The sequence below is a fragment of the Nicotiana tabacum genome, chromosome 6 (assembly GCF_000715075.1).
Source record: "Nicotiana tabacum cultivar K326 chromosome 6, ASM71507v2, whole genome shotgun sequence".
Taxonomy (NCBI): Eukaryota; Viridiplantae; Streptophyta; class Magnoliopsida; order Solanales; family Solanaceae; genus Nicotiana; species Nicotiana tabacum.
The window spans coordinates 19,093,022-19,165,110 of NC_134085.1; the positions used below are offsets into that span (position 1 = coordinate 19,093,022).

The 72,089-nt window shown below is 39.9% G+C and overlaps 1 protein-coding gene across 1 annotated transcript; it reads left to right on the top strand.

Moving 5' to 3' along the window:
- Positions 1-39,338: 39,338 nt before the first annotated feature.
- LOC107801307 (uncharacterized) lies at positions 39,339-46,413 on the top strand. The gene is made up of 5 exons (XM_016624616.2): positions 39,339-40,193; positions 43,357-43,441; positions 43,546-43,715; positions 44,438-44,712; positions 45,947-46,413. Exons 1-5 carry the CDS (start codon positions 39,818-39,820, stop codon positions 46,121-46,123), a joined length of 1,083 nt encoding a protein of 360 aa, XP_016480102.1. The 5' UTR covers positions 39,339-39,817; the 3' UTR covers positions 46,124-46,413.
- The last annotated feature ends 25,676 nt before the right edge of the window (positions 46,414-72,089 follow it).

Below are 72,089 nucleotides of genomic sequence, written 5' to 3' on the forward strand. Positions count from 1 at the left end.
ACAGTTCGTACATCGACCGGAGCAACTCCCTACATGTTGGTTTATGGTACTAAAGTTGTCATCCCAGCCGAGGTAGAGATTCCTTCTTTAAGAATCATACAGGAAGCTGAACTCAGTGATGCAGAATGGATAAGGAGTCACTATGAACAATTGTCCCTTATAGATGGAAAAAGGATGAATGTCGTATGCCACGGTCAGCTTTACCAGGGCAGAATGTCTAGAGCTTTCAACAAAAGGGTCAAATCAAGACAGTTCGCACCAGGACATCTGGTATTGAAGAAGATCTTCCCACATCAAGATGAAGTAAAAGGGAAATTCTCTCCCAACTGGAAAGGTCCTTATAGGGTTCACAGGGTGCTGACAGGAGGAGCACTCATACTCGCAAAAATGGATGGAGAAATCTGGCCAAAACCAGTCAATTCAGACGCAGTCAAAAGATACTATGATTAGACTATTTACATTTCCCCATCTAATGTAATTGAACTACGCTTGACCTGATTCCCGTTTAAGAGGGGATACGTAGGCAGCCATATGGGTTCGGTCATATCATAATAAAATTTCCATTTTTCCCAAAATCAGAAACTGGAGCAGAATTTTGAGGAGGACCCTCAAAATTCTGGAGCAAGTCCAGCCGACGCCAATATATGCCAGACGGTCAGAAATCGGGTAAGAAACTGGGGCAGAATTTTGAGAAGGGTTCTCAAAATTCCAAGAAAGGGTTGACAAGTCCTGTTACTCGCAAACGGCCAAAGGATCATCTACGAAACTGGGGAAGAATTTTGAGGAGGACCCTCAAAATTCTAACGTGAGGAAGCTACAATGTCTCTTAAATGTGTTACAGTCACTAGTTCATCTAAAACTACTTAATACTCCAATATGTTTCCAAAAAACTCTATTTTTATCAATAATTGCATATTTTCAAAAATTATATTTTTTCGTAACAGTCAGGTGTTACCCAGGGGAAACTCAGATAAGGCCTCCAAAACGGAACAAAGCAAGGCTAGCAGACAAAGGCGCGAACCAACCTCCCCTCACAAAACTGACAATTTTTCTTTGAATGCATGCACATTTGACGTAGCGATAGCATTCACAAACATGTATACACAAAGCAAATTCACTATCAATTGGACCATCAGATACCAAATATATCTCCAGCTAAGAAATATATTACTATTATTTGCTATTCGCTCTTTGCATGGGACTAAGCCCTATCCTGCATACTCGCATGAGGCTAATCCCTACCTCCATATTTGCATGAGGCTAATATCTGCCTCCGTATTTGCATTAGGCTAATACCTACCTCCATATTTGCATGAGGCTAATCTTTGCCTCCATATCTGCATGAGGCTAATCCTTGTCTCCATACCTGCATGAGGCTAATCCTTGCCTCCATACCTGCATGAGGCTAATCCCTGCCTCCATATTTGCATGAGGCTAATCCTTGCCTCCATATCTGCACGAGCCTAATCCTTGCCTCCATATCTGCATGAGGCTAACCCTTGCCTCCCTACCTGCATGAGGCTAATCCCTGCCTTCATATCAGCATGAGGCTATCCCTGCCTCCATATTTGCATGAGGCTAATCCTTGCCTTCATACCTACATGAGGCTAATCCCTGCCTCCATATTTGCATGAGGCTAATCCTTGCCTCCATATCTGCACGAGGCTAATCCTTGCTTCCCTATCTGCATGAGGCTAATCCCTGCCTCCATATTTGCATGAGGCTAATCCTTGCCTCCCTATCTGCACGAGGCTAATCATTGCCTCCATATTTGCATGAGGCTAATCCTTGCCTCCATATTTGCATGAGGCTAATACCTGCCTCTATATTTGCATGAGGCTATTCCCTACCTCCATATTTGCATGAGGCTAATCCATGCCTCCATATCTGCATGAGGCTAATCCCTGCCTCCATATCTGCATGAGGCTAATCCTTGCTCCAAATCTGCATGAGGCTAATCCCTGCCTCCATATCTGCATGAGGCCAATCCCTACCTCCATATTTGCATGAGGCTAATCCATGCCTCCACATTTGCATGGGACTAAGCATTGTCCATCATTGCATAAATATTGCTCTATTCCGGTACTATCTATTTACTTTTCAATCGGGCTATGTCCTGCCCTTCATTTCACAAGACTAAGCCTTGACTTATTAACATTATATTATTGCATCTCATGAGCTAAAATATCGCAATTCTTTCCAAAGGCGTCATAGTCTAAAAGACATCATCCTTATAGCCGGAAGATATCATGCCATGGCCTGAGGATCTCTTAATTTGCATATCATTATTCAAAAGCGTCATGGTTCGGAGGCATCATCTTTATGGCCCCAGAACATCATTTCATGTCCTACGAATCCCTCACTAAACAATTCATGGCCCAGGACATCATGGTCCGAAGACGTCATCCTTAACCATCTAAAGACAACTTTCATGGTCCAACGGGAATCTGCATCATGTTTAAATTTTCGCACAAATACATGTTTGTAGCATCTCTTTATCTGTAGGTGACCAGTAAGCAACCGCTATCCTAGCAAGAGCGACCTCGCTCCAGTTCCTTCAACTATCTCAAACCTGGACCATTCACCATAACCCCTCTTGCATCCATTCCGAAATCTCGTGTCCGTTCTTGTAATGACTTCATCAGTACATTCCACCAATGAATTCAGAACTACACATGGTCTGATTCATGTAAAACCATGGATATTTAAGCAGCTCAAAGACCAGAGTCCGGCCTCTATCTTTCAAAGACATCCCATCCGGTCAAAATTGGCCATCATTTCTTTACCCGGAAACTCTTTCATCCTTCACATGTAAAGAGGGGCAGCTGTTCATACCCAATTTTTCCTATAATATTTTCAAAAATATGCTTTGGTATCAATTAGCATTTTTTATACAATTTCTGCATTTTAAAATATTTTTAACTAATTTCTCCTAGCATTTTATTTATAAAACAATCACCAATTGTAACACAAATAGTTTTATAATAATTTTTATGATTTAATTTTATCATTTGCATTTGTACTAAGTTTCAATTATTGTGCAAATAGTCAGTTTTGTATTTTTAGGATGCAATTGCAATTACTTTGCAATTATAGCCTATGCATGCATTATTACATTATTTCACCAGAAAATAGCCCTTTACATTTTTTAAATATTAAGTAATTATTTTAAAACATTTCCAGGCATGAAAATCATTTTTACAACATATTAGTTATTTTTAAAAATTATTAATCAATTAAATCGGGTCTTTAACAAATAGCACCTTTAACCATAATTAAATTCGAATCCCTGGACAAATCAAATACACCCCTAGCCCAACTAAAACCCCAACCCAATTAACCTAAGCCAGAACCCTGACCCAATTTTGTAACCCTCCCCAGCCCGAAACCAATCTTGGTCGTTGATCTCAAGAGATCAACGGTCCAAAACAAACCTTCCTTTTTATCTAACCTAACCCCCGTAACCCTAAGCCATTTTCATCAAACAACCGCCCTGAAACCCCCTTTCCTCTCCAATTCTCTCTGAGACCTTAACCTAACCCTAGCCGCCACCACCCAAAACCAGCCCTAATCCCTGTGATTCCTACTCGATCTATGGCTTCTCATGGTTGTACGAGGCCTTTACTTGTCTTATATCTCCCTGGTTGTTCGATTATGTGGTTTTTGTGGAAGGACCTCGAAGAGATCTGGTCTAGATCTCGTTTAAGGCTCTTCAAGAGTTTGTCCATGGTTTGTGAGTGATTTCTATCGAAGTTTCACAGTTCAAATCCCTGATTCAAAGGCCAGATTCTCTTACCCTTTCTCTTTTATTCAAGAAACCCAATGTTTGGACTTGAATTGGTTCATATCTCCGTAGATCTGGAATGATCCTGAATTCATCGTTGATTTTCCTAAAAGTTCCTTTACTTCTTTACTAGTACATCGATGTCTGAATATTTTTGTTATATTAGGGTTTGTTTTCTTGTTGTTTGTTAATCGAACCTCTAGGTATCTGAAACATTTTTAAACTTCCATGGCTTCTGGATTCTTTTACTCTTTTATTACTGACCGATTTTTAAACACTACAATACTTCAGGTTTTGACTTCTATGACTTCTGTTTGTTCGAATCTCTGTATGTTAACATGCCTTCAAGATTTCTTCTTTAAGTGTTTTCAAACTAGGGTTTCATCCCTTTAAGTTTTCTGCAAAAATTCTAAAGTGTTTGACTGTGGTTCTCTTTACTTGTTCGACTGATTTTTCATATCTATGTTTTAATCCCTAGGGTTTCTGCTTATTTCACTGATTATTTTAATATTTTGCTTGTTATTCGTTAGTTCTATCAATTAAAAGGGTTTGACTGATTTTATTTGCCTAATTAGGGTTCAAATTATATTTTTTTGTCGAGATTGGTACTTCTCTGTGATTTCTTTCCTTATTTGTGACTCATGACTAGTACTACTTGCCTTAATTGGTTTATTAGCTTGATTTATGGGATTTAATTGCTTTAACTGACTCCTAGAGGGTCTTTGATTGATTTATTTACCTTATTGAACGTGTAACTTGGCTGTTAATTGATTCTCCCTAATTTAAGGGGTGTTTTCCGGATTCTGTTGAATTATTTGATTGGGTTTAGCCCCAATTAACTACTTAATTTTACTTGCATACCTTATTTGGAACTCTTAATTATTCTTTGCCTTATTTGTTTTACTCTGCTAAGCGTTATATAATCTCCCCATTCTGACTTTCGAAAAGAGACGAACGTAAGTTAATAAAACCACTACTTTTACACTCTGAAAAGCTCTTTCTCCTCTCTCTACTACTTGTGATCTTTGTTAGTCTAGCCGGCTGCAAGCCAAGGCTGGAAATTATGCGACACCTATCTTACATCTTGTGTTTTCTTTCTCTAACTGGTATGCTTCTGATTAAATTTTATAATCCAAACCTATGTGATTATTTACTGCCTTAGTTCATCAATCCTGAGTCCATTCCTGTTTCTGTTTACTGCTTAGCATGTCTTCACTTTATGTGTCTGTTTACTATCTTATCTAACATGTCTTACATTGTCTTATTCCACATGTGACTAGCATGTTTGCCAGACTAATGTTTAACCAGCATGCCTAAACTTTCTTTTTGTGTAATTAGCATGCCTAATACTTGTCTAGCATGTCCATTTAAGTCCGTGGTTGTTCTGCCTTTCTCCTGCTTAAGTTATCTAGTCTCCCTAGAGTGACTCTAGTTGTGTTGTTTATATGTCGTCAACATGCTTCTGCTGTGATCTTTGCTTCATGTTTTAATGACCTACATTCTATCTAACCTATTAGTTCTGTAGAACCCCTTGAGAACTCTATGCCTCCTATTGTTTATGTGCTCCATTAAGGTGTACTCTATGTGTTCCCAACCCCTCTTTCCTTGTGTGAAAACTATTTGTCAAAGTATTTTCCAAAGTTGTTTGTTTTGTGGCTTGTCTTCTGATTGCAAATTGTTTTTCATACTTTCTCAAATTGTTTTTATCACTAAAATTAGTACTCATTTTCAGAAAACCTTTTCCCTCCTTAGACTTTTCTTTATACTGTTTACCAAAACTCTCTCAAATTATGTCAAGCACTCTCACTTATTCTTAGATTACTAAGTCCTTCCCCTCTGGTATGTGTACTGCTTAGAGACCCTTGAGATCTCTCTGAACTCTGGCATATCAGGGTTGGCACTTTCACACTACACATAAATCAGTCCTTATTTGAGAAAGGTCTAGGTGTGAGAACTGCCCGAGATCCTTAAAGTCCTTAGGGAACTCTGACACACCTAGACATGAAATTGGGCTATGGAACTTTAGGCATTTGAGACTAGTGAAGGCTTGGTACACCAGGATTGCTTTGGGCCTGCTTCAGGCTCCCTATAGCTTAACTTCTATTCTATTTATGTAATTTTTATTCAATCATTGGTCTATAATAATTAATTGTAAATAGATAATAGGGTGACTAGTGAAAAGGGGGGTAGTTGTATACTGTGGGTAAAGTTGGGTAGATAACATGCCTATAGGGATCACTTGGTTCATATGTGTTTATTAGATAACATGCTGATAGGTTTCATTTGGTTCAAATGTGTTTTATTAGATAAAATGCCTATAGGGTTCAAATATGTTTTGTTAGATAATATGCCTATAGGATTTTGCTTTGGTTCAAACAAATTCTGCTTGCTTTACTTAACATAATTTGAAGCCATGCCTAAAATCAGCTTTAATTATAGAAATCATGCCTATAGGATCTAAAACCAGTTTAGTTAGATCTAAAATCAGTTTAACTTTAACTTACGCTTGTAAGTTCTGAATTAGATTAACTGACCTACTCGTTTCTTTAATAGTCTTCAACGATGTGTTAATTAATATTACTAGAAAGCATGCCTATAGGATCCACATTGCCCGCTTTAAAATGGTTTGCTGGTTTATTGCATTCCTGATTAATTATTAGATACCATGCTCATAGGATATCACTATTACATGCATAGGCAAGCCTATTGGGTGATTAAAATCCTGCAACTGTAAAACTACGCTCTATTATCTGTGACTGCTCATATTCAATAGGTCTAAAATCAGTAAGCAAACTGAATAGGTCTTTAACACTTTGGTCCTAACTCAATACTGCATACTCTCTGCTCACCTAAATATCCTATTCTAGGGCTTCTTTTAAATACATGAAATTGTGTTTAAGACGTGCACTTATTTGCTCTGTTTGTGGAGGTAAAACTTGAGCCTTTAATTGTTCCATCTTTGGTCCAGTCCTAATTGTTTTTGGTTGTCGCCTAGACTTTTCTCCTTTTAGTACCTTAGGATAGTCTAGAATTACCCAAATTAGAGGTCCTAAATACCTCAGGACCACAAGGAAGGGACGGGTAGTGCATGCATATGGCATCTTTTAAGGTTGCTAGAACGCTTTAGGCTATGACCAAGGGGAGGGAATTGGGTAGTACGGATATGATGACTGCGCACTAATGTCACGTGTAGCCCCTCATTGAGGAGTGATTACCGGGTGTTGCATGGGTATGATCCTGTAGGCTAACAACCTAGGACCCCTCTTTCCCAATTCGTATGTGTTTTAAATGAACTTCCTTTTCTTTACTTTTATATATGCAAGTTATTCCTATGTGAAAATATGCCTTTATTTGCGAATATGTGTTGAAATTGTTTACTTGTAAAATGACTAATTCACATAGTTTAAGTTCGGCCGGGACCCACCATTGTGGACCGCGTGGGGTGCTTAACACCTTCCCTTCAAGGTTATTTCGAGCCCTTACCCTAATCTCTGGTAATGCAAACTAGTTCATGAGTTAATTGCTCTAGGTGCCCTAACGCACCTTAATCCGTTAGGTGGCGACTCTTCAAATACCCGATTCCCAAAGGGAAACGAGTTGTTCCCCCATGAATGACAAAACCCGGACTTCCCCGTCAAAAAGGGAAAAACGGAGCGCGACAAAGACCACCCTTTCTTCCCCCACTCTAAGTATGAGTTGCCTTTCTGGAATGTCCAAAATCGCTCTACTAGTAGCCATGAAGTGTCTTCCTAGAATCAGAGGGATCTCCCTACTCTCTTCTATATTCACCACGATGAAGTCCCTAAGGAATACAAATTTATCCACCAAACTAGCATCCTCTGCTATTCCTTCAGATATGATAGTGGTCTGATCCGCCAGCTGCAAGGACACAGGTATCGACCTGATTTCTCCAATCTTTCCCTCCAATTTCCTGAAAATAGAAAAAGTCATAAGATTAATAGACGCACCCGAATCACACAAAGATTTTTCAAATTTAGTACTTCCTAAGAGTAAGGTATAGTAAAACTCCTTGGATCTCCACACTTTTCAGGGAGTTTATTTTGCAGAATGGCACTATAATGCTCTGTGAGCTTGACAACCGATGTCTCTTTCACTTTTTGGTTGTTGGACAATATCTCCTTCAAGAAGTTAGCATAGGCTAGCATCTAAGAGAGCACCTATGTGAATTTTAGATTAACATGCACCTGCTTGAGTAGATCTAGGAAACGCCCAAATTATTTGTACGACTTCTCCCTTCTCTGCTTCTGAGGAAAAGGTAAAGAAGATATATATTTACTCTTTTCAGTCTCCTCATTCATTGAATTTCCATATTTCTCCTTCTTTTGAGCTCTAGTCTTCCCCTTCTTCTTCATACCATCATCTACCATTACCTTACTTTCTTGAGTGTTGTTATTTTTCTGCTCCTCCACAATTTCTATTGTCCTTCAATTAACCCATCCCTTTGTTTTGTCCCGGGATCCTCTAATACGTGTTCACTCCTTAAATACAATGTATTTATTTTCTCTTTTGTATTTCTCTCAGTATCAGCAGGGAGAGTTCCTGGAACCCTCAGACAATAGATTCACAAGTTATACCATTTGTCTCTCCATGTTCTGGATGGTTGTGCCGTGAAGTTCAAGTCTCTCATCTGTCTTAATGATGAATGTCGTCATTAGATATTCCATGCTAGAGTGATTGGACTGTTGAGGTTGGTACTACTGCCTCTGCTGATTTAGAAAACTTGGATCTCCTTGTCCCTGGGGTTTGGAATTATTGTGTTGTCATGCATTCCCACTACCAATGGGTGAACTCCAAGAAAAGCATGGGTGACTATGCACCATGGAGTTAAAATTATTGCCACTTTAGTATTTGCCTCTGTCAAAATTCCCCACAACATTTACTACTTCATCTGTAGTCAAGGCCTGACACTCATGGGTTGCATGATCCATTCCACAAAAATCACAGACTGGTAATGGCTGGCTCTAGACTTTGACTACGGTAAACTTTCTTATCTCTCTGGCCATAATGTGTAGTTGGGCTTGCACTGATGTGTTAGAATATATCTGGTGAACCCCAGCTAATTTTATTCTATCATTACTCTCAGCAGGCCATTGGTAAGAATCTTCAGAGAGCTCATCAAGAATTGCAACAATCTCCTCAGGAGTCTTCTTCATTAAAGGACCTCCAACTGTAGTACTCAGAGTTTGTCATGAGGAAGGTATCAGTGCATCCCAAAAGTCCTGGAGTTGCATCCACAATTCGATTCCATTATGCTGACACTTTCTCACTATCTCTTTGTATCTTTCCCAAGCTTTGAAGACTGTTTCAGTATCCTTCTGAAAGAAATTGTGGATTTCTCTTCTAAATTTCACTGTTTTTGCTGCTGAGAAGTATTTTTCAAGAAACCTTTTAGTCATATCTTTCCATGTCTTGATTGACCCAGTTGGTAAGCTTCGAAGCCAGTGCTTTATATCATGCTTCAGTGAAAAGTGGAATGCCCTTAAGTAGACTATATCTTTTGATACTCCATTGTACTTGAAAGTATTCATGATTTCATCAAGTCCATCAAGTAAGTGTTCGCATCTTCATTCACCCTCCCTATAAAAACATACTTGTTCTGGATGGTTTGAAGCAAGCCTTGCATCAAATCAAATTCATTTAATGCTACGGGTGGAGGTCTGACACTTAATAGTCCATAATTATAGACTGGTTTGGCATAATCGCCTAATGCTCTTCCAGACCTGGGCATATTATTTTCAAATTCATCTTCAACCAGAGGTCGGTTCAGGTTGAATCTTCGTTCTTCGTTCTCGTCAACCGTTTCATCAGCTTTGAGAGCTTTCTCAGCAGCTGCCATGCGGTTGCTTCTCGTGCAACCAAATCAACTACCTGCTCACTGTTTTTAGCCATGTTCTCTTGGGTTGAAGATTGCCCAAGGAATTTTTTGGTAAGCCCTTTCTATTTCCTCAACTATCGCAGACACTTTTCCACGGCATTAATGGAATCAATTCTTTCGAAGAAGATCGAGTATACACCTCTGCACACGGAAGAGAAAAACCATAAAGAATAAATAAAATTGGTTCCTAAATTAGCACCCGAAAGTAATTTGAACACCATCAATTGCAAATCTCCGGCAACGGCGTCGAAATTTGACGTGCGCAAAATACAATACAAAATTGATGCTTGCTAGCCAAAGATAGTATAATTTAATTATCGTCTCTACATGAATTGAATTTTAATAATGGTCGAGTAATTTCTAGGTTAACGCTATTCAAGATGATTAACACTTTAGTTGAGGTGATTATGAACTAAAATTGACTACTAAATTAAAGCAAGAAACAATTGATCATAGAAAACTAGAGAGTAAAGCAATAAGTTATTATCAAAACGAAGAATAAGGGGTTTGACATAATAGGTGCAAGACTACTATCCTGGATATGACACTGTTATATTTCACTCTTGAGGTTCTATCGATTCTCACGAATTCAATAGGTGATTAACTTATACTTCCGATTTAGATTCCTCTCTCGATTAAATCTAAATCTTTTAAATAAATAAATGTGAAGTGTGGTGAAACTTGCAAGAATCTATTGGCAAGAATGATCTAAGAAAAACTTCTCGCGGATATTTTTCAATATTATTTTAATTGGTAACTCAAAAAGCTCTCTCGATCACTTCAAAGAATTACCAAAATAAATTAAGGCATACACTGAAATAATATTCAATAAGATGTTCCTCTTGCAATTAAACACTATAAAGAATAAAAGCACAACTAATATTAAAGCTCGTCCAATAAACTCAAGCAATTAAACAGTCGCCAAATCCATAAATAACAACCAAGTCACCAAATCATGTCAAACCCTAATGTAAATTATTCCATAGATTTGGAAAAAGTCATCATAAAAAGATTTAAAGAATAAGAAAGCATTAATCCAACGTTACTATCCAAACTCGAGTATTGAATTGGTACAAGAAAGATGAATTCTTGTGTCTTTAAACGGTAACTCAAAAAGCTCTCTCGATCACTTCAAAGAATCACCAAAATAAACTAAGGCATACGTTGCAATAATATTCAATTGGATATTCCTCTTTCAATTAAATGCTATAAAGAATAAAAGCACAACTAATATTAAAGCTCGTCCAATAAACTCAAGATTAAACAGTCGCCAAATCCATAAATAATAACCAAGTCACCAAATCATGTCAAACCCTAAGGTAAACTATTCCATAGATATGGAAAAAACCCATCACAAAAAGAGTTAAAGAATAAGAAAGCATTAATCCAACGTTACAATCCACACCCGCGTATTGAATTGGTACAAGGAAGATGAATTCTTGTGTCTTTAAGCCTCCAATGCTCTCCAAAAACTCCCAAGGTCAAATAGTCCCTTCAAACACGTATTTTTGGTGTATTTATACCATGTAGGAGCGGACCCGGACGAAACTGACCTTTTCAAGCCGAAATAGGAAAAACACTCTACGCATTTTGTACAGGTGTCACACCTCCTTTTTGCGCGCCCGGCCCCGAAGGGTTAGAAATGCGCGAGGGGAGTTTTTCCAATTTAAGTGACAATATTCAAAATGGGATTATTTATTTAATTCAGAGTCGCCACTTGGGAAAGGTTTGGCTTTTGGTGTCCCAAGTCACCGGTTTATCTTGAATCCCAAATCGAGGAAATTTTCGACTTTTCCAAATGAAGTCTGCAAACCAGAAATTCTAAGTAAGGAATTCTGTTGACCCAAGGGAAGGTGTTAGGCACCCTCGAATCCCGTGGTTCTAGCACGGTCGCTTAAATTGTTATAATGGCTAAATATCTTATTTAAATACATGTTATGACTTACGTGCTTTTATTAAGTTTAAACCGCTTTTATTACTATCATTTATTTTTATAGAATTGCAACGTCGTGAAAATGCATCTCGAACCACGTCACAATCAATGCACCCGTGGTCGTCGACACATTCTGACTCCGTTGAGATTTGGATTTGGGTCACATCAATGTGCACCCGAATTTAAGAATATAATTTACTTAAGCCGTGCCTAAAGAGTCTAACGTGTTATTATTTTGTGGAAGGCCATGAGATTCACTAAATGGCCTAGCCTGAATTCTAAATATTATGATTAGTTGTTGAGGGCCCCGCAATTTACACTTTTTATTTGGCGAGGCTCGTCTCATTATTTTTAAAAGGATAAACCTATAATGACTACATTTCTTATTATTTTTGTTTCCAGAAATAGAAGAAAGAAAGATGTATGCTAATTGAAGTATATGTTTTGGCCTAAACCGGATTCCTATCAATTTCTAATTACTTATAAAGTGAAAAGACGCCATACCTTGTGAAACATTTTGGTTGAACAAAGAAGTTATATGGAGATGGATGGAATGCAATACTTAATCCGAACATTTCTCGAATCGAACTTAGCTAGACTTATTTAGGCTAGGTTAAGGAAATTGAATGCTAGGCATTATTACTAATGGGGATTCGGACGTGTTCCTATATATTGCCTAGCGGTCTTGATAAAAGGAAAAAAAAATAACACAGAACATTATTGTGTAGGTGGAAATATTCTATCCTATGCATGTCATTAGTTAAACGGGAATCCAGTCGAAAATTCTATACCAATTATCCATACCTTCTATATATTGTACCATTACATCTTGTACTAGCAAACAACTATAAACTAAGATGCAAGAAGCTAAAACTTGATTAAGTATTGTCTAACTAATCCTTCACTACTGAATCACACACTAATCAATTTATACAAAAGGAGTCAATATACCATGAGCATTACAAAACAGACATCTAAATTTTCTTCAAACTCCTTTCATTTCATGCTTTCGAACTGTTACAGTTAACACCAAAATGGGACTCGAAATGTGTACCTGGAACTACTGGAAATGCAAAGGAGAAGAAGAAGAAGATGGGGAAATCAGCAGCAGCAAGAAACAGGACTAGCAGTAGCAGCAGGACAGAATAGCAGCAGCAACAGGAAACAGAATAGCAGCAGCAACAACTCACAAAACAATTGGAGTGGGATCAACACCCCAACTAGACCAAGTTCTCGAGTAGAACAAACAACAACCAAGCAGACTCAGTTGGGATTTGGGAGAAATCAGTGTTGCACAAACAGGTCCAGATTTAGTGAAATCAAAACAACAGGAAAGAATGCAATTTCTAGTTTTGTCTGTCTGAGTTATCAAACAAAATTCTTTTCCAGTTTTCTGTTTCCAGAACTTCACTCTCCTGAAAGTGTCTCCTCTCAAATTACTCTATTCTTGTCAATGTCTGTCTCTATGTGTGTGTGTGTATATCTCTCAATGTGTATCTGTATCTTACCCTCCCCCTCTTATGTCTCTTTCCTTAATATCAGGTGGTATTCTTTTTCTCTCCCCCTCTATTGTCTCTCTATGTATGTATGTGTGTGTATACCTCTCAGTGTGTATCACCCTCTCTCTCTTTCAAAAATCTCCTTCTCTCTATCTATGCCCTCTCTTTTTTTCTCTTATATCCTCACAGTGTGTCTCCTCCTTTTATCTATCAGATGTCTTCCTCTTTTATAAGCCTTAACATTACCCCTTTTAACAGCCTGTTTGGAATATCACAACACCCCTCCCATGTGCCTTCCATTTTCAGATTCCAATTGGCTAATTAAGTATGAACAAAACCCATGATATTCCCTGGCAGACTCACTTTAAGTAATGTTTATTATTTCTGAGGTTAAAGTAGAGTATGGGCAGCATAATGTAGTCTGACAGCATATGCTGTCAAACTATTTTAATTAAAAAGGACCTTTATGCACATGTTGTGCACAAATGCACATGACATCAATTCAGATTACAGTTACAGACCAAGCCTTAGGTTTCTGAAATCACATTAACAACTATAAGTAACTGAACTTAGTTCTTAATTGATTCAGGCAATGTTCAACAGAAGCAAATCGATTTATTTTTGTTCAGACAGTTGAAACTAATTGACGACACATGTCGACTCGACTATATTAGTTATAACACATACAATCGACACCAAAATCAGACATTCAAAAGTATAGGACACATGATTCGAATTGTACTGACTAAACAGAATTGTACTTCGAGGAATCAGTTAATCAGTACAAATTTGGAATTCAACTAATTGCACAACAAATACATACATACACATTATCAGAACAAGTAGAAGAAGACACTCAATCAAACAACAAAGGTTCAGGCAAAGTGGACAGGGCATAGTTGATAAAATTCGGGGACAACCATTACACAACAACAATAACAGCCTTTCAAACAAACATGGACTAATAGAACAAAGAAAAGAGAACAGAACTCACCTCAAATCCCGAAAAATCAAAACCGTAACTCGGACTCGGTCAGACCTTTCTTAAGGCTGAACGGACTTTAATCGAAGTGTTTCTCAGATGAAAAACACTTCGATTAAGGTCCATTGGACCTTAATTTCTTTGGCTCAAACGGGTATGGACCAGTGACGAGGAACATTATGGTTTCAAAAATCAGATCTGGGATTCATGCTTCCCTGGTCAGATTCGGACCAAACCAAGCATGGTTTGGTCACGAGGGGGGTCTGGGGAGTGTCTGGTGTGAGACTGGGGTCAAACGGTGCAAGTCAGGTTCCGACTCGAATCTTCAAATGAAGATTCGAGAAGGTGGGAAGGGATTCGAGCTAGGTGGTTAACAGACCCAGGTTCAGGATGGCAAGGGGGTCCTATGGTGTTAAGGGGAAGGTCACCGGCGTCCATGCCGCCGGCTTTCATGGTGAAGGATACAGGGGCGGCTAGGGTTTGAAGGGGAAGGGTTTGGTGAAGACGAAGGCTGGGGTGTTGGATAGGGGGCAGGGTATGGTAAAGGGCTTATATAGTTAGTGGGTAGGTGGATCCTGGCCGTTGGATGAGATGTGATGAAGGGCCAGGATCCTTCGACTAACAGGGAACGGCGTCGTTTCAAGGGTAAAGGGTTTGGGTTGGTCCGAGTGGAGACGGGTCGGTTTTCTTAGTGGGTTATGGGGAATCGATCTTGACCGTTGATCAATTTGAGATCAACGGCCCAGATCAACCTGGATTAATACGACGTCGTTTGGACGCTCTGGGTGTTTAGCTGGTCTGGACCGGGGCAGGCCTGGTTTTGGGCATTGTTTGTTTGGGCCAATTTTAATAAATTGGCCCAAGTCCGGAAGAAGGAAGGGCTTTTCTTTTTTCCCTTTTTTTGTTATTTCCTTTTATTATTATTTTTTTTTTAAAAAAAAACAAAACTAAGTAGAATCAAATTAAATAAACACTTAATACAATTATTTGTACACACATTAAAATAATTCAAAACAGGTAAAAATCAAACAGAACAAAATCACGGACAAAGATGCCTATTTATGATTTTCTATTTAACAACCGTGTTACGGTTCAGATTACGCATGACACGTACATTTTTGTATTTTGTTTTAATAAAGTCAAAATGGGCAAAAATCATAAATAATTAACAAAGTGCTATGTAAAAATCCAAAATTGTTCAACAGGATCAATTGTTATTACTTTTTATTTCTTTTGGAGCGATTGTCGCGCGAAACAAAAATCACGTGCTCACAGCTGCCCCTCTTTGTTCGGAAACACGAAGAGTTTTCGTGCAAAGATAAAGTGAGCGTGTATGAGCGATTTTTGCCTAGGGACTACTCCGTGTGAAACACATTATTTTTTTTGAAAGATCTGACCGAATCTTGCTTCAAAGATTTCCTACATATCCTGGGCTAAACAGGAATCAGGTCAATGTAGTTCGGGAAGTTTTGGTAGCTGGGACTACCATGGGATTGCAATGCTTGTTGCTACTGATGTTGCTGTTTTCACTGCTGCGTCACTGACCGCCTTATTACAACCAAACGAAAATTGGAAACTGAACTAACTACTTATATGCATGTCAACTGCTAGTTACAAGATTCCTATCTATGATTCTTTTACGACTTGATCTTAGGTCTTAGCTGATTCTGCTTGTAGACTCCAATCTGAATCTTGATGCTTGCGAGTTGCGGCGACTTGTTCAATCACTGGGATACTGAGTGAGACGCGATTGGCAGGGTTCAGGACCTTAATCCAGTGTTGGAGTCAATCTGCCTTCCATTTACTCCGATATCTCGGGACATCTTCTCTTTTTTTTTTCTTTTTCTTCTTTGATTCCGAACTGGGACTCATCTCGTGGGTCGTTTCGATCCATGTGGCTCGAGGTCTGACCTGCGGGAGAAAACAAACGAACGAAATTTTCTGCCCCAGTTTCACTAGGAAAATTTCGTGAATTATTCGCCAGGAAGTGCATAAAAATCGATGAAAGAGGATATGCATGTTCAGTTCAGGGTTGGAGCCCTAATATCGACTAGCTGGGGAAAGGTTCAGTTTAGAGTCGAAACTCTAATACTGATCAACTGGGGAAAAGTTCAGTTTAGGGTTTAAAACCCTAATGCTGATTAACGGAAAAAGTTCAGTTTAGGGTTTAAAACCCTAATGCTGATTGCATGGAAAAGCTCAGTTTAGGGTTTAAAACCCTAATGCTGGCTGAATGGAAAAAGTTCAGTTTAGGGTTTAAAACCCTAATGCTGATTGCATGGAAAAGCTCAGTTTAGGGTTTAAAACCCTAATGCTGGCTGAAAGGAAAAAGTTCAGTTTAGGGTTTAAAACCCTAATGCTGATTGCATGGAAAAGCTCAGTTTAGGGTTTAAAACCCTAATGCTGGCTGAATGGAAAAAGTTCAGTTTAGGGTTTAAAACCCTAATGCTGACTAAAAGGAAAATTCAGTTTAAGGTTTAAAACCCTAATGCTGATTGCATGGAAAAGCTCAGTTTAGGGTTTAAAACCCTAATGCTGGCTGAATGGAAAAAGTTCAGTTTAGGGTTTAAAACCCTAATGCTGATTAACGGAAAAAGTTCAGTTTAGGGTTTAAAACCCTAATGCTGACATTCATGGAAAAAGCTCAGATTAGGGTTTAAAACCCTAATGCTGGCTGAATGGAAAGAGTTCAATTTAGGGTTTAAAACCCTAATGCTGACTAAATGGAAAAGTTCAGTTCAGGGTTTGAAACCCTGATGCTGATCAAAGGAAAAAGTTCAGTTTAGGGTTTAAAACCCTAATGCTGATTGCATGGAAAAGCTCAGTTTAGGGTTTAAAACCCTAATGCTGGCTGAATGGAAAAAGTTTAGTTTAGGGTTTAAAACCCTAATGCTGACTAAAAGGAAAATTCAGTTTAGGGTTTAAAACCCTAATGCTGATTGCATGGAAAAGCTCAGTTTAGGGTTTAAAACCCTAATGCTGGCTGAATGGAAAAAGTTCAGTTTAGGGTTTAAAACCCCAACGCTGATTAAAGGAAAAATTCAGTTTAGGATTTAAAACCCTAATGCTGACTGGAAGGAAAAAGCTCAGTTTAGGGTTTAAAACCCTAATGCTGGCTAAAGGAAAAAGTTCAGTTTAGGGTTTAAAACCCTAATGCTGACTAAAGGAAAAATTCAGTTTAGGGTTTAAAACCCTAATGCTGGCTGAATGGAAAAAGTTCTGTTTAGGGTTTAAAACCCTAATGCTGACTAAAGGAAAAATTCAGTTTAGGGTTTAAAACCCTAATGTTGATTGCATGGAAAAGCTCAGTTTAGGGTTTAAAATCCTAATGCTGGCTGAATGGAAAAAGTTCAGTTTAGGGTTTAAAACCCTAATGCTGACTAAATGGAAAAAGTTCGGTTTAGGGTTTAAAATCCTAATGTTGGCTGAATGGAAAAAGTTCAGTTCAGGGTTTAAAACGCTAAAACTGACTAAAGGAAAGAGTTCAGTTTAGGGTTTAAAACCTTAATGCTGACATGCATGGAAAAAGCTCAGTTTAGGGTTTAAAACCCTAATGCTGGCTGAATGGAAAGAGTTCAGTTTAGGGTTTAAAACCCTAATGCTGACTAAATGGAAAAGTTCAGTTCAGGGTTTAAAACCCTGATGCTGATCAAAGGAAAAAGTTCAGTTCAGGGTTTAAAACCCTAATGCTGACTGAAAGGAAAAATTCAGTTTAGGGTTTAAAACCCTAATGCTGACTGGAAGGAAAAGCTCAGTTTAGGGTTTAAAACCCTAATGCTGGCTGAATGGAAAAAGTTCAGTTTAGGGTTTAAAACCCTAATGCTGATTAAAAGGAAAATTCAGTTTAGGGTTTAAAACCCTAATGCTGATGGCTGGGGACAAAATTCGAGAACAACCACTGACTTCTTTTTTTTGAATTTTCTTATTTTAGTAAAAGAATAAAAGGGAGTTTCGTGGAAACTTACCTTTCGAGTGAATTCCTTATTGCCAAAATGTTTCTTGTACCCATGTACCTTCTTCTTTGGGCGACACCTGCTTCTTGCACGGTTGTCTTGGATTAAGCCTGTTTCAACTTTTAAGACAAAGAACAATTGTTAGTTCGGACATGACGGTCGGTTTGGTGACATTGATCGTTCCTGATTGCTTTGTTTCGTCTTCATTTCTGTTGTGAAGTTTCGCCATTGATTTGATTCGAATGGCAAAACCCTTTAGACTGCCCAGACTTGTATTTCCAGATTCTCAACGGGGATTTTATTGGGGATACTCTGTGGGAATTTGTACAAAAGGAAGCTCTGTGGGGGAATATTTACAAAGTGGATTCTTTGTGTGGATTTTGTACAATGGGGCATGCTGGGTATTTATTTCAAAACGAGTTTCCCAGGGTTTGTTGGGGTAAGTTTGCTGGGGAATATTTACAAAGGGACTCGCTGGGGATGTGCTGAGGAAATTCCAACGGGATTTTTTTTTTTTTTTTGGGAGACTCTGTGGGAGATTGTACAAAAGGAGAGACTCTGTGGGGATTTGTACAGAGGGAGACTCTGTGGGGATTTGTGCAGAGGGGGACTCTGTGGGGATTTATCTGAAAGTGGACTTGCTGGGGGGGAAATTTCTCTTTTCCCCTTTACTTTAAACACCATCACACGTCATGATTCATCAGGCTCGGGCAATAGTAACAATGAAATGAGGCGTTTTCCTTCATGAAACGGGATTCCGTGCAAACAAACCTGCCACCTACCCTTTCCGGTGTATCCTGAACTTGGGGTTAAAACACAAAAGAGATTCGAAAAGAAACAAAGAAAGGAGAAAACAAATCAGAAAAGGAGTGTCCTTTTCAGGACGAGAAAGACTTATCTGAGGAAGATAACGCTGGCTTTAAATGACATGACATGCTCTTTGGACTGGACGCCTGACCTTCCATGAACTTGCGTTTCTCTGAACCAGAACGGATCTGTGATTCCAAACCGGTGGAACGTTGTTGAGACCTCCTTAGGGTGGAGTCATTCTTTTTCGGCCAACAGCGCCCTTTGCGGGTTTTCGCTGGCTGACCTCTCTCATTTCTCTTCCTGTCATCACTTGATAGCACTCTTTGTGAGTTTTTACTAAAACAAGCTCTCTCATTTTGGTTTCTCTACTCCCGTCGCCTCGTGGTGCCCGAAGGTTTTCACCGACGAGACTCTCTCATTTTATCTCTCTCAATTCAGAGTGTGCTGGTCTCCATTTGCGACGCTTATTGGTTTCTCACTATCTTTGGTAATTGATCTGAAAGCTTGTGCTTGGTAAAGAGGGGTAGATGATACTAACTTCTCAACTGCTCGACGTGCCCCGGTTTCAATTTCAGGGTGAATGGGATTTTATTGTTGGTGTGACTGAACCTCGGGGAGAGGCTGCCTACGTATCCTTTCGGAATCAAGTCAAACGTAGTTCAGGCCTTAATCAATGTTTTGTTTTGTTTTCTTTTTTTTGCCTTTCTTTTGTTTTTTTTTTTTGTTTTTTTTTTGTTTTTCTTTTTTTTTGTAAGCGGCTCAAAGGTTTGTAGAGAGAATTGGGTAGTGTTTGGGGAGTAGTGGGGAATAAAACCTTCGCCATTTTCAAATGTGTCAGGACCACTGGAGTATGATTTAGACGTAGTATCTCTTGACTGCATCTGCATTTACTGTTGTGTCGGGGTCATTTCCTTCGATATCACCTAAATACAATGCTCCTCTCGGCAATATCTTCCTTATGATGTATGGGCCTTTCCAATTTGGAGCAAACTTCCCTTTTGCTTCCTCATGATGCGGCAGAATACGCCTCAGTACCCATTGACCTACTTCGAAATTCCGGGGTCGGACTTTCTTGTTGTAAGCACGGGCCATCCTTCGTTGGTATAACTGTCCGTGACAAACTGCGGCCATTCGCTTTTCATCAATCAACGTCAATTGCTCTAACCGAGTCTTGACCCACTCGCTGTCCTCGATTTCTGCTTCGACAATGATTCGAAGCGAAGGAATTTCTACCTCTGCCGGTATTACAGCCTCGGTCCCATAAACCAAAAGATAAGGAGTCGCTCCCACCGATGTGCGTACCGTAGTGCGGTACCCCAACAATGCAAATGGTAACTGCTCATGCCACTGTCGGGAACTTTGGATGGTCTTCCTCAAAATCTTCTTGATGTTTTTGTTTGCCGCTTCCACAGCACCATTGGCCTTTGGCCGATAAGGCGTGGAATTCCTATGCGTTATCTTGAATTGCTCGCATACATCTCCCATCAAGTGACTGTTCAAGTTTGCTGCGTTATCTGTAATGATAGTCGCAGGAATACCGAAACGGCAGATAAGATTCGAGTGTACAAAATCCACTACAGCTTTTTTAGTGACCGACTTGAGAGTGACGGCTTCTACCCATTTTGTGAAGTAGTCTATGGCAACCAGTATAAACCTGTGTCCATTCAAAGCCGTTGGTTCGATTGGTCCAATGACGTCCATGCCCCAGGCGACAAATGGCCAAGGTGCGGACATGGGATGCAGTTCCGTGGGAGGTGCATGAATCAAATCACCGTGCACCTGACACTGATGACACTTCCGAACGAAGCTAAAGCAGTCTTTTTCCATGGTCATCCAGTAATAACCCGCTCGAAGGATTTTCTTTGCTAAGACATACCCGTTCATGTGAGGTCCGCACACACCTGCGTGTACTTCGTGCATGATCTTTCTCGCTTCCTCGATATCGACACATCTTAGGAGATTGAGGTCCGGGGTCCTTTTATATAACAATTCACCGCTCAGAAAGAAACCACTTGCATGTCGCCTAATGGTCCTCTTTTGATCTCCAGTAGCGTGCTCGGGGTATTCTTGCGTCTTCAAGAACCTCTTGATGTCATGGTACCAAGGTTGCGTATTTGATCCCGCCTCGATTACACTGCAGTAACCGTGTCTTTCCTTGATTTGGATTTCTAAAGGATCGACGTGGGTGTTGCCCGGGTAGGGTAGCATTGAAGCCAAAGTAGCGAGTGCATCTGCCAGTTCATTGTGACACCTCGGGATATACCTGAACTCTATTGATGTAAAGCGCTTGCTGAGGTCCTCTACATGCTGTCGGTAAGGGATAAGTTTGACATCCCGAGTTTCCCATTCACCTTGAGCTTGCCGGATAATCAGGTCAGAATCTCCCATAATCAGTAATTCTTCGACATCCTGATCGATTGCCATATGCATGCCCATGATGCAGGCTTCATACTCAGCTATATTATTTGTGCAAAAGAAACGAAGTCTAGCTGTGGCGGGATAATGCTGACCAGAAGGCGAGATCAAAATTGCCCCGATCCCTACACCCTTGGCGTTCACGGCTCCATCAAAGAACATCTTCCAAATATGAGCCTCCTCCGAGATCACTTCTACGGTGTTTACTTCTTCATCTGGAAAGTAGGTATCCAATGGCTGGTATTCCTCATCGACCGGATTTTCGGCCAAATGATCTGCTAACACCTGGGCTTTCATTGTCATGCGAGTGACATAAACTATGTCGAATTCCGTAAGCAAGATCTGCCATTTAGCCAGTCTCCCAATAGGCATTGGTTTCTGAAATATATACTTCAAAGGATCCAACCTGCTTATGAAGAACGTAGTGTGGGCTTGGAGATAATGTCTCAGCTTTTGAGCAACCCATGTGAGAGCGCAGCATGTCCTTTCCAGCAGAGTGTATTTGGCCTCGTAACCGGTGAATTTCTTGCTCAAGTAGTAGATTGCTTGCTCCTTCTTTCCGGTTACGTCGTGTTGCCCGAGGACGCAACCGAAAGAGTTCTCCAAGACTGTCAGATACAAGAAAAGTGGCCTCCCTGGTTCTGGAGGGACCAAGACTGGGGGATTCGAAAGGTATTCTTTGACTTTATCAAAGGCTTCTTGACACTCAGTTGTCCATTTGATCGCCGCATCTTTCCTTAACAGCTTGAATATGGGCTCACACGTGCTTGTCAGCTGGGCAATGAATCGACTGATGTAATTCAACCTGCCCAACAGACTCATCACGTCTTTCTTTGTTCTCGGGGGAGGTAGATCTCTGATGGATTTTATCTTAGTTGGATCTAGCTCGATACCTTTCCTGCTTACGATGAAGCCCAAAAGTTTGCCCGACGGAACTCCGAAAGCACATTTAGCTGGGTTTAGTTTCAAGTCATACTTCCTTAGCCTCTCGAAGAATTTCCTCAAGTCTTGGATGTGATTATCCTGCGTCCTGGACTTGACTATCACGTCATCCACGTACACCTCTATTTCCTGATGCATCATGTCATGGAAAATGGCAGTCATGGCCCTCATGTAAGTAGCCCCCGCATTCTTCAAACCAAATGGCATGACCCGGTAGCAGTAGGTGCCCCAAGGCGTGGTGAAGGCAGTTTTCTCGGCGTCCTCTTCATCCATAAATATCTGATGATACCCAGCATAACAATCTACAAAAGACTGTATCTCGTGTTTGGCGCAATTATCAACGAGGATGTGGATGTTGGGCAGCGGGAAATTATCTTTAGGACTTGCTCTGTTCAAATCTCGGTAATCTACACATACTCGAGTTTTTCCGTCCTTTTTTGGTACTGGAACCACATTTGCCAACCATGTTGTATATTGGACTACCCGAATCACTCCCGTTTTCAGTTGTTTGGTGATCTCCTCTTTAATCTTGTCACTGACCTCAGTTTTGAACTTTCGTTGCTTTTGTTGAACTGGAGGACAATCAGGATGAATCGGCAATTTATGAACCACTAGATCAACACCTAGCCCCGGCATGTCATCATATGACCAAGCAAACACATCTTTAAATTCAAAAAGAAGTTGAATTATCGCCTCTTGCGTTTTCTTGTCCGTGTGAATGCTTATCTTGGTCTCCCGGATTTCTTCCGGGGTTCCTAAATTTACCGGTTCAGTGTCATTCAGATTTGGCTTAGGTTTATTCTCGAAATATTCCAACTCTCGGTTTATCTCCCTAAAAGCCTCTTCCGCATCATATTCTGGTTCTGGGTTCATTAATTCACAGTTATAGCTCATTGTGATCTGGGCGTGAAGTCCGCAAGCATGTCATATTTAAAGCCGCATTATTAGGACTGAAAAGAAAGATAAAAAGGCAAAATAACAAAAAATTAGAACAAAAGAAAGAAAATGGGAAAGCAATGATGATTTTTTATTTTATTTTTTTTATTTTCTTTGGAAAGTTGGAAGACAACAATGTTTACAACTTAGGAATTCAAAACAACAATTGAAAGGAAGAAAACGCTCAAGTTATGTCCTGGAGATAACTTGTGACACAGGAAAGGTGGCAGGACAGGTCTACCCGGACTTCCGTCTAGTCGGGAATGGCGTGGCCTCCCAGTTTTGAAGTTTGGCGTTCGGTCCCATGTACATCATCTCAGCAGTGCTTGTTCCTTCACCTGGTTGAACCATGTGGACCTCGTAGAGCATTTCCCTCATCTCCCCACATATCTCCTCGATTTCCTCAGCTGTGAAGACCTCATCATCTTCTTCTTCAACGTACCTTGGCCTGATGAAAGTTGCATATAAATCCGGCAGTGGTTGAGGTAACTTCCAACCCTCATTTTTCCTTTTCTTTGCCCACTCTTCGTCTGCTGGAGTAGGTTTGAAACCTAGTCCAAAAGGTTTCTTGATGACTGGCAAAGTAATGGGTTCTGTTATTCCCTGAAGGGTTCGTCCAAGTCCCTTCCCTGGCCTAAATCCGTGCCGGATCATCTCTTTGGCCACCATAACCGAGGCGTTAGACAAGAAAGGCTGGGGGCAGGGTATTCCCTCTTCGTGCTGCTCTGTCAGTACAATCTCGAAAGCTTGATAGACCGTATGTTCGCTCCCTTCTCTCGGTTCAAGATATGGGATGGATGGGTCCCAATAAATGGCATGCTCATCTTCCCCATGGACCACGATCTCCCGGTCTTCGTACTCGAACTTCACCATCTGGTGAAGAGTGGAAGGCACGGCTCCTGCCGCATGGATCCAAGGTCTGCCAAGGAGAAAATTGTAGGATGTGTCCATGTCGATCACCTGGAAGGTTACTCGAAATTCGACTGGTCCTATGACCAACAACAGGTCTATTTCTCCCATGGTATCTCTCTTGATGCCGTCGAAAGCTCTTACGCAGACATTGTTGGGTCGGATTCTTCCGGTCCCAATTTCCATCCTTTGTAGCGTGGAAAGCGGGCAAATGTCAACACCTGATCCCCCATCCAACATTACCCGCTTGACATAGTAGTCCTCGCATTTAACTGTTAAATGCAAAGCCTTGTTGTGTGCTGCTCCTTCCGGGGGTAAATCATTCTTGCTGAAAGAGATTTGGTTAACGGCGAAGAATCTTTCTGTCATCCGCTCTAGTTGTTCTACCGAGGTTTCAACCGGTACATATGCTTCATTCAGGGTTTTCAGTAAGATCTTTTGATGCTCGGCCGACCTCATCAATAATGATAGCATGGACACTTGCTCGGGGTACTTGCGCAGTTGATCTATTACTTCGTAATCCGGCATTTTCATTTGTTGGAAGAACACTTCCGCCTCTTCAACACTTACGGGCTTCTTTGGCGGGAAGCGCCTTTGTGTGGCGTTGTTCAGTTCTTGAGTATTTGAATACTTTCCTATGAAAGTATTTTCTGGAAGTTCTCCCATGACCTCTTTACCTTTGTACATTACCAAAGTCTTTTGATAATTCCACGGCACTGTGGACAGGTTGGTTATTGGCTTTTGTGGCACGCGTCCGATAACCACTGGCTCATTCAGCCGAGGTGGTTGAATCTTCCCCCGGACCACATAGGCTCCTTTCGGTACGTATATAGGTTTTGTCTTTTTGATTCCGAAGTTCTGCGTCTTCTCAGCTTGACCTCGTGGTATGTAAAGAACTTCATCCTTTACCGGTACCACTTTCTTCTCTACCTTCTTTTCAGGCACTTTCTTTATAGCTTTGGCCTCTTCCCCCTTTTCTGGTTTTTGGTCCGTTTCGGGCCTCTTTCCCGTGTCGACAATGGCAATTATGGCTTTCAGAGCAGGGTCAAACTCTTTGTCTTCACAAATCATCCCGATCAGCGGCCCATTATTGTGAGCAGGTAATGGATTGTTAGTTACATTCGGGATCTCCTCGTCCCTTAGCACTATTTTCCCTTGCTCTATCAAGTTTTCGACCACGCTTTTCAACGACCAGCAGTCATTTGTATCATGTCCCTCGGCCCCTGAATGATAGGCGCATCTGACTCCGGCTTTGTAAGAAGGTGATGTTGGGTTTTGCCTCGTTTGGGGAATTGGTTGCAAGAAACACAACTGGACTAGCTTAGGGAACAAAGTAGAGTATTGTTCACCGATGGGCGTGAAAGTCCGTCGTCGAGGTGGCTCACTGAGGGCGAAAGTTATTTTGTGGGGGTTGTGGGTTATAGTGGTTGCGGTATGGAGGCTGATTTCTGGGAGGTGGAGCTGGGCCTCGGTTGGCTTGTTGTGGTGGATGGTTATAAGGTTGGGCATTCATGACCATATAAGGTTGATGAGCATATGCCAAATATGAGTGGGGGTAGTAGTGTTGTGGGGCTCTTTCCGGAAAATGGGGCCTGGGATGACGATACTCCCTTGCTTCAGAGGATGCCATAGTCGTTTCTTCCTTCTTCTTCCCCCTCGTCGTTCCTCCGGACCCGCTTTGGATGGCCTGGGAGGTTGCCCTTATGGCTGCTTGACTCAGAATTCTACCTGTTTTCAAACCATTTTCCACCATCTCTCCAATCTTGATCGCTTCCGCGAATGGCTTACCCATGGCTGACATCATGTTTTGGAAATAGTCAGACTCTTGAGCCTGGAGAAAGGTAGTGACCATTTCCACTTCATCCATGGGAGGCTTCACTCTCGATGCCTGTTCACGCCACTTAATAGCATATTCTCTGAAGCTTTCCGAAGGTTTCTTCTTCAAATTCGACAGAGAGTTTCGGTCTGGCGCAATGTCGATGTTATACTGGAATTGTTTTACAAAATCTCTGGCGAGATCATCCCATATATGCCATCGGGACATTTCCTGATCCATATACCATTCCGAGGCTATCCCTACCAGACTTTCCCCAAAATATGCCATTAGCAGTTCTTCTTTTCCACCGGCTCCCCGCAATTGGTTGCAGTATTTCTTAAGATGTGCAATGGGGTCACCGTGCCCATCGTATTTCTCGAACTTGGGGGTCTTGAAACCCGTTGGCAGGTGCACGTGAGGGAACATGCACAGGTCGGCATAAGAGACGCTCTTCTGTCCGCTCAATCTTTGCATATTCTTCAAACTTTGTTCAAGGCTTCTCATTCTCTTGGCAATCTCATTTTGTTCTGCAATTCTGGGGTTCTGATCTTGCCCGGGTGCAAGCTCGTACTGAGGCGGTAGAGGAGTAATACTGGTAGCGAACCTAGTTGGTTCCATTGAGAACGATGGTGTTTGGAATGTAAAAGAGGATGAGTCAAAGCTTGGCTTGTACGTGGTAGGCTGTGCCGTAATCGGGCAGGGCGATGCAGTAAAGATGTTCATGCTTGCATCAGTGGATGACATTCGGGGATGAGGCTCAGACGGCGATCCAGCAGAGAAGGCTGAGGTGGCTGGGTACCCGAATGGGGTAGTAGGATAATTTATGGGGACATTAGAAGTCCCACCTGACCTGGAGAATAATTCAGGGAATCTGGGGACGACACTTGGCGGCTCTTTCCCATTATTCCAATCGTCCAGCATTTCCAACATGCGGAGCCGTAGGATTCTGTTTTCCTCTGCAGTTGCGGATTCAGGTGTGAGGACGGCTGAGATCGAGCTCTCCTCGGAAACAGGGATTGTTTGCAATGGAATTTCTGAAGACATTTCCACACTTCCTTTTGACCTGGTGAAGTAAGTGTGAGTACTGCTTCTGGTCCTAACAACAGGTAGTTGAACACTTCTCCTTGACCTCGTGAAGTATGAGTGCGAGGCCAGACTTTCACCAAACCAACCGTCTTTTCAAAAACCCTGGAGTACTCAACGACAAACGCACGGTTAATTTGCAGCAAATAACAGATAGTCAATCTCACGTTGGGCATGATGCACCTATACAGTTAAGTGGATTACTACATGTTTGCTACGAGAGCATGCGTCGTTCCGGCATTTTCCTCTTATTAGTTTTTCCCTTTTTTATCTTTTTCTTTTCTTTTTCTCCTTTTTTTTTGTTTTTCTTTATTATTTTTTTTTATTTTGCAGTAAAAGAAATTCGACCGGATCCGATGAGGATTGCCTACGTATCACGATGCCTACGTGAATCAGATCATTACGTAGTTCGAAAAACACAAATGAGCGTAAAAGAAGCAACCTTTTTATTGTTGAAGTGGTCTATTACAAACTACATTTTGCAAAAGAAAAAGCAAACTTCGAAAATAAACCTAGACTCAACATAGACTAAAATCACCCTGATGGAAAAACAGGCAGAAAATGCTAAGATACAGATTCGACTTATGAGTGCATTATGGTTTTGAAAATTGGTGTCCGCGGGGCATCGTTCGGCCTCGCCGCGGTCCTAAGCGTGAGATCCCTCTCAAGTTGCTCCAGCTCGTTCATAGTCTGCTTGACATAACCCATTACTGTCGAGAGGACGGTAACGCTGGACATGTTCTCACATCGTAGACATCGTCTGGTGATGGCATGGGCAATGGCCTTGATCCTATCTCTGGTTTGCTTCTTCTCCACGACTAGGCGTTTTATCTGATCGCTGCATGTCTTGAATACTTGAGCATCCTGTATATGCTGATGCTTCAGTCGCCGTACTTCCAACCTCATCTAGGCTATTGAGTCGTACCAGTATCTGCTCTCAATTTGGAAAACCTTGGCCTGATTAACTGCTTTGATCTCAGATGCAGCCATCTCTCTCTTTATTTTAGCAACAGTTTTCTCGTGGTCGCCTTCCAATTGATTCAAGTATCGGCGATGCTCATCTGTTCTCGTATCCCACTGTGCCCTGGGCTCTGCTATGACGTTTTCAAATTTCTCCAAACCATCTTGCCGTTCCCTGATTTCACTTTTTAACCTTTTTATCAGCTGCTCGTTTGATCAACGCCTTGGCTGTTTATCTGCATCCAACCTTATCTGTTTGATTTGGGCTCTGAGCATTTCATTTTCTTGAATTAACCTGTTCCGCTCTCCCAGATCGGTAGCAATTTGCACGTTGTGCTCATATTTCATGCCTTCTACTTGTTGCTTTAACCTGCTGATTTCGGCGCAATAGCCTCTTTCCTTCACTAACCAATCCCACTGTCTTTGCGATGATTCGGTGAAATTCCGGATGTGGGGTCTCTTAGCTGGCCTTTCATGCTCAAGTTCCCTTCTATACCATGCAAGGTAACCTGGCGCTGTCTCTCCTTTGGCTCGATCCCGCACGCAAGTATCTGATTTCAAATATTGACACTCACTCCAGATTTGGCGAATCTTTGCTTCTGGGAATTGTCCGTTAGGACTTATCTCAACTGCTTGAGTGCTAAGATCTTCCTCGTGAGGTACTATTTGGCATCTTCCGAACTGTCTCAAAACTCGGCAGGGCGCGTAAGGTTGAATGCTTTTAAGCCCCATCAGTAAGAAATAAGTTTTAGCTGCCGACATATATAGGATCTCATCGACAGGCAACCATCCTAGCGTCCATTGTATTTGGCTGGCAGTAAGAGCTTGAAAGAATGAGGTCCATGCCAGGACTCCTTTGGGCAAACTGATCTCTTTGGTTCTCGTGTAAGATTCTTCTATGCAGGTCTTTTCCGGGGAACCATGGCTCAAAATCTCGGAATGATGGCAGAGGTGCTCGGTCATCCATATCTGTAGGAGCAAGTTACAACCTTCGAAGAAATCTCCCCCAGCTTTACAAGCTGTAAGAGCTCGAAAGATGTCAGATACCACCATAGGCGCGAGAGTACTGTCACTTTGCGTGAGTAAAGTGCTGACGACCCCGGATATCTTCAAATCAATGTTTCTGTCTTTCCTTGGAAATACCAGAAGGCCCAGGAACATCATCATGAACGCTACCCGTCTGTGCTTGTCCCACTTATGACGAACTCCTTTGCTGCACAGTTTGTTGATTGGATTATTGAATCCCCCCTCATGACCGTACCTATCATATATGAAGCATGGAGTACAAAATCCGGCTGCCAGATCCGGGTTGTGGACTGTTCTAGGTATTTTCAATGAATCTAGGAACCGATGTACCGTGATGACTCTTGGGGCGACCAAGTATTTTTCCCTCAAGGGAAGTTCAGTATTCCCGATGTATCCCGCCATTTCTTCCAAAGTCGGGGTGAGTTCAAAATCAGAGAAATGGAAAACATTGTGCGCCGGGTCCTAATAGGTAACCAAAGCTCTTATGATATCTCCCCGAGGCTGGATTTCCAATAAACCCACAAGACCTTTCAGATATTTCTTAACCTCATTTTGTCCTTCAACACCTAGATCATTCCACCATAGCCGTAACTTGACAGGGATTTTGGTCATTATTGAAAAATGTTCATTTTGCATCGTGCTCATCCTGCACATTTATTAAGGTGATTTTAACAAAACGAACTGACTCAAAATATTTTACAGAGGGGATCAAGTTTTGAACACGGCCTTTAAACACTTCGGGGACGAAGATTTTAAGGCTGTGTGGGTCTACTGGATAAAAATGATAAACAAGACCCAAAAGTGGCTATTTATGCAAAGTCAGCCTTCCGGCGTCCCTTTCAGGAACATTCGGCTATTTATGACAAAACAGCGTCACCCGATTTATTTACGACTCTTTTTTTTTTTTAAGAAAGTTTGAAACGCATTTTTTATTTATTTATTGATTTTGGCTATTTTAGCAAAAAAAAAAATGGGGGTTGAACCCGACGAGGGTTGCCTACGTATCTCACATCTGGTAAGAATCAAACCGGCGTAGTTCGGGCATACCGTAAATAGGGAAAATCGAATAAACCTAGAAATCAAGAATACGTATTTTTATTATTTTTGAAAAGATGATAAAGACTAAAGAAAATATTTGTTATTTTTTTATTTATTTTTTTAGGAAAAATTTGGACTATTAGTCTGAATTCATAAAAGGGGTACTACGAAAGAAACAACATTTTTTTTTTGAATTAATGAATTTTCCGTTTTTTTTTTTAAAAAAATAAATACCTTTTTTTTTATTTTGAAAGTGATAAAAGAAAAATTTTTATATTATTTTTTTTTTAATAACTCTCAATAAAAAGACAAAAATTTTTTTTTTAGAAAAATTCCAGCGAGGTTTTGACACTACTTGGACATTGGTTTTATTTTTCCAAAATAAGTAATTATCTCCCCTACGCTGCTATTTTTCCCTTTTTAGGAACCGGTCGACATGCGGAACCGAAGCAAATAAATGCACAACACAGATAGGAATGCAGCATGATGGTCTTTTCATTTCAGGTTGCCTGTCCTAGACAGACCCAACCCCTGTGTTGAGTCCCCTAAGTCAAATGCAGCATGATGCAAATAAGCGTTCCTACTAGGGATCCGGCATGAAGTTAAGTTATTCTAGGTTCGTAACCTGGGTATTTGTTCTAGACTGTGTACCCGAGCGGACAACTCGAGTCGAGGAGGGGGCTACGTACCGGGGACCCGTGAGATCGTCCGGCTTTGTAACTTGTCCGACCTCTTTCTTATTTCAGGTATTGACACTAACAGAATAGGGAGTCTCGACCAGCGAGCTTCTCCCCGGAGGTAAGAAGAGAAGGGTTTCGGCACAGTTTATATACAGTTCAGATAATATCAAAGCGGTAAAAGACAACATTTAGCATGTTATGCAAAAACATGTAATAAAGATCAGATAATAAAGCCAAATATAACAATTATTCTAAGCTCGAATTCTTGAACCCTGAACCAGTGGTTCTGGGTTCGTTCCCCAGCAGAGTCGCCAGAGCTGTCACACCTCCTTTTTGCGCGCCCAGCCCCGAAGGGTTAGAAATGCGCGAGGGGAGTTTTTCCAATTTAAGTGACAATATTCGAAATGGGATTATTTATTTAATTCAGAGTCGCCACTTGGGAAAGGTTTGGCTTTTGGTGTCCCAAGTCACCGGTTTATCTTGAATCCCAAATCGAGGAAATTTTCGACTTTTCCAAATGAAGTCTGCGAACCAGAAATTCTAAGTAAGGAATTCTGTTGACCCGAGGGAAGGTGTTAGGCACCCTCGAATCCCGTGGTTCTAGCACGGTCGCTTAAATTGTTATAATGGCTAAATATCTGATTTAAATACATGTTATGACTTACGTGCTTTTATTAAGTTTAAACCGCTTTTATTACTATCATTTATTTTTATAGAATTGCAACGTCGTGAAAATGCATCTCGAACCACGTCACAATCAATGCACCCGTGGTCGTCGACACATTCTGACTCCGTTGAGATTTGGATTTGAGTCACATCAATGTGCACCCGAATTTAAGAATATAATTTACTTAAGCCGTGCCTAAAGAGTCTAACGTGTTATTATTTTGTGGAAGGCCATGAGATTCACTAAACGGCCTAGCCTGAATTCTAAATATTATGATTAGTTGTTGAGGGCCCCGCAATTTACACTTTTTATTTGGCGAGGCTCGTCTCATTATTTTTAAAAGGATAAACCTATAATGACTACATTTCTTATTATTTTTGTTTCCAGAAATAGAAGAAAGAAAGATGTATGCTAATTGAAGTATATGTTTTGGCCTAAACCGGATTCCTATCAATTTCTAATTACTTATAAAGTGAAAAGACGCCATACCTTACGAAACATTTTGGTTGAACAAAGAAGTTATATGGAGATGGATGGAATGCAATACTTAATCCGAACATTTCTCGAATCGAACTTAGCTAGACTTATTTAGGCTAGGTTAAGGAAATTGAATGCTAGGCATTATTACTAATGGGGATTCGGACGTGTTCCTATATATTGCCTAGCGGTCCTGATAAAAGGAAAAAAAAATAACACAGAACATTATTGTGTAGGTGGAAATATTCTATCCTATGCATGTCATTAGTTAAACGGGAATCCAGTCGAAAATTCTATACCAATTATCCATACCTTCTATATATTGTACCATTACATCTTGTACTAGCAAACAACTATAAACTAAGATGCAAGAAGCTAAAACTTGATTAAGTATTGTCTAACTAATCCTTCACTACTGAATCACACACTAATCAATTTATACAAAAGGAGTCAATATACCATGAGCATTACAAAACAGACATCTAAATTTTCTTCAAACTCCTTTCATTTCATGCTTTCGAACTGTTACAGTTAACACCAAAATGGGACTCGAAATGTGTACCTGGAACTACTGGAAATGCAAAGGAGAAGAAGAAGAAGATGGGGAAATCAGCAGCAGCAAGAAACAGGACTAGCAGTAGCAGCAGGACAGAATAGCAGCAGCAACAGGAAACAGAATAGCAGCAGCAACAACTCACAAAACAATTGGAGTGGGATCAACACCCCAACTAGACCAAGTTCTCGAGTAGAACAAACAACAACCAAGCAGACTCAGTTGGGATTTGGGAGAAATCAGTGTTGCACAAACAGGTCCAGATTTAGTGAAATCAAAACAACAGGAAAGAATGCAATTTCTAGTTTTGTCTGTCTGAGTTATCAAACAAAATTCTTTTCCAGTTTTCTGTTTCCAGAACTTCACTCTCCTGAAAGTGTCTCCTCTCAAATTACTCTATTCTTGTCAATGTCTGTCTCTATGTGTGTGTGTGTATATCTCTCAATGTGTATCTGTATCTTACCCTCCCCCTCTTATGTCTTTTTCCTTAATATCAGGTGGTATTCTTTTTCTCTCCCCCTCTATTGTCTCTCTCTATGTATGTCTGTGTGTGTATACCCTCTCTCTCTTTCAAAAATCTCCTTCTCTCTATCTATGCCCTCTCTTTTTTTCTCTTATATCCTCACAGTGTGTCTCCTCCTTTTATCTATCAGATGTCTTCCTCTTTTATAAGCCTTAACATTACCCCTTTTAACAGCCTGTTTGGAATATCACAACACCCCTCCCATGTGCCTTCCATTTTCAGATTCCAATTGGCTAATTAAGTATGAACAAAACCCATGATATTCCCTGGCAGACTCACTTTAAGTAATGTTTATTATTTCTGAGGTTAAAGTAGAGTATGGGCAGCAGAATGTAGTCTGACAGCATATGCTGTCAAACTATTTTAATTAAAAAGGACCTTTATGCACATGTTGTGCACAAATGCACATGACATCAATTCAAATTACAGTTACAGACCAAGCCTTAGGTTTCTGAAATCACATTAACAACTATAAGTAACTAAACTTAGTTCTTAATTGATTCAGGCAATGTTCAACAGAAGCAAATCGATTTATTTTTGTTCAGACAGTTGAAACTAATTGACGACACATGTCGACTCGACTATATTAGTTATAACACATACAATCGACACCAAAATCAGACATTCAAAAGTATAGGACACATGATTCGAATTGTACTGACTAAACAGAATTGTACTTCGAGGAATCAGTTAATCAGTACAAATTTGGAATTCAACTAATTGCACAACAAATACATACATACACATTATCAGAACAAGTAGAAGAAGACACTCAATCAAACAACAAAGGTTCAGGCAAAATGGACCGGGCATAGTTGATAAAATTCGGGGACAACCATTACACAACAACAATAACAGCCTTTCAAACAAACATGGACTAATAGAACAAAGAAAAGAGAACAGAACTCACCTCAAATCCCGAAAAATCAAAACCTTAACTCGGACTCGGTCAGACCTTTCTTAAGGCTGAACAGACTTTAATCGAAGTGTTTCTCAGATGAAAAACACTTCGATTAAGGTCCATTGGACCTTAATTTCTTTGGCTCGAACGGGTATGGACCAGTGACGAGGAACCTTATGGTTTCAAAAATCAGATCTGGGATTCATGCTTCCCTGGTCAGATTCGGATCACACCAAGCATGGTTTGGTCACGAGGGGGGTCTGGGGAGTGTCTGGTGTGAGACTGGGGTCAAACGGTGCAAGTCAGGTTCCGACTCGAATCTTCAAATGAAGATTCGAGAAGGTGGGAAGGGATTCGAGCTAGGTGGTTAACAGACCCAGGTTCAGGATGGCAAAGGGGTCCTATGGTGTTAAGGGGAAGGTCACCGGCGTCCATGCCGCCGGCTTTCATGGTGAAGGATACAGGGGCGGCTAGGGTTTGAAGGGGAAGGGTTTGGTGAAGACGAAGGCTGGGGTGTTGGATAGGGGGCAGGGTATGGTAAAAGGCTTATATAGTTAGTGGGTAGGTGGATCCTGACCGTTGGATGAGATGTGATGAAGGGCCAGGATCCTTCGACTAACAGGGAACGGCGTCGTTTCAAGGGTAAAGGGTTTGGGTTGGTCCGAGTGGAGACGGGTCGGTTTTCTTAGTGGGTTATGGGGAATCGATCTTGACCGTTGATCAATTTGAGATCAACGGCCCAGATCAACCTGGATTAATACGACGTCGTTTGGACGCTCTGGGTGTTTAGCTGGTCTGGACCGGGGCAGGCCTGGTTTTGGGCATTGTTTGTTTGGGCCAATTTTAATAAATTGGCCCAAGTCCGGAAGAAGGAAGGGCTTTTCTTTTTTCCCTTTTTTTGTTATTTCCTTTTATTATTATTTTTTTTTTAAAAAAAACAAAACTAAGTAGAATCAAATTAAATAAACACTTAATACAATTATTTGTACACACATTAAAATAATTCAAAACAGGTAAAAATCAAACAGAACAAAATCACGGACAAAGATGCCTATTTATGATTTTCTATTTAACAACCGTGTTACGGTTCAGATTACGCATGACACGTACATTTTTGTATTTTGTTTTAATAAAGTCAAAATGGGCAAAAATCATAAATAATTAACAAAGTGCTATGTAAAAATCCAAAATTGTTCAACAGGATCAATTGTTATTACTTTTTATTTCTTTTGGAGCGATTGTCGCGCGAAACAAAAATCACGTGCTCACAACAGGCACAACGCAGGGCACGCTGCCTCACGCGCCGCGGTAGTGGACATCGTCAGAGGCTCGTTTCTGACAGAGTTGGCAAGTTTGCACTGCGACGCCACCCAGTCGTGCCCCATGCGGCGTGGCTATGTATTTTTTATAGAGTATTTTCATTTCTTCAATTTTTGATATCCAGACTTGGTCCTCGACCCCCTGAATGCGATCCTGGTTTAATTCTTTGGGCTTTTACTCAGATTTTAAAGCTCCAACTTGTTCGATTTAGCTCCTGATTATGTTTTTAACTCGGAATCACTTCTTGCAAGGCATAAAATATATATTAATTGTAATTCACTATTTATTTAAGCTCAAACACAGGTAAAATACAGTAATTAAAGTGCAAACAATGATTAAAATACAGGTTTCTAGCCTACCATCATGTATATGTATGTATAAATACCTTTTATACACTGTTATACATGTTTATACAAGTTGATACATTATTTACAGTAAGTATAGTGTAGGGCATAAGGTGTTTTCGTGCTAAAATATTGTATAGCTGATGTTTATATACACTTATACGGAATTTTTTGTGTGTGTAATGCTATATAATTATATATATATATATATATTCAGTTTATAAGGATATATATACATTGTTAGTGTATAACAGGTCTCCATGAATGTTTGACACTTTCTTCTCTTCTTCTTTTTTTCGTGTACGTGATGTATGGAAGAGATTAGGTACGTGAGGGATTCTACAATTCTTTTATCAATTTTTGATTTTTTAAATCTTTTTATGGCTACAACAATTGCACATAAAATTTCATATTTTTAATTTAAAATTTTACTACTAATTCTGATGTGTGAAAATTCAAATTATTCACCACTTGAAATATACTAAAAAATTGGAATATTTCATTATAAAATTATGTTTTGCCATAAGGAAAAGAGAAAATAGGAGAATATTTAATTTAATGCATAATTTCTTGGTATTTACGTTGTCGATCCCAACCTCTATTTTTTTTTTAGTTTTGTTACTTCAATCATTGGCTTTGCACCAATTAGATAATAAGTTAAAATTGCTATACTTACAATCCTCTAAACGTAAATTTATGATTCATGTTTATATTGCCTTATTGACCCATTATTTTTGGACTATAAATTTACAAAATTGTGACCGGGCCATATAGTTGCAATGCATATGTATGAGTTGTATTATGTGTAATTCTTAAAGCATATGATCTAATATGCTTAAATAAATTAAATTCTAATTTATTATGATTAATATATTTTAATAGTGTTCATGTACCGTGCGAATTCTAATACTGGATTAGGTAAAAGTTCTAAAAATTATGCTTCTAAGAATAAATTTTTAATCGTTAAAATTATTTTAAAATTATCTTTTAAAATACTTTTTTAACTTTACGTTAGGAGAAGTATCCGTCAAAACTGCATTCAGTTTCCCAAGGGAAAATAATGAGAAGATAAATAAAATATTACACACAGATTAAACTTTAATCAAAAGGTACCCCAAACTAAATGCACGTGATTGCAAGCAAATGATGATATACACTAATCAAGAATTATTCCATTAAATTCCCAATTCAAACTCCTAAATCCAAATCACCAACCCAATAAGCAATTAATCCTCGTTGTTTAAGGTTGGCAATTATACCTAAACTTTATTTTAACCAAAAAAGTGGTATCAATTTCAGTTAAAAAAATATAATTAGGGGGATGTTACAGCTCAGATCTTATCCTCCACCTTCTTTCTTTGGCCCATAGTCAACATCATTGCACAAATGACAAAACAAAACAAAAAAGGATAATTGCACTTTTGGTCCCTTAGTTATTGTTCAATCCTGATTTTAGTTCTTGTAATAGTTGGCTTAGCACATTCAACCTTTTCCTTTTTGCTATCAACACTACTATGAGAACTGCAGAATATTTTTTGCTGGCTAGGAATATGCATAGGAGAGTATGATTATAAATATCAATGGGAAATAAGAGCCTGTCACGACCCAAAATCCAACTAGTCGTAGTGACACCTAACATAATTCATTAGTGACGAAACCAGAAATTTCTTCGAGAGTGTTCAAATTTGAAAGAAGTAAAGAAATTCTCACACAAAGGGTGTTCAATATATGTTATATACCTCTAAAACTTAATAGTTTACCTATATACGCAGTGTAATTTTTTAATAAAGGGTGGTCAATTGACCACCCTTTAAGACATGTAGCTTCACCTCTGCAACCCGCTAGGTAAGCCAGTTAACAATAATACAATTCAAATGAGATTAATGAGAAATAAATGATGAAATAACTGAGTTTTTATACAACAACACAAGCACCGGTAGTACAAGTTATGAGCCACTAAGATTTAGATTTACAAAACTGAAATGAAATAATTACAACATCTGTTTGGAATGTACATAAAGAATTACAAAACTGAAATGAAATAATTACAAAAGTGTGCTATTTGCTATACAAACTTTCTGTGTTCAGATCTTCTTCTTGCCCAAGAAAATTATCCACTTCATAGAATCAATTTGTAGAAGGTTCTTATGGACAGGAAATGTTGAACCAATAAAGAAGGCTTTGATAGCCTGGGACAAACTGTGTGCACCAAAGGTAGCTGAGAGATTGAACTTCATAAATGTGGAGCTGTGGAACAAAGCAACCATTTGCAAGTTACTATGGAGTATTTGCATAAGGAAGGAGAAGATATGAATACAATGGGTGCATACTTACTACATAAAGGGAAACATAGTCTAAAATACAGAACCAAAAAATGCGTCATGGGCCATAAAAAAGATATTCAAAGCAAGGAACTACTTTTCAAATGCAGGGCTCTCAGGAGAAGATGTCCAGAAGATGGAGAAATGTTCTGTCAAACAACTATAGAAAGCTATGCAAGGAGACTTTCCAAAGATGACATGGAGGAAATTAGTACGCAACAATCAGGGATAACCCAAGTGGACATTCTTTCTTAGGCTGGCAATTCAGCAAAGACTGGCTACTAAAGAAAGGCTAGCAAGATGGGGTATAATTGCAGAACAAACATGCTCATTGTGTAACAAGGAAAATGAGACAGTGCAACACCTATTTTTTGACTATGAGACAATAGGAAAATATGGCTTCGACTACTGGAATGGCAAGGTATATGAAGACCAAAGAAAGCTTGGTATGAGGAAGTGACATGGCTGGCACAGGTGAGCAAAGGAAAGAGTGCAGGTGCAACAGTATGTAGGATGACCCTAGCAGCTAGGGGTGTCAATGGATATTAAAGGAACAATGTGATTTTACAAAAGAAGATGAGAACAAGCAATGCTATACTACAACTAATCATACATGAATTACATATAAGGGCAAGCAATGCTATACTACAACTAATCATACATGAATTACATATAAGGACTGCCAAATTTCCTTGTCTAGATAGAGCAATGACTAATTTGTATTAGTACCCTGCAGTAAACTAGAGCATGAAGTAGCAGTTAAGCTGTAGAAGTAGTAGAAGTCTTAATGATGGGTAGCTCCTAGCTGAGGCTTCATGTCCAGTAGGAGGTATGCTAGAGCTTTTTGTAATAGATTGTACGAACTATAAATATTGCTACTTGGTAAATAAAATACTTTAATTACTAAAAAAAAATGTACTTATCAATTAATTGAAAGTTAATCATGATTACTCATAAATTATAAGATCCAAAATAAGAATATGTCGATATTTTGGGGAGTAAAAATGCAAAATTCCAATGTTATGGGATAAAATAACACGGTATAGCCAGTTTTCGGACTGGTCATTCAAAAATAACCAGTGTTTACGAAGTCAATGAAAAATAGCCACTATTTTGCTGCAACAGAGACCAGTCCAGTATAATATACTGGAGTTCGGTGCACTTGTGTATGAACTCTAGCATATTATGCTGGACCAGTATACTTTGCTGACTCCAGTATAATATACTAGAGACTAGAGCACCGGTGCTCCAAACTCTAGTATATTATACTAGACAATTATACTTGCTGAAACTCCAATATATTATGCTGGAGTTCTAGTGTACTTATGCTGGAACTCCATCATATTATGCTGGAGTTCCAGCATACTTATCCTGAAACTCCAGTATAATATGCTGGAGTTCAAATATACTTATGTTGGAATTCCAGTATAATATATTGACATATTTTCCGGGTTGAACAGTGTTTTCGCTTAGATTTATCTTTACATGAAAAGTGACTAAATTTCGATTACTTTTAAAACTCGGCTATTTTTGAATGACCATATTTTTCCCGATCTTCTAAGGTGGCAATATGGGGGCCTTCTTCAGTACATTAAAGTAATCCAAAATTTCTAAGTCATACTGTTTTCTCCTCCGCCCATAGTTTCTTCTTCTTCTTCTTCTTCTTCCCGAGATCCCAATGCTCTTTCTCTGTTTTTCTCTTATCATCGTTCTTGAATTCCCCTGACATAGCCCTTTTCTTCCCTCTATATATTCGTTTTATTTCTATTGCAATGTTAATTGGTTCAATGGTTCATTCTTTTAGCTTTTCCCCTATGAATTTTTCTTTTACACGCATCTCTCTTAGGTGAAATTACATTTTTCCTGGAGTTTGGATCTAATTGGGATAAAGGGCTTACTGGGGATTTCAATTCTTGTGCAAAGAACACATAATTCGATTCATAAAATTGTAAAGAATTGATACCTTTTAGCTGAAATCTGTGTTTTCTAATCTGGGTTTGGCTCAGATTGATTAGAAAAATTGTGTATATTTCTAGAAGAAAAAAAAAGATGGTGACAGTGAATCTTGGAATGCTCCATTATGTATTGGACCATGTATATGGTGCGTTATTGCATAGAACAAAAATAAGCCCACCATTCTTTTCTAGAGGATGGGGAGGTACAAAGCTTGAGCTGTTAGAGAAAATGATTAAGCAGTTGTTCCCTGAAATTGAAGGACAGAATTGGCCTCCTACATTGGTGCAACCTGTTTGGAAAACAGTTTGGGAATCTCAATCAGCTACTTTGAGAGAAGGGATTTTTAGAACTCCTTGTGATGAGCAGCTGCTTGGTGCATTGCCTCCTGAGAGTCATATGGCAAGAGTTGCTTTCCTTTCCCCCAAATACACGCCGCCTCATAAGATGGCCTGTGTTGTTCATCTTGCTGGTAATAATGCATATGCTATTCCTTTTCTGGATTTTAAAAAAAATTTATGTCTTATATTCTTGCTGTTGTTTGGGGTTTGAGGCGTATTTGATTGATTAATTGATATATTCCCTTGAGTTAGACTAGTCTAGCTACTGGTTTTGAGATTAATGCTGATCTTTAGAGTTGGGTTCTGTAGTAGATTGATACTCAAATAGTAGAGGAACAGTTTGATTTCAGTTATCTATCTATTTGTGCTATTTATATGAGGGAAGCTAGGAAGGGGAGCCTTGGCGTAACTGGTAAAGTTGCTGCCATGTGACCAGGAGGTCATGAGTTCGAGCCGTAGAAACAGTATCTTGCAGAGATGCAGGGTAAGGTTGAGCACAATAGACCTTGTAGTACGGCACTTCCATGGACCCCGTGCTTAGCGTGAGCTTAATGCATCAGGTTCCCCTATATGAGGAAAGCTAGGTGTTTCAGTGTCATTTAATATATATTCAAGTTAAAGCGCTAACATTTGAGGGGATGACAGGTGATGTTCATAAGCATCAAACTGGTTGAAGACACAAAATTTAAGGTGGATTAACTAGATAAATTCTTGCCTTGTCTTTTCTCTTGTTTTCGCCTTTTGGTGGTTGTGTCTTTATTAACTAGATAAATTCTTGCCTTTTCTTTTTTCTTGTTTTCGTCTTTTGGTGGTTGTGTCTTTCAATCCTGGTCTTTAGACGACAAACCTTTTGAGAGAACATTGCTTGTATTAAGTTCATCTGCCCATTGATAACAAGAAAACTGCCGATGTAATTGTTAGCCACCATCCTTTTCGATGGTCTACTTGTGATTGAAAGCTGCAACTATTGTGGGCCGGCATAAAAAAGATCAAGAGCTGGTGAATCATGGTCATTGAGGATCATGATTACCTGTTTAGACTTCAGTAGGTCTTGCCTAGCTTATACCTATGACACATGTCATATCCAACTCTTCTGCCACTAGTTTGCATGCTAATTAACTTACATTTTCTTAATGGTCCTTATGGGTGCTTAGTAACACAACTTTTCTTATATGTATCAGTATCATGTTGTGGTCTATATGTGAAGTTTTATTTATGTTTACCAAATTTATTTACTACCTTGGCACCTTTGGGTTGCAATCCGTTTGAAAAATTGTGCCAAAGGGGTTTAGAGCATGTCATCTATAAGATAATATGAGATGAGCAAAAGTATGTAAAAAAGAAGTAAATGTAGTCCTTGTCCTAGATCTACTGTGAAAAGGAGTAATTTTTCATGGTTTAATATCGATCTCAATAATTGTCTTTGGAGTCCGTAGAGAAAAGATGATCGGATGTTTATGGTCTTAAACCATATATTTATCTCTAAAGAAGTTAACCGCAATCATGGAACAAATGGAAATTTTCCTCACCAATTGGCATGTCTAGGCCTGGCCTACTCATTCACGCCACCATAGAAACAATTGCGAATTTTTCAAAATAGATCCCCCATAGTAGGAATATTCAGAATTCAAATCATTGAGCCCAATGCTAACCTTTTTCACTGGATAAGAAACCTGACTTATGACTTCGAGAAGAAATAAAGAAAGATGAATCTTGTGTCTTGTAGGGTGAGATACATGTCAACCTTTTTTTTGATGATGAAGTGAATATTATTAACAAAGACATCAAAATGATGCAGATGTTACAAAGAAACAGAAAGTATCAGCCCAAAAATATCAACAAAAGATCTATCATAAGAAACCTGATAAATTCCAAAAAGGATTAAGGGTTATAAACAGGGGTAAGATTAACCCAGCTAAAAAGATTAACTAAACATTTGGCTTTAAGAGAATGATTGGCAGTTGAGACCCCATCAAATCATCTCTGATTCCTTTCGGTCCATATACACCACAAAATACAAGCAGGAACCATAGCCCAGATCCTTTTGATGGTTTTATCAACTTTCCATGAGCACCAACTCACAAAAGCCTCCCTGAGCAGTGAAGACCAAAAAGAGTTAGGAACATGTTCCACATGTCTGTTGCAATTGAGCAGTGAAGAAACAAATGGTTAATTGACTCAGACTTGCAGGGGCACATGTAACACCTATTAGGTAGCTGAAAATTTCTCCTAATGAGATTGTCTTGTGTTAAGCAAGAGCCCTTTAGAGTGATCCAGCTAAAACAGATAACTTTTGGTGGCAGCTTAGTTCTCCGGATTAATTTCAAGGCCATTGATCAATTATTTCTTTATTGGAGCTCAAGTGGGAGTAGCCTGCTTTGACGGAGTAAGTGCCCTCTTTGCTGTTGCCCCATTTAAGCATGTCTCTTCCCTGGCTGGCGACTATGTTGTTATGCAGGCTTCCAAGAAGTAAAGCCAGAACTTCTATCTCCCAATCATTAAGATCCCTTCTTAGGTTTAGATTCCATGTATTGTCCTCCCTGTTTTGAGCAATAGTAGAGTCTGGATTGGTTGCAATTAGGAATAATCTTGGGTAGACCTCCTTTAGTGTAATGTGCCCCAGCCATTTGTCTTTCCATAAGTGGATGTGTGCCCCATTTCCCACTTGCAGTGAACCTAAATGTATTGCATGATACAAAGCTCCCTTATATCGTATTATCATTTAGCCAACTCCAATTCATTTTCTAAATAATACCAGCTTTCTGTACAATTACAGGAACTGCCATCTATTGAAATTTCAAAATGTTGATGTTTGGCGAGGCAAAACTTGACATAGCTTTCTCATAAAACAATTTTCAATTAAAGAAATTACTTTTGTCCTTTTCTTTTTCATAATATAGTCCTATGTTGCTCGGACTCTCCGAAAATGTTGCCTGGTGTGTGGATCCTCCAAAAATAGTGTATTTTTGGAGGATCCGACACGGGTGCGGCATCATTTTGGAGAGTCCGCGCAACATAGATATAGTCCTACTAGAGTTTAATAATATTCCTTTCTTTATCATTGGCTGATTAGATGCATTTTTCAAATAGAAGCAATAGCTGCTGACAAACAGATGAATCACAACTATGCAAAAAAAAAAATTGATTTAAAAAAGAAAAAGAGAAGAAATGAACAAAGTGTTTCCCGTTGTCTTACATATTCAGAACTGTTGTAAATGCACTTCACTCTCCTACCCAACTCTGCCTTCACATTTTACATTTTTGAGTTCTTATTTTTAAGTTTTCCTTCTGCAGGTACTGGAGATCATAGTTTTGAGCGAAGATTGCGTCTTGGAGGTCCATTGCTGAAGGAAAATATAGCAACTATGGTGCTTGAGAGGTAAGAATTAATTTCATGGAGTAATATCGTAGTTTTCTTTCTTTTCTTTTTGGTTCTTTGAGTATACAATTCTTCTTGTTCTGATGGCCCTCAATATTCTGCAGCCCTTTCTATGGAAAAAGACGTCCATTGCTGCAGCGTGGGTCAAAGCTCTTATGTGTTAGTGACCTGCTGCTATTAGGACGAGCCACTATTGAAGAAGCTCGAAGTCTTTTACATTGGCTGGACTGTGAAGCGGGTTTTGGAAAGATGGGTATATGTGGACTTAGCATGGGTAAGGCATAATCCTCAACTTAAAATTTTAGCTTTTATGGTTGGTAAAACCCAAGTCACCATCTTTTTATGCATTTAAAGATGAATGGAGTATTTGGGCTGTTGAAATACTCAACCTAGTTTGACTTGTTGATCCAGTTTGAAAATCATTATCTTGGTTTAGTGTGCGTGATGGTGTGGAGATAGATAAGTAAGAATCTCTAGTTGATTCAGTTTTACGTGTGCATCTAGTGCGTAAGAGTGATTAATGGTTAGTATATGCAATGCTTTCGACAGTTGAAACTGATCCTAGTCGAAAAAGTCTAGAACTTTGTGTATGCTGGGAAAAAATTTAAAGACGCATGGTAGATTAAAGCTGGCAGAGAGAGTTATTTTTGAGGAGATGGGTGGAGCGGGCGACACAACCACTGGAGGAAGAGTAAGAAAGAACCTGTTTTTGGGTAATTACATGTTATGCTGTATGACCTTCTGTTAATGATAAAAACAAAGGTGTATAATCTTCTGCCTTTTTTCCTCATATGTTTTTCAGGGTTCCTCTACTTTTAGATCTACACTATTATCTGATAAAAGAGATTACATATGGGATATCAACATGTGTATCTGACCATTGTGCACGTGTATAAAGTACTTGCTAATACATATGGTTCAGAGCATTCATAAACTTCACGTCTTTATAAGGATTTTTTCTTTCGCCAAAATTTTGGTTTCTTTGATGATATCTAGGAGGAGTACATGCTGCTATGGTTGGAGCATTGCACCCCACACCTATTGCTACACTTCCCTTTCTGTCTCCACATTCTGCTGTTGTGGCATTCTGTGAAGGGGTGTTAAAACATGCCACTGCATGGGAAGCACTGAGAGATGATCTTGCCGTGCAGGAGGCTACTATGACACTTGAGGAAGTGAGAGAGCGGATGCGAAATGTGTTGTCTCTTACAGATGTTACACGGTTTCCAATCCCAAAAAATCCCAATGCTGTAATATTTGTTGCCGCTACAGTAAGTGCTAAATCTCACTTTTTTGATCGGTAGTGCTAGATCTCACTTTTTGCATGGTATATTTTTCTTGAGAGGGTCTGGAAGCATTTTGGTTGCTCCTTATGACTCCAATTTGTCCATTCCATGTCAAGCATGTTTATTCCTGCCAATCAAATGTCTATTCACACCATTCCTCCTCGATACTTCTTTATCTCATGTTGGTAACCAAACTAATATTTATTTAGTAGTGAAACTACTGACTTGGTTTTGAAATAGTAGCTGAACTAAGATTGAACTAATTTTTTTTTGAATCCACACTGTTCCATTTGTCTGAGCAGTAGTGGCCGAGTTGTTTTTCAATACTTTAATATTTTTCTGCACAGCAGTTTGATCTAGAAAATATATAAGGTTGTTTCCTGAGACAGTTTTGCACTTCTCTTAATGTAAAGAAAGTATGTACTCCTAATATGTTGCCTTGATCTTTCTTTGCCTTGAACATGATACCCCTATGATAATGGTAGAGTGTAAGATGGACCCAAAAGTACGCAGCCTCTTACTTCTTATGGAGCCATATGTAACAGTTGAGACTTCCATCTCATACGGCTTCTTCCCAAACTACCTTACCGGCTTTTGCTTTAAGCCACTATCTATGCACACAATTTTAGCTTGGACTCACCAATCATTTCATTTCGTGGTGTTGAGCGGTGGTGCTGGCCGTGTTGGGAAACCCCATTGAGCCCTTGTTTCCTCGATTGCATGTGGAGGGCATAAAGTTACAAGTCTAGAACTGCCTTTCCCTCTGAAGCAGAAAAGTGTCTCTAGGGTGCCACTCTAAATTTGCTATTATAAAATTAATCACGCACGCTGCTATGACTGAAGAACAGATATGAAAACTGTGGAACGCTGGAATCGTAAGTCCTTTGCACTATCTTGTCCAGAAAAAAGCTTCTTTTCCAGAAAAAAAGCTTACCTGACAACTTATAGATTTAGGAAGGAAACTTTGGAGGTAATGCGGAGCTGATTACATAGCCATATGATAGTTGAAAAAGAGGAGAAGAAAAGAAAACTGAAGCTGTTTAATACATGTAAACCTACTGCTGGAATTTTATGCGTAACATCCAGCAAAATTTTACATACGGGAGCAAAGCATGCACACTTTCGTTGCTTTATCAAAATGTTTTAGATAGCTCTCTTATAATTTCTTGCTTGTAGGGTTTTTAACCACATGGAATCTCATTAATCCTTGTTATTTTAGGATGATGGCTATATTCCAAAGCACTCAGTGCTACAGCTTGAAAAAGCTTGGCCTGGCTCAGAAGTTCGATGGGTTAGAGGAGGACACGTATCGTCTTTCCTTCTCCACAATGGTGCATTCCGCAGGGCAATAGTTGATGGACTTGACAGATTACAATGGAAGGAGTCACCTTTGTGACATTTCCATAGTTGTGAAGAACACATCATGTAATTATTAGGTGTTCCATCCTCTCATCCACTAATTGTCACAAAACTTGATACACCGAACCACAGCTGATATTTTCAAAGCATTTGGTGGAAAATGAAAAAAGAGTGCTGGAAAGCATTCATCCTTTACTTCTCTTTCTGTGCTGTATTACTTTAAAGTACAGTCTTTCTTTGTAGCTGTCAAAAAATAATTGAATTATTGTTGAAATTCATCTCTTTTTTTTTTCTTCCTGGTATGTCAGTATAGTGACAGATTACTTTGAGATATTGCACTCAAATTTATTACAAGAAAAGATTCGTGCACTCAATCTCAGGCAAAAACTGTTAGCAAAGGTAAGTCATCTGTTTTAAGCATAAATTGTCCTGCGAGTATATGCAATATTTTCCTGTGAATATTTTCTACATAACAACAAATTAAACTGAAAATTTGGTTAGTTTTATATTGAAAATATTTACAGTGTACTCGATAAATATTTTCTACAGCTTACTTTGAGATGTTACTCAATAAAAGGTTCGTGCCGTCAAAGACTAATCACAAAATCACAAAGAAAATAGATTCATAAGTTGTGTTGGGACAGCATGTGAATAGAGTGGAATTGGTTATAAGTAGCTGTTATAGGAATAACAGAATTAGGCTATTTTGGTTGCACTAAGTTTCTGCTTTTCTCATCTATCATTTTCTGCATTCTCTTCTCATCCCCTCTCTGTTTTCCCTTTCACTTATCTTCCACCATTCCATTGCTATTTTGGCTATTGTAATTCCATTTGGTTGAATCCATACTATCAGTCAGTTTGGGTGTGTTAATTGAGTTATTTCAGTGGTGCTTTCATCCAATGATCTTTCATCGATTAGGGAGATGAAGGATTCTGCTGCCAAGGTGACGGATTCTGTTGCCAAGGACCTCGCGGAATTTCAAGAAATACTTATGGACATGGTATCAATCAAAAAGAAACATTTATTATCACAATCTATATCTATATATTATTAAAAGGAGAGAACAAAGCCCTCTCCTTAAGCCAAGTGACAGCCTAAAAAAAAGCTACATGGCACAATTAGTTATTAGTTATTACTTTTGAATTCAAAAATATCTATAAAAAAGGAAAAATAAAAAATAAAAAACTACCATCTATATCTATCTATATATTATTAAAGGAGAGGACAGAGCCTTCTCCTTAAGCCAATTGGCAGCCTAAAAAAAGCCACATGTCATAATTAAATACTAATTAGTTATTTAATTAATAATTAGTTATTAGTTATTATTTTTGAATTCCTAAATATCTATAAAAAATGAAAAAAATAAAAAATAAAAAACTACCTTATATATATATATATATATATATATATATATATATATATATATATATATATATTAATTGGTTGCTTTATTTGAATTAATAAATATAGATATCTTATATAAATAACTACCCATTCAAATTGGGTGATAGTAGTTTCAAGTTGGAGTTTCAAAATTATTTTAAAATAAAAAACGAGCTATTAAAAAACAAAAAAAAAACAAAAAGAAGAAAAATTACCCATTCAAATCGGAGAGTAGTTTCAAGTTGAAGTTTTAAAATAAAAAATAAAATTTAAAAAGTTATTTAATTAATAATTAGTTATTAGTTATTATTTTTGAATTCAAATATCTATAAGATTATACACAATTATACATACATACATACATACATACATACATATATACATACATACACACACACACACACACACACACACACATATATATATATATATATATTTTAAATTTTGAATTAATTGGTTACTGTATTTGAATTAATAAATATAAATATCTTATAATTATCTATAATAAAACAAACTACTCATTCAAATTATGGAGTACTTTCAAGTTGAAGTTTTAAAATTATTTTAAAATAAAAAAATTAAGAAAAATAAAAAACTAAAAATTCACACATTCAAACCGGAGAGTAGTTTCAAGTTGAAGTTTTAAAAAAAGAAATTAAAAAAATTATTTAATTAATAATTAGTTATTATTTTTGAATTCAAATATATATAAAAAATGAAAAAAATAAAATATAAAAAAATACCGTATATATATATATATATTGATTACTTTATTTGAATTAATAAATATAGATATATTATAATTAGTTAATAAAAAACGATAATATAAATATATATAAAAATAACTATCTATTCAAATTTGGTGATAGTAGTTTCAAGTTGGAGTTCAAAATTATTTTAAAATATAAAAAATAGCTATAAAAAAACAAAAAAAAAAAGAAGAAAAATTACCTATTCAAATCGGAGAGTAGTTTCAAGTTGAAGTTTTAAAATAAAAAATAAAATAAAAAAATAAACAATTACCAATTCAAAATGGTGAGTAGTTTCTAAGTTGGAGTTTTAAAATTATTTTAAAATAAAAAAGCAAAAATAAAGCAATAAAAAAACTTTTGATTCATATTGTGGAATAGTTTCTTGTCACGACCCGGGTTTTCCACCCCCGGGAGTCGTGATGACGCCTAGTAATGTGAGCTAGGCAAGCCAATTATTTGAGCAATTTACTTCTTTATCCATTTTATACCTTTAAAAATTATAAAGCAATGACGTGTAAATAGCGAAATTATAATAAGCGGAAGAAATGTAGTAAAATATCTTAAATGTGAGTCTAATACAACTATTTAAGCCTTAATCACCCAGAACCGGTGTCACAGTACCACAGACGATCTAAGAGTGCTACATACAAAGTCTGAAAATAAACGATACACTGTTTCTGAACTAGGGAAATGAAACAGGAATAAAGGGATAGAGGGAGACGCCAGGGCCTGCGGACACCTGCAGGTCTACCTTGGATCTCCGTTGGACTGAAGGCAGCCTCCCAATCTACGGTCCGAAAGCTGCTCCGGGATTTGCACATAGTGTAGAGTGTAGTATCAGCACAACCAACCCCATGTGCTGGTAAGTGCCTAGCCTAACCTCGGTGAAGTAGTGACGAGGCAAGGACCAGACTACCAAATAAACCTGTGCAATTCAACTATATACAGCGGAAAAAAAAAGACAGAAATAAACAGTCAAGTATGGGAGGGGTAGCATGCTGCGGGGGAGATATCAATTCAGAATAGAAAGACAACAGGTAATTGAAAGAAATAATATATCTCGGATATCAACAAAGAACTAGAAATCAGTAAGTGCACGGCATCACCCTTCGTGCTTTTACTCTCGTTCTCACTAAAGCAATCAAGTAATGAAAATGTGCACGACATCACCCTTCATGCTTTTACTCTCATCCTTACCATATAATAAACATCGTGCGGCACGACATCACCCTTCGTGCTTTACACTCTTTCCTCACAAATCATACACGACATCACCCTTCGTGCTTTAATACTCTTTTCTCACAAAAATAACACACGGTATCACCCTTCGTGCTTTAACACTCTTCCTCACCCAAACAACAATCTCAAACAAGAGGGCAAGGGAATAAATGAAATTATAATAAGAGTCCCGACAAGGGAACAATGGTTCAACAATTAAGTCCCGGCAAGGGAACAACATCAATAACATGTCACGACCCAGATTCCCACCCTCGGGAGACGTGATGACGCTTACTAATACGAGCTAGGCAAGCCAATTAATTGCACAATTTACCTTTTTACCCATTTTATATTCATTAACAATTTCGAAATAATAATATTTAAACAGCGAAATTTAACATAAGCGGAAGAAAGAAACAATAAGCTATCTGAACATAAATATCTAATACATCTGTTTGAGTCTCAACTGCGCAGAACTGGTGTCACAGTTTCACAAACGGTCTAAGAATACTACAAATAAAGGATCTAAAAGAAATAAATACGACACTGTCTCTAGAAATGCATGAAAGAAACAGGAATAATAGATAAAAGGAGACGCCAAGGCCTGCAGACGCCTGCAGGACTACCTCAGATCACCTGATGATCAAGAATCAACAATCTCACTATGATCCGAAGTCCACAACACTGGGGTCTGCACAAAAAAGTGCAGAGTGTAGTATCAACACAACCGACCCCATGTGCTGGTAAGTGCCTAGCCTAACCTCAGCGAAGTAGTGACGAGGCTAGGACCAGACTACCAAATAAACCTGTTGAATTTAACTATATACAACAGAAAAGAAGTACAGAAAGAAACAGTCTTATACAGTCAAGTATGGGAGGGGGAAACATGTTGCGGGAAAACATCGAATAGTAATAGAGGAGCAACAAATAAATATGAGGATCACCACCGTATTGAAAATAGGAATGGGAAATCATGCTGCGAGATACAACAAGTATCAACAGGAAACCAGTAATTTAGTGTAGAGAAACCGTAACACAGTTATCAATAAAAATTAGGAAATCAAAGACAAGTGCATGGCATCACACTTCGTGATTTTACTCTCTCTCACCAAAACAATACACGACATCACCCTTCGTGCTTTAACACTCTCTCACCAAAACAATACACGACATTACCTTTCGTGCTTTACACTTTTCCTCACCCAAGCAACAATCACAAGGCAAATAGGGTAAGGAAATCTATAACATCAAATTAAAATCAAGTAACAACAGAAAATCAGTAAATAAATGTAAAGGACAACATAACTCAATTATCAGCAAGAATCAGGAAAATCAAGAATCAATATAAATTGCACGACATCATCCTTCATGCTTTTACTCTCGTCCTCACCATAAGAATCAATATAAATTGTACGGCATCACCCTTCGTGTTTTTACTCTCATCCTCACTATGAAATAAATATAATAGGCACAGAATGGTACATCGTGCGGCACGACATCACCCTTCGTGCTTTAACTCTCATCCTCACCCAAAGAATAATCACAAATAATAGGGCAAGGAAATAAAGAAAATTTGCATTAAGAATCCTGGCAAGGGAGCAACAAGTGAACAATTAAATTCCGGAAAGGGAACAACATCAATCACATCCACATCCCGGCAAGGGAGATAACAAATAAATCAACAATAGCCTGACAAGAGTGACAACATAATGATCTCTTTTCTTTCTCACTTTTACTTCACAATACACTTCACAACTCGAGCCAATGCTCTAGGAGCTCAATTATCACTTATACCTTCACAACTCATTTCACAACTCGAGCCAATGCTCTAAATGTTCAATTGTCACTTATACTTTCACAATTCGTTAGACAACTTGAGCTAACGCTCCTCAATGTTCATAGGTCACAATTCTTTCCACAAACTTTATACAACAATTAAAAACCATCACCAAGGCATGAAAGATACAATGAAGTCATGGCAATCACAATATAAAGACTCACGGGCATGCTAGACACCAACGTATAGATACTCGTCACCATGCCTATACGTCATACTCAACAGTTACCACATACCAAATAAGACTCAACTCCTAATCCCTCAAGCTAAGGTTAGACCAAACACTTACCTCGATGCCACAAACACAATTCACGATTCAATTATAGCTTTACCCCTTGATTCCCCCACCAATTTGCTCGTATCTAGTCACAAGTTAGTTAATTACATCAATAAACGCCAAATTAATCAATTTGAATGCATAAAAATGAGTTTTCCAAAGTTTTGCCCAAAAAGTCAAAAATCGCCCCCGGGCCCACATGGTCAAAACCCGAGGTTCGAACCAAAACCCGATTACCCATTCCCCCACGAACCCAAATATATAATTTGTTTTGAAATCAGACCTCAAATCGAGGTCCAAATCCCCAATTTTTTTTGAAAAACCTAGATTCTACCCAAAACACCCAATTTTTCTCCATGAAAATCATCGATTTGAAGTTCAAATCATGTTAAAAGATGTTACTGATTGAAGAAAACTAGTTAAAAACGACTTACAATTGATTTGGAGAAGAGAAGCCTTTGAAAAATCGCCCTAATGTGTTTATATTTTGAGAGGATATGAAAAATGGGTTTAAAATCGACTAAATATAAAAGTTGTAGGTCGCAGGTATGGGAATTGTGAACCCTGACCTCTGATGGGTTGGGAAATGCGAAGAAGGAGTCGAAATACTCACATTTGCGAACATAGAGGATCTAGGCGGGTGTCGCATTTGCGACGAATACTTCACATTGGCGAAGATAGCTGCCCAGGTCACCTCTCGCATTTGCGATGCAAGGCTCGCATTTGCGAGACAGGCTTCGCAAATGCGAAGTATGCAGGTCTGAAACACCAGCAGTAAAAACCTGCAGTTTCTAAGTTCAAAATGCACTCCGTGACCTATCCAAAACTCACTCGAGCCCTCGGGGCTCCAAACCACATATACACACAACCTCAAAAACCTCCTACAAACTTATTCGTGTACTCAAATCACCAAAATAACATTATGAACATCGAATCAAATCTCAAGATCAATGAAATTTCCCAAAGCTCCTTTAAACATCAAATTTGCATTTATGGTCCGAATCACGTCAAATGTATTCCGTTTCTTATCAAACTTCACAGAATTGTCTTAAATCACATGTAAGACCTGTACCGGGCGCCGAAACAAAAATACGGGCCCGATACCAACATGTTCTAATCAAAATTCATTTCCAAATCCTTTAAACAATTTCAAAAATAATTTTCTTTAAAAATTCATTTCTCGTGCTTGGGACCTCGGAATTCGATTCCGGGCATACGCTCAAGTCCCATATTTTCCTACGGATCCTCCGGGATCGTCAAATCACGGGTCCGGGTCCGTTTATATAAAATATTTACCGATGTCAAATTAATTCATTTTATAGTCAAAATTTATCATTTTTCACAGATTTTCACATTTAGGCTTTTCGGCTACGCGCCCGGACTGCGCACACAAATAGAGGTGATGCTAAGAGAGGTTTTTAAGGCCTTAGAACGTAGAATTTCATTTACATTCTCCACCTCTAACACAACCGTTCGTCCTTGAATGGACAGAAGAAGAAAGTACCTGAGTTGGGGAAAAGATAGGGATAACGGCTCCGCATATCTGACTCGGACTCCCAGGTTGATGCCTCGGTAGACTGACCTTTCCACCAAACACGAATAGAAAGAAAACTCTTTTATCTCAACTGATGAACCTGCCAATCTAGAATAGCTACCGACTCCTCCTCATAAGACAAGTCCTTGTCCAACTGGACATGAAATCTAACACGTGGGATGGATCGCCGTGATACTTCCGAAGCATGGAGACGTAAGATACTGGATGCACGACTGATAAGCTCGACGGTAATGCAAGTCTATAAGCCACCTCTCCCACTCGATCAAGAATCTCAAACGGGCCAATGAACCTAGGTCTAAGCTTGCCCTTCTTCCCAAATCTCATCACGCCCTTCGTAGGCGACACTCGCAGCAATACCCGCTCACCGACCATGAATGCCAAATCACGAACCTTGCGGTCTGCATAACTCTTTTTCCTGGACTGAGCTGTACGAAGCCTATCTTGAATAATCCTGACCTTGTCCAAGGCATCCTGAACCAGGTCCGTACCCAACAACTGAGCCTCTCCCGGCTCGAACCATCCAACCAGAGACCGACATCGCCTACCATACAAAGCCTCATAATTAGCCATCTGAATACTCGACTGGTAGCTGTCGTTGTAGGCAACTCTGCTAAAGGCAAGAACTAATCCTACAAGCCTCCAAAAATCAATGACACAAGCTCGGAGAATATCCTCAAAAATCTGAATAGTCCGCTCAGACTGCCCATCCATCCGAGGATGAAATGTTGTGCTTAACTCAACCCGCGTGCCCAACTCTGGCTGAATTGCTCTCAAAAAATGCGAGGTAAACTGCGTACCTTAGTCCGAAATGATAAACATGGGCACACCATGAAGGCGAACAATCTCCCAGATATAGATCTCAGCTAACCTCTCAGAAGAATAGGAGACTTCTACAGGAATGAAATGCACGGACTTGGTCAATACTGCGTCGAACTTCCTCCGGGTCTGTGGGAGTCCAACAACGAAATTCGTAATGATCCGCTCCCAATTCCATTCGGGAAGCTCAATCCTCTGAAACAAACCACCAGGCCTCTGATGCTCATACTTAACCTGCTGACAATTCAAACACCGAGCCATATATGCAACGATATACTTCATCATTCTCCGCCACCAATAATGCTGTCGTAAATCCTGATACATCTTCGCGGCGCATGGATGAATAGAGTACCTCGGAGTCTATCCATATTAGGCACACAAATTTGACCCTGCAATCTCAAAACTCCATCATCACCCAAGGTAACCTGCTTGGCACCTCCATGCTGTACCATGTCTCTGAGGACACACAAATAAGGATCATCATACTACCGATCTCGGATACGCTCCAATAATGAAAAACGAGTGACTGTGCAAGCTAACACACGGCTGGGCTCAGAAACATCCAACCTCACGAACTGATTGGCCAAATCCTGATAATCCAAAGCTAGCGGTCTCTCACTGACCGGAATATAAGCAAGACTACCCATTCTGGCTGACTTCCTACTCAAGGCATCGACAACCACATTGGCCTTTCCCGGATGATATAAGATAGTGATATCATAATCTTTCAACAACTCCAACCACCTCCTCTACCGCAAATTCAACTCCTTTTACTTGAACAAATACTAAAAACTCTTGTGATCCGTGAACACCTCACATGCCACGCCATACGGATAATGCCTCCAAATCTTCAACGCGTGAACAATGGCTGCCAATTCCAAATCATGAACCGGATAGTTCTTCTTGTGAATCATTAATTGCCGGGAAGCATAGAAAATGACCTTTCTATCCTGCATCTACACTGCACCAATTCCAATACGATATGTATCACGATCAACTGTATAAGGCCCTGCACCTGTGGGTAAAACCAATACCAGTGTCGTAGTCAGAACTGTCTTGAGCTTCTGAAAGCTCGCCTTACACTCGTCCGACCATCTAAATTGGGCACCCTTCTGGGTAAACTTGGCCATCGGGGCTACGATAGATGAAAACCCCTCCACGAACCGACGATAGTAGCCTGCCAATCCAAAGGAACTCCAAATCTCTGTAGCTGATGCTGGTCTAGGCCAGTCCTTGACTACCTCAATCTTTTTCGGATCAACCTGAATACCCTCTGCTGATACAACCATGACCCAGAAATGAAACTGAATTCAACCCAAACTCACACTTCAAGAACTTAGCATATAACTGACTATCCTTCAAGGTCTGAAGAACCACTCTAAGATGCTGCTCGTGCTCCTCCCAGCTGCGGGAATAGATCAAAATATCATCAATGAAGACTATCACGAACGAATCCAAATAAGGCCTGAACACTCGGTTTATCAAATCCATAAAAGCTATTGGGGCATTTGTTAACCCGAATGACATTACCAAGAACTCATAATGCCCGTACCGAGTGCGGAAAGCTGTCTTAGGGACATTGGATGCCCTAATCCTCAACTGATGGTAGCCATATCTCAAATCAATCTTCGAAAATACCTTGGCACCCTGAAGCTGATCAAACAAATCATCAATCCTCGGCAATGGATACTTATTCTTGATTGTAACCTTGTTTAACTACCGGTAATCAATACACATTATCATCGATCCATCCTTCTTCTAAACACCGGTGCACCCCAAGACGAAACACTGGGTCTAATGAAACCCTTTTGAAGCAAGTCCTGCAACTGCTTCTTCAACTCTTTCAACTCAGGCGGGGCCATATGATACGGCGGAATAGAAATACGCTGAGGGACCAGAGCCAAATTAATGCAAAAATGAGTATCTCTGTCGGGTGGTATACCCAGCAGGTCTGAAGGGAATACCTTAAGAAACTCACGAACAACGGGCACAAAATCAATAGAAGGAACCTCAGCACTAGAATCACGAACATATGCCAAATAGGCCAAACACCCCTTCTCGACCATATGCCGAGCCTTCACATAAGAGATAACACTACGGGTAGAATGACCAGGAGTCCCTCTCCACTCTAAACGAGGCATACCCGGTAAAGCTAAGGTCACAGTCTTGGCATGGCAATCCAAGATAGCGTGGTAAGGTGATAACCAGTCCATCCCCAATATAACATCGAAATCGACTATGTCTAAATGCAACAAATCTATACGAGTCTCAAGACCTCCCATTACCACTATTCATGAATAATGGACACGATCCACCACAAGAGAATCGCCCACCGGCATAGACACATAAATAGGAGCACTCAAAGAATCACTAGGCATGACCAGATATGGTGCAAAATAAAACCGAAGCTTCTCTACCACAAACCAAAACAGTACCTGCACCTCTACCTCTAATACTTTTACCTCCACCTCTAGCATCTTTACCTCCACCTCTAATACCTCTACCTCCACCTCTAGATAACTGAGCGAGCTGGACGAGTCCCTCAATGAACCTCTTCACTCTCTCTCACAGTGGGAATTATGATAAGAGCATGATGAGCCAAGTCGATGAATCTGACCTCGTACTGAGTAACAGTCATAGAACCCTGTTGGAGATGCTTAAACTGCCTCCGATAGACCTCTCTCTGAGTGATGGGGAGAAACGTTTTTAGAAATAGCTGCGTGAACCATTCTCAAGTCGAAGCTGGTGACCTAACTGGTATAGCCAATCAATAATCTCTCCAAGAGGTCTTGGCGGATCTAGACAAGCGAGAGGTAGCAAAATCGACCCCATTGGTCTCCACGATCCCCATGTTCCTGAGAACCTTATGACAGTTGTCTAGATAAATCTTGGGGATCCTCAGAAGATGCACCTCTGAAAGTAGTAGTGAAGAGCTTGGTGAAACCTATCTAACCTCCACAAAGCCTCCGGACACGTAGCTGATCTATCACTGGTCAGTGCTGCTGTTCGGCTGAAGAAGCGGTACGTGACCTCGCCATTCGCGAAAGGACAAGAGTAGAGGTTTCAATTTAGCATTGAGAGAACAAAATCGCATGACAGGGAAGAATAGAAATGAAACTTTTCCTAACTGTGTAGCCTCTAGGGGATAAATACAGACGTCTCCGTACCGATCCCTCAGACTCTACTAAGCTTGTCTGTGAACTGTGAGACCCATGTAACCTAGAGCTCTGATATCAACTTGTCACGACCGGAATTCCCACCGTCGGGAGCCGTGATGACACCTAATAATACAAGCTAGGAAAGCTAATTAATTGCACAATTTACCTTTTTACCCATTTTATATTCATTAACAATTTCGAAATAATAATATTTAAGAAACGAAATTTAACATAAGCGGAAAAAAGAAACAATAAGCTATCTGAACATGAATATCTAATACATCTGTTTGAGTTTCGACTGCGCAGAACTGGTGTCACAGTTTCACAGACGGTCTAAGAATACTACAAATAAAGGGTCTGAAAGAAATAAATACGACACTGTCTCTAGAAATGCATGAAAGAAATAGGAATAGTAGATAGAAGGAGATGCCAAAGCCTGCGGACACCTGCAGGACTACCTCGTGTCACCTGATGATCAAGAATCAGCAATCTCACTATGATTCGAAGTCCACAACACTGGGGTCTGCACAAAAGAGTGCAGAGTGTAGTATCAGCACAACCGACCCCATGTGCTGGTAAGTGCCTAGCCTAACCTCAGTGAAGTAGTGACGAGGCTAGGACCAGACTACCAAATAAACCTGTGCAATTTAACTATATACAGCAGAAAAGAAGTACAGAGAGAAACAATCTTATACAGTCAAGTATGGGAGGGGGAAAACATGTTGCGGGGAAACATCGAATAGTAATAGAAGAGCAACAAATAAATATGAGGATCACCACAGTTCAATTGAAAATAGGAATGGGAAATCATGCTGCGGGATACAACAAGTATCAACAGGAAACCAATAATTTAGTGTAGAAAAACCGTAACACAGTTATCAATAAAAATTAGGAAATCAAAGACAAGTGCACGACATCACCCTTCGTGATTTTACTCTCTCTCACCAAAACAATACACGACATCACCCTTCGTGCTTTAACACTCTCTCACCAAAACAATATACGACATCACCCTTTGTGCTTTATACTCTTCCTCACCCATGCAACAACCACAAGGCAAATAGGGTAAGGAAATCTATAACATCAAAATAAAATCAAGTAACAAAAGAAAATCAGTAAATAAACGTAAAGGACAACATAACTCAATTATCAGCAAGAATCAGGAAAATCAAGGACAAGTGCACGGCATCACCCTTCGTGCTTTTACTATCGTCCTCACCATAAGAATCAATATAAATTGCACTGCATCACCCTTCATGCTTTTACTCTCATCCTAACTGTGAAATCAATATAATAGGCACGGTACGGTACATCGTGCGACACGACATGACCCTTCGTGCTTTACACTCTTTCCTTACAAAACACAATGCATGGCATCACCCTTCGTGCTTTAACTCTCTTCCTCACCCAAACAACAATCACAAATAATAGGGCAAGGAAATAAATGAAATTTTCATTAAGAATCCCGGCAAGGGAGCAACAAGTCAACAATTAAATCCCGGCAAGGGAACTGCATCAATCACATCCACATCCCGGCACGGGAGATAACAGATAAATCAACAATAGCCCGGCAAGGGTGACAACATAATGATCTCTTCTCTTACTCACTTTTACTTCATAATTCACTTCACAACTCGAGCCAATGCTCTAGGGGTTCAATTATCACTTATACCTTCACAACTCATTTCACATCTCGAGCCAATGCTCTAAAAGTTCAATTGTTACTTATACTTTCATAATTCATTATACAACTTGAGCCAACGCTCCTCAATGTTCATAGGTCACAATTCTTTCCACAAACTTTATACAACAATTAGAAACCATCACTAAGGCATGAAAGATACAATGAAGTCATGATAATCACAATATAAAGACTCACGGTTGTGAGCACGTGATTTTTTTCCCTATATGAATTACTCCCACAAATTCAAAACAAAATAATTTCTTTCATTATTTTCAAATTTCGTAGATTTTTGTAGCATTTCTGTTAATTGTTTGCATTTTTTGTTTTGTCTGTGCATTTTAATTAACGAAAAATACAAAAATATATGTGCGTTTGCATTCAGGATTTAATTTAATATTCTAGGGCTAATTAAGCAATTAGGTTGTTTATAAAAGGAAAATTACACAAAAATAGTTTAATTTGCATTTTTAATTTTAAATTTTGTTTTTAAGTAGCTTTCTCTTTAATTTGTTTTTTTAGTTGTGAAAATTATCATTTGGGTTTAATTAGTGTTTGTTAGGTGAATTAAGTTCTAGGAATTAATTTAGATTTTTATTTAATCTTGAATAAAAAATAACAAAACAAAGAGAACTTTTGGAAAAATTGAAATAGGTGAAAATAAAAGGAAGAGCAATACAAAATTGGACCCATCCCCAATTTTCTTGTCCAAGCCCAAATTGAAATCCTCCACCCCATCCCAATTACGCCAAACCCGCCCAGCCAACCCGTTTGCAACCCAAAGATTCCCCTCTCCTCTCACTCGCTCGAATTCGAGTTTTATCACACGATTGGAAGGCTCTGGAGACGAGATGCTGGATGAGTGTGAGGCGTTGGATTGATTTCACTCAATCTGAGCCCCACATTCATCAAGGATTGATCTTCAAAAGAAGCCTTATCCGATTTTGTGAGGGGGGACTCAAAAAAAAAAGAATTTTCTGAAAAAGGGTTGAAAAAGGCTCTAAAACTGATGGTTTTCAGTTTGTTTTCTCCTTTGAAGAATCCTTTCAAAGTTTCAGAGAAAGACGCATACAACTCTTTCTTTTTTTTTTTTCTTTCTGAATCCGGATTTGAGTTTCAAGGTGATAAAATTGAAGTTCGAGTTTGGTTTTCTATTGTCGTCTTGTTGATTTACTGCTGAACCTCGCTAAGATTTGGAGTCGAGAGGTGTATTGTCGAGTCTGTAATTGTTATAAAGGAGATTTTCAATTTCAGGTTCATATCTTCTCCGTCTTTCCATTACTCATGGTTCTGTTTCATGTGTTCATGTTTGTTATGATTTTGTTTAAGACTACTTGAGAGTCAGTGCTCGTTGTTTGATTTTGAATGCTGAGTTCCTTTGGCCTTGGTTCAGGTTTTTTGTATTCTTGGTTATTCTACATCGGACGAGTGATTGCACACAATTATGTAATGGTTGTGGTTGTGTAACATCGTCTCACTCGTTTTTTTAAAATTTGAGCACTGAAACAGAGTCATGAGGTTTTAAGGGTTGGAACCTGCTTGTTCAATCATTTTGTTGGTCTGGCCATAGTTTAAGCACCAAGTAACTTGTGTTCTTAGTTCATTCTTAAATTAGTAAGTTCAATTTAACTTCTTATTGAATTGCGACTAGCTGAGATTTTAGGGTAAAGTCTGTTCAAGTTGTGTCGATTTTTCTGATGCATTGTAGCTGAAATGTGAGTTCGAACATAAACTGCTTGTTGGGGATATGATTTTACTTGTGATTGAATGTTTTGGGGACTGTTACTGAATACATTTTAGTCGATGGTGGCAGCAACGACTCAAATTCAAGTTGCTATTCTGAAAATGTATAAACTAAATTGGTTCCTTTGAATTGAGAGTTTCTTATCACAAATCCTGAGGTGCCTTTTGTCTGAGAGTTCAGGAGACCCCTGTTGGCATTCTAATGATGCCTGGCGTGCAAAACTCCAGTCACAGCTGGATTCAGCAGACCAGTTTCTGTATAGAAGGTGTATAGCAGCTGTGCATCACTTGTTCCTTCCAGATTTCAGATTGCGAATAGCGCTGTTGCACTTCATTCTTCTGTCCACTGTGTGCATAACCTACTGAAATGAAAGGCTTGTATTGGCAGCTAGGAAATTGGGAATGTTGTTTAAAATGTGAATCACCTAGTTCGTGGCTGCCTATCTTAGCATCTGGTTACATTAGTCTCATACTTAATGGTCACACCACGAGCTTCATCATTCACTGGATAAGAAAACTTACAACCACTGTCCTCCTTAATAACTTTGTTAAATGTACTTCCACCATAGTATGTATAACTAGAACTCGAGCTTCTTTTGTATTTCCATTGAAACACACTTCTTCTTCTTTCGTGCTAGTACTGGTGGAAGTTTATAGGGAATCTATTTGCTTTGTCCACTCATTTGAACAAGAAAAGGAATAAAAACAGAAAATTATTTTGTTGGCCTTAGTTTCTCTGATAGACTAAGTCTGTTATTCAGAGATATTGATGTTTTCTTGAGACATTTGCATATTCACTATTGCGCTGGAACTGTTGTGATGCAGTACAACGCGAGTTGAGTCAAGCAACAAAATTTAGAGGAAGTTAAGTGATTAGGAGGGGACAACAGGGGTTACAGTCGTCGACTTCATACTGTTTACTCATTTGTATTGCTACATAGAGTTTTGCAGACCCTAACATGCATTTTGCAGAATTGCTTGTGTTTGTTTGTCTTTGTCCAGGATCTTTGAACTGGTCATGTGGCCAAATTTAAGAGAGTAATTTCAAGCAAAAGAATATGGGCCCAGCGAATGAGCTGGCAGGCCCTTCTCCACGTTAATGCTTCTGGGCTGTATATCCATGTGCCTTGAGTTAGCCCGTTTGCTTTTCACAGTGTAGTTAGACCGTAACTCGTAGCCTTAGCAATCCTTACTCGATTTTAAGAATAATTGTTGAATATTCGTAGAGAAACCTTTAGGTCCGTTTAAATACAATTGTGATTGTGTACACGTTCGCGTGATATGATTACAATTCTAAAAAACCAATTCGGAGTATGCGTTCGCGCAACTTCGAACAAACATTCTTAATAATAAAAATGGGTTTTCGTAGGTTATTAATTAAATTAGCTCATATAGTTTGAGGTGCGCCGTCTACCATTTAATCATACAAAAATGACAAATGTTTGTAGTTTGCTTTAGACACGCGCAACTTTGGCCAAATCTTTCTTTTTTTGTAAAGTGTTATTAATTGTGGACACGTTTGCGTGACATGATTTTTGGCATGCCAAACAAATGGGTACACGTACGCGTGACCCGTTGCAAGATAATTTTCTTAATTAAAAAACGGTTAATAGATAAATGCACATAGGTCCTAAAAATGAATATTTAAACAATTTAAGCCAAGTATAAATTGCTAAGCGACCGTGCTAGAACCACGGAACTCGGGAATGCCTAACACCTTCTCCCGTGTTAACAGAATTCCGTACCCAGATTTCTGTGTTCGCGCACCATAAATAAGAGTCAACTTCCTCGATTCGGGTTTTTAACCGGTGACTTGGGACACCATAAATTATCCCAAGTGGCGATTCTAATTTTTAATAAATAAACAATCCCGTTTCGATTGTCCTTTAATTGGAAAAACTCCCTTATATTTATACCCTTTACGGGGTGTAGTAAAAAGGAGGTGCGACAGCTCTGGCGACTCTGCTGGGTCAGGGTTCAAGAATTCGAGCTTGTTAACATAATTTTTACTTCGCTTTATTTGCTGTCTGTTTACCGCTTTAATATTATTTGGATTGTACATAACTGTCTTCTTACGCCACCCATCTGAGTCTTATGGAAAATGGTGCATACGTTCGCGTAGCCCGCTTTTTCTGTAGAAATGCTACCAAATAGGACGAGGCTGGGCAAGCGACAAGGCCAGGTAGACTTCAGTGTTCCCGGTACGTCGCCCCCTCCTCGGCCCCAGTTGTCTGCTCGGGTACCCCAAGTCTAGACCAAAACCCCAGGATTTAAACCTAGAAAAATACAGCCCCATGCCGGATCCCTAGTAGGAACATTTGTTTGCATCATGTGCAATTGACTTAGGGGACTCAACATAGGGGTTGGGTCCGTCTAGGACAGGTGTGCCCGAAATAACAAACCATCCTGATGCATCCTATGTGCTATGTGAACCTTTATTTGTTTTGGCTTGCATGCTGACCGACTGGGGAAAATAAAGCGAAAAAAGAAGAGAGGAAAACCAAGAATGATATAGGGAAGGAAATAAGACCCGGTTCTAAAACATCCCGGTATTTGCAAAGCGTGCTGAAACTCTGCCCATTTTTTTTTCAAAAAGGGGTTATTTTTAAAAGAGTCAAACACTGTGTTCTTTCAAATGTGTCAAAACTGACCGAACTACGAAGGTCTAATTCTCACCGGATGTGGGATACGTAGGCAACCTACATAAGGTTCGTCCTTATTTTTGAAAATAAGAGAAAAGAAAAACAAGAAAAAGAGAGTCGGTGGTCGAATGAATGCAATCTTGATTTTGGTCAAAATAAGTCGATCCAGCTTCAGCTATGTCTTAAACCGTTCTTGCCGAGGTAGCCTCAGAGTATTTTTCAGTTGTCGAAAGGCTATTTTCGTAAAAGAATGGACAAGCTTGTGAGGGGTCATAAAATAATTCCCCCGGCCTCAAAATTTCCGTGAAATCGAGAAGGGGCTGCATTTACGAAAACAACCATTTGGCTAAAGTTGGCATACAGGGGAAGAGATTATGGTTCTTTTCTTCTTTTATTTGTTCTTTTTCTTTTCTTTTTCGAAAAACTGTTTACAAAAGGGTCAACTCGAGTCAAACCCTAACCTTAATCCTCCACAGGAACAATGAGTACCATCCAAGAACCGCCAGAAGTGGTCAGGGAACAGGCTCGGCTACACTTGCGTATGTGGTGGAATGATCTAGACGAAGATGGTCAGAAATGGGTGAAAAAGCACTTGGGTGCTCTTATAGACATCTTTGAAATCAAACCACGGGAAGATCTGATCAAAGCTTTGGTAACATTCTGGGATCCAGTCCACAATATCTTTCGTTTCTCAGATTTCGAGATCACCCCTACTTTGGAGGAGATAGCTGGGTACATTGAATTCGGACGGGACTTGAGGAAGCAACAACTCATATTTCCAAAGGCTTCATCGATGCACAAGTTCTTTGACCTCTTGAATATTAGTAAACAGACAAATAAGGAACGTGTGAGCAACGAGTGTTGTGCTTTCAATTTCTTATACTTCAGGTTCGGGCATTCCTCTGGTTTTGAAACGCATGAAAAGGGCTTGAGCAACAAACAGAACAAGGGCCTTTGGCAAATTCATCGTCGGTTCGCATTTATTGTGGCATTCTTGGGGATCATGGTTTTTCCAAATGAGAAAGGAACGGTGGATATTCGTATGGCTAGAATTGCACAAATCCTCACTACCAAGGAAGATCATACACTTGCCCCGTTGGTACTAGCAGATATCTATCGCGCATTGACTGTATGCAAAGCAGGGGCTCAGTTTTTTGAGGGTTGCAGTATCATTCTGCAAATGTGGTTGATTGAGCATCTTTGCCATCATCCCAGATTCATGAGTTACGGTTCGAGCCCAAACAACTTCATCATTAGTTACGATGAGAGGATAAAAGATTACAACACACCAGAAGGATTTGAAGCATGGGTTTCTCATTTGAAAGCTCTTGATGCAGGTCAGGTTGAGTGGACTATAGGATGGCTCCCGAGGACAGAAGCCATCTATATGACTGCTACCAAAGGATACCTGAGGATAATGGGCGTAAGGATTATTCAGCCATATGCACCGCAGAGGGTCTTGAGGCAATTGGGGAGGTATCAGATTGTGCCTGAAGATGAAGATCTAAGCATCCAGGTCATAGAGTTGCATCCAGAAGCCGCATTGCCTGAGGCTGTAGTTCAGCAGGATTGGAATAGATGCCGGTATCTCAAAAAGGGCACCCAGGTACAGACGTCGCCAAGGGGGAAGTAGATCCAAATTATGCTGCTTGGTTTGAGGAAATGTCTTATGTAAACAACGAGCCAAAGCCCGAGAGGCCCGCCAAAAGGCCTCATGTTCAAGCGTTTGATGATAAAATCCAAGAAAGGTTAGCTTGGGGGGAGAAGGAGAAGGAATATAAGGCCATTATCCACAGTTTGCGAGAAGAATTGAGAAATGTCACCTTGAACAATGATTTGCAGGCACAAGAGGCCGAAGGGGAAAGGAGAAGATTGGTGCGAGAAAACGAGGCCCTCAGAGCTCAGGTTCGACAGTTGAAAATTGAAGCCGAGAACCTAGGCCGAAGTAGGAAAGACGAGAGGCTCATTTACAACCTCACTCAAAAGGTACGTGACTACGAAGATGACCTGCAGAAAGCTGAGTCTGAACTAGCAAAAGCACGGGCAAGGTTGGCCAAAAGCACCGAGGGGCATGCAGCTTTCATTCAACAGATGAAAGAAAGATATGAAAGAGGGGTCACAGGTTGGGAAAAGGCAATCAGCAACCTCGAGGGGGAAATGGCTAAACAAGCCAAAAATTTTAAGGCTGAAAGAGAACATTGTTATGCCTTAATGGCACGGCTAGAAAAGGACTTGCAACAACTCCAAGAGCAGAACCAGGTAGCCGAACGAACTTTGGAAGCCAGAACCGAGCAAATAGGGTGTTTGTTGCAAGAGAAGGGCGTCATAAGAGAGCGAGTGAATGTGAGGATATGACGAGATCCATGTTCTTCGCCACTGTGATGATTTTTGTTCGCCGGGTAATGGAAGATCTCTACCACCTTCAGGAGGATTTAGCAAGTCGGCCCACAGCAAGGCCGAATGCCGCCCCACAGGTCCTAGGGACAGTTGAGGCATTGATGTATTCGTGATTTCTTGAGTTTGTGTTTTCTTTCCGTTAAAGTCTGCCAGTTGTTTTGGAGTCTGTATTTCTATTATTAGAGCATACAGTTTGTTTGTTTTTGAGTCTGTATCTCGAGTCTATTAGTTTCTTTCGAGTCTGTTAGTTTCAGTCTTTGTAATAGAGTTTTTATATGAAAATTGAAAATCCCAAATGTTTTTACTTTATTTTACACTTATCCACCAGAACTACGCTCGGTCTGATTCATGCGGGGTCATGATACGTAGGCAATCTCCACAGGATTCGACCATAACTAAAAGAAAGAAAAGAAAGAAAAAGAAAGAAAAAAGGGGGAAAGAAATAAGAGGAAAAACAAGAGAGTAAAGAAAAGGAAAGAGCGGAAAAACAAGAAAGAAAAAGAGAAAATAAGAGAGAGTAAAAACAAAGAGAGAACAGAGGCCAAAAGGAAAGGAAAGAAAAGAAAAGAAAAGAAAAGGGGATGTTTGCAATTAAACGAAAGAAAAGACCGGGATGACGCATGCAACCGATCAAAAACATAATAGAGACAGTTAACTGTCTAGGTGCATTCATGCCCAATGTGCGGTTGCCAATCTGTTAAAGCCTAATCACTAACAAGGTTGTTTGTTTGATGTATTAAGTTCAGGCAGGTGGTTAGTTGACTGGCATTCTGGCAACTCACTCTTACAACACCCGATCGAATGACAGGCTGAATATGGTCGACCAGGAATTGGAAATAAGTATTATCGACCCATCGAAAGAGGTGGAAGAAATGGATGTTAATGCAATGAGGGAGGAAATGTATAAGCGGAAACATCAGATGGCTGAAATGTACCAAGCTTGGGCGAAGGGGCATCCACCACCGGTTTATCCCGCCAATCCTGCTTATATCCCACCATCAGCCCAACCTCAGGAACCTCCCACTGTGAACTCATCTCCAGCCTTTCCCCTCTACCAACAATGCCAAGGCACCACTTCCCATACCTCTCAAGATCCACCACCCAAACAAGTCCGGTACCCTTCCCCGCCAATTACACCTGTTTTTGTGGCACCACCACCTGCTATATTACACCGATCTTCCAGTGAGCCCCTGTTCCAAACTCACGATAACCAGTACTATCCCCCTTAACCCACCTTTAAAGTTCCAGAACCATATCCTTACACTCATCATCTTGATATCCCAACAGAGACCGAGAAACCGCCCAGAAATCCTGAGCATGAAGAGATGATCAGAAAGGTCAAAAGCTTAGAGTAATCATTCTGAGATATGAGGGGGCTGGGAGGCCAAGTAAGTGTGGCCTATAAGGATTTATGTCTGTTCCCAGATGTTCAGTTGCCAGCGGGGTTCAAAATGCCCAAGTTTGATCTGTACGGTGGGCATGGCGACCCGGTAGCACACTTAAGAGGGTTCTGTAGCAAGATAAGAGGGGCAGGTGGAAGAGACGAATTGCTGATGGCATATTTTAACCAAAGTTTGAGTGGATCAGTGCTAGAATAGTACACCAGATAAGATCATAGCAGGTGGTACACATTGGATGATTTGGCCCACGCCTTTGCCTGTCATTTTCAGTATAATCTCGAAATCATCCCAGATCATCTGTCATTGACGAAGATTGAGAAGAAGCCCGGTGAGAGTTTCCGAGAATATTGGTTCCGTTGGAGAGAGAAAGCAGCGAGGGTTGACCCCCCAATGAAAGAAAGCGAGATGGTTGATTATTTCTTGCAGGCTTTGGAGCCCATTTATTTTGGTCATTTGGTGTCAGCAGTAGGCAAGTCCTTTAATGAAGTTGTGAAAATGGGAGGCATGGTTGAGGAGGGACTCAAGTCCAACAAGATTATGAGTTATTCAGCAATCAAAGCAACCACTCAGGCCATTTAAAACGGTACTGGGGGTGTGCTCGGAAAGAAGAAGAAAGAGGATGTTGCAATGATCGAGTCGGCAGCTTGGGGTGGATCTAGGAACCTTCCACCATTCTACAACCAGCCTCGACCCTATCCCCAAACATACCCCCACACTCCATATAGCCCACCACAACACTACTACCCACCGCCAGATCCCCATTTTTCTGTCTATCACGCACAAACCTATACCCAACCTCCCGCTCACGCACAATGGCATGTGCCAGCTCCACAGAGTCCCTACCAAACTCCACAAAATACCCATCCACCCCCAAAAGCCTAAAAAAACCCCCTGGAACAAGTTTTCGACCTAATCAAGCCTTTAAGAATGAAAGGGTGCAGAAGCAGAAGACTTTCACTCCATTGGGAGAATCATATACCAGCCTATTCCACAGATTGAGATAGTTTGGCATGTTAAATCCGATCGAGCCTAAAATGCCGAATCCCCTTCTCAGAAATCTTGATCGCTCGATAAATTGTGAGTATTGTTCAGGGGCCCTGGTCCATGACACAGAGAAATGCTGGAAACTAAAAACAGTTGTACAAGAGCTCATTGATACTCACCGGATCAAGGTTCAAGCCCTAGAAACACCAAACATCAACCAGAATCTGCTACCAGCTCACCATGAAACCCATATGATTGAGTTGATACATAAGGGAGGGGAGGCTAAGAAACCCTCACAGACGGTGATGATGATCCGCTCCAGTGAAACCAATTCAAAGGAAAAGGTAACCAGTGGGAAATCAGTGGTCCAGCAGAAAGAGGTAGACAACAGGCCAGCTGTGGTAGCCGAGAAAGGGTCGTCAAGTACTGTTGTAGTGAAACCAGAGAAAGCTAAAGTGGTGGTACCAGGGGTTACAAGTAAACCTGTCGTGGTCGTGAAGGGTGCTCGCACAGAGTCTGTTATTATAAAGCCAGTAACTCAGCTTCTAGTAATCAGCAGCAAGGTGGTCCCGTGGAATTATGAACGAGTGACAGTAACTTACCAGGGGAAAAAGGTTAGAGAAGAAGTGTGTGAGACCCATGGTTTGACTCGATCGGGGAGATGCTTTGCCCCCGAAGAGTTGAGAAAAGCTAAAACTTCTAAAGACAATCCAGTGTCGGTGAAGAAAGCTGTGTCCGAGGAAGAAGCAGAGGAATTTTTGAAAAAGATGAAAGTACAGGATTATTCCATTGTGGAGCAGTTGAGGAAAACACCGGCTCAGATCTCGCTCTTGTCATTACTGATCCATTTCGACGAGCACCGTCGAGCTTTGATGAAGATCTTGAACGAAGCCCACGTTCCTGACAAAATATCAGTAAACCACTTGGAAAAGATAGCTAACAAGATATTTGAGGTAAACCGAGTCGCCCTTTCTGATGATGAGTTACCCATGGAGGGTACCGAGCACAATAGAGCCATCTATCTGACGGTGAAATGCGAAGATTCCGTGGTTACTCGGGTGCTGGTTGATAATGGATCTATTGCAAACATCTGTCCTCTCTCCACATTGAACAAATTGCAAGTGAAGGATGAAAGGTTTCACAAGAACAGTATTTGCGTCCGGGGATTCGACGGTGGAGGGAAGGATTCAGTCGGGGACATAGTGCTTGAGCTCACAATAGGGCCAGTTGAATTTACTATGGAATTCCAGGTGCTCAATGTGGCTGTTTCATACAATCTGTTGTTGGGACGACCCTGGATCCATGAGGCCAAAGCAGTCCCGTCTACTCTGCATCAAATGGTCAAGTTTGAATGGGATCGACAGGAAATTATTGTACATGGCGAAGATAATTTGTGTGTGCCCAACGGTGCCATTGTGCCATTCATAGAGGTTGATGATGTCAAGGGACCATGGGTTTATCAGGTTTCCCACACAGTATCGGTAGAGAAAATTCCAGAAGGCAAGTGCGTGCCAAGTCCAAAGATGGCTGCGACATCAGTCATGGTAGCCGTCGAAATGTTGAAAAACGGTTTCCTACCGGGCAAGGGTTTGGGTACATCTCTGCAAGGTATTGTGCAGCTAGTCTCCCTTCCAAGGAATCTAGATACTTTTGATCTGGGGTTCAAACCTACCATTGCAGACATGAGAAGAGCTAGGAAAATGAAAAAAAAGCATGGGCATTGCCAAAGCCAGTCCCGCGTCTGTCTAGGTCATTCGTCAGTCCAGGTACCAGAAAGCAACTGTTGTCAAGGGTCCCTGGACCACTGATTGGAGCTGATGGAGATTTGGAGAAGGGTTTCAAAAGGTTATTCGCCGAGATCAATGTGGTTCAGGCTGGGGAAGGGTCCAGCAAGGCAGATGTGCAATTTGTGGGACCACGTGCAAAAGTCAACAACTGGGAAGCTACTCCTCTTCCTATCCGGAGGGAGTCTTGGTAGTGGGTTTTGATTTTCTTTTAGTTGTCTGGATTATTCTAGGGTCTGTAATTCAGATGTTATGTTCCGTCCAGTTGGATGTGTTAAAACCCTGTTATCTTTACATTCAATGAAATGCAATTGTTCCTTTTCCTTCATTTCTTCTAATTTTATTTTTGTTTTCTTCTTTTGTACAGTTCTTTTTATGTTGATATCAATGACATAACATGCATAAGGAATCTTCGGCCCAGTTTTAAAAGTCAATCTAACTCTAAAGTAATAATACAAGAAATTGAGTGTGATGACGAGTTGGAATTTGATGATGATGAGGCCTATGAAGAAATTAGTAAGGAACTAAGTCATTTTGAGGAAAAGCCCAAACCTAATTTGAACGATACAAAAGCAGTTAATTTAGGGGACCAAGAAAATGTCCGTGAAACTAAACTAAGTGTCCATCTGGAACCTCAACTCAGGGAGGAGATAATTAAAGCACTGTTCGAATACAAAAACATTTTTGCATGGTCTTATGACGACATGCCGGGTCTGAGCACTGATTTAGTGGTTCACAAATTTCCCACTGACCCAACATTCCCTCCTGTCAAACAGAAGCTGCGAAAATTCAAAACGGATATGAGTGTAAAGATCAAAGAAGATGTCACCAAGAAGTTTGATGCGAAAGTTATTCGGGTCACGCGGTATCCCACCTGGTTAGCCAATGTTGTGCCTGTTCCAAAGAAGGATGGCAAGACCAGGGTGTGCGTTGATTATCAAGATCTCAACAAAGCAAGTCCGAAGGATAATTTTCCCCTGCCAAACATCCATATATTGATTGACAATTGTGCCAAACATGAGATTGGTTCTTTTATGGATTGTTACGCAGGTTATCATCAGATCTTAATGGACGAGGAAGATGCTGAAAAGACGGTATTCATCACGCCGTGGGGAATGCATTGCTATCGGGTCATGCCATTCGATTTGAAAAATGCTGGGGCAACCTACATGAGGGCAATGACAACAATATTCCATGATATGATACACCAGGAAATCGAGGTGTATGTGGATGATGTGATCGTGAAGTCTAGGAAGCAGTCTGACCATGTCAGGGATCTGAAGAAGTTCTTCCGAAGGCTTCGCAGGTACAATCTCAAGCTTAATCCTGCAAAGTGTGCTTTTGGGGTGCCATCTAGAAAGTTACTGGGGTAGTCAGCCGCCGAGGTATTGAATTAGACCCATCAAAAGTCAAGGCCATCCAGGAATTGCCACCTCCGAAGAACAAGACCGAGGTGATGAGTTTGTTGGGGAGATTGAATTATATTAGCAGGTTCATCACTCAGCTCACGACAACTTGTGAGCCCATCTTCAAAATGTTAAAGAAAGACGTTGTGGTCAGGTGGACAGATGAATGTCAAGAGGCATTTGATAGGATAAAAGGGTATTTGTCAAATCCACCCGTGTTGGCCCCGCCAGAACCAGAGCGACCTTTGTTTCTATATTTGACGGTATTGGACAATTCATTCGGTTGTGTATTGGGTCAACATGATATCACTGGCAGGAAGGAGAAGGCCATATATTATCTCAGCAAGAAATTCACACCGTACGAGGTTAAGTACACCCAGCTTGAGAGGACATGTTGCGCCCTAACTTGGGTGGCGCAGAAGTTGAAACATTATTTGTCATCTTATACTACTTACCTCATATATCGCTTGGATCCATTGAAGTATATCTTTCAGAAGCCTATGCCCACAGGGAGGCTTGCAAAGTGGCAGATCCTGCTTATAGAGTGTGACATTATCTACGTGACTCGAACTACAATGAAAGCACAGGCCTTGGCGGACCATTTGGCCGAGAACCCGGTTGATGAAGATTATGAACCTTTGAAAACTTATTTCCCTGATGAAGAGGTGATGCACATTGATGAGTTAGAACAAGGCGAGAAGCCTGGATGGAAGCTTTTCTTTGACGGAGCTGCAAACATGAAGGGCGTGTGGATAGGAGCAGTACTTATTTCTGAAACAGGGCAGCACTACCCTGTTACGGCTCAACTTCATTTTTACTGTACCAACAACATGGCTGAGTACGAGGCATGTATCTTGGGTTTGAGGTTAGCTGTGGATATGGGTGTCCAGGAAGTCTTAGTCTTGGGTGACTCAGACCTCCTGGTGCACCAAATTCAGGGAGAATAGGAAACACGGGATTTGAAACTCA

Coding starts and splice junctions, on each gene's coding strand:
- LOC107801307 (XM_016624616.2), top strand. CDS start 39,818: ATGGTGACAGTGAATCTTGGAATGCTCCATTATGTATTGGACCATGTA. Junction 43,716..44,437: donor TATATGTGGACTTAGCATGG/GTAAGGCATAAT, acceptor GATGATATCTAG/GAGGAGTACATGCTGCTATG. Junction 44,713..45,946: donor TAATATTTGTTGCCGCTACA/GTAAGTGCTAAA, acceptor TTGTTATTTTAG/GATGATGGCTATATTCCAAA.